At 38.4% G+C, this 72,089-nt stretch overlaps 1 protein-coding gene across 2 annotated transcripts; it reads right to left on the reverse strand.

Annotated features, from left to right (window-relative positions):
• Nucleotides 1-27,542: 27,542 nt before the first annotated feature.
• On the reverse strand, nt 27,543-57,763 carry LOC101412484 (solute carrier family 2, facilitated glucose transporter member 2-like). Of its 2 annotated transcripts, XM_058295274.2 has the most exons (11): nt 57,439-57,763; nt 51,022-51,114; nt 47,378-47,637; nt 42,491-42,615; nt 40,090-40,205; nt 39,015-39,177; nt 38,103-38,290; nt 35,136-35,240; nt 30,902-31,003; nt 29,434-29,631; nt 27,543-29,345 (listed from the first exon to the last, which is right to left on the reverse strand). In XM_058295274.2, the coding sequence occupies exons 1-11, from the start codon at nt 57,451-57,453 to the stop codon at nt 29,232-29,234; spliced, it is 1,479 nt and encodes a 492-aa protein (XP_058151257.1). In that variant the 5' UTR covers nt 57,454-57,763; the 3' UTR covers nt 27,543-29,231. The 2 variants fall into 2 exon arrangements, with proteins under 2 accessions (XP_058151257.1, XP_058151258.1); XM_058295275.2 differs by lacking the exon at nt 29,434-29,631 and having other exon boundaries at nt 29,137-29,345.
• Nucleotides 57,764-72,089: the final 14,326 nt, after the last annotated feature.

A 72,089-nucleotide genomic window follows, 5' to 3' on the forward strand; every position in this document is an offset into this window, starting at 1 on the left:
ACCTAACCCAGGACCTTCCACATGGGAGGTGGGTGCCCAACAGCCTCAAACACATCCACTCTCTGCAGCTGCAGTGTCTGCTGGCTTGTGGCATATGCTGGTTTAGGCATCTGTGCCTTGTAGCTGGTGTGGGATCTACTTGTAGCGGTGTGGCTTATAGCTCATTGCAGTTGGTGTGGCGTCTAGCTTGTTGCGGCAGTGTGGCTTTTAGATGGTGGCAGTTAGTGTGGCGTCTAGTTCCTTGTGGTGGTGTGGCGTCTGCTTGTCTTCTTTAACGGGCAACCAGGACTCAATCCTGGGACCTCCCATGTGGTAGGCAGGCACTCAGTTGGTTGAGCCATATCTGTTTCCTGTGGTTTGGTTTTGAGTCATATATTGGTGACTGATCATAGACACATAATATGGAAAAAAATCTCTTCTTTAGTGACCTGAGAAAGGAAGTTCATTGGCTTTTATTTCATCTGAATTCTTAAAAGCTTTTAGCTTTAATTTTTAATATTTACATATGGTCAAGTTCACTCTTTTTGGTGTTTAATTCTATGAGTTTGGACAAATATATAATCTAGTAAATCACTCTTACTGTCAGATAAAGACCAGTTCTATCACTCCCAATAATTCCCTAGTGCTACTCCTGTATAAATCTAACCCCAAACTCCTTGCAACCACTAATCTCTTTTCCAGTCCTTTAATTTTACCTTTTCCAGATGTCACATCAAAAGGATCAGAGTTTAGTAATATGGCTTTGTTCATGTCGCCTAATATATTTGAGATTCATCCATGGTGAATATAGCAGTTGTTTGCTCTTTTTAATTGTGGTGTGCTAGTCTAAGATTTGTTTACCCATTCCTGAGTGAAAAGACATTTGGGTGTTTCTAATAGTGTTCCTGCCTTTTTTTTTTTTTTTTTAAATCTACTTCCTCTGTTGATTACAGAGTGAAGGATGTTTATGTCTCCAAGTATTGTTGTGGCTTTGTCTATTTTATCCCTTTCATTTCTTTCATTTGCATCAGTTTTTCTTCATGTATTTTGAAATCCTTTCATTACGTGTACATATATTTAAGAAGGTTATTTCTTCCTGATTAATCATCCCTTTATCATAATATAATATCTATTATATTTTTCATATTTATTGCGCTAGAACTCTATTTTTCTGATATTAATATAGCCACCCCGGTTTTTTTTTCCTTTTCTCTCTCACTCTTTCTCTAGTGCTTGCATAGTATGTTTTTTCCAATTTTTCCATACTTTTATTTATTTTTATTTCTTTATTTTGAGGTACTTGGGGCCAGGAATTGAAGCCAGAACCTCATATATGGGAAGCCGTCACTAACCACTGAGCCACATCAGCTACCCTAAGTTGGATTTTTCATTCCTCTTACTTGTTATTTTTCTTTTTGTTTTAAGGAGGCATGGGCAACTGAACCTGAGACCTCCCATGTGGGAAGTAGTCACTTAACCACTTGAACCATATTTGTTCCCCATAGTTTTACTTTTAACCTATTTTTTTATCTTTGCTTTTTAGCAGTTTAATTTTTATATGACCAAATGTGGTCTTCTATGAGTTTATTCTATTTTAAGTATTTGCAAATTTATTTTTCACTAAATTTGAGGCAATTTTAGCCCTTATTACTTCAAATATTTTTCTCAACAATCTTTTTCTCCTTGGCTCCTGGTATTCCTGGGACATGACTCTTAACCATCTATTGGTCCCAGAGGTATTGCTCATTGTTTTTCCATCTTTTTTCTTTCTGTTCTTCTAATTTCTTTTGCTCTACATTCAATTTCACTTCCTCTTTACTCTGTCTTATTTGTTATTGAGTACATTAGTGATTTTTAAAATTTCAGGTATTATATATTTCAGCTGTAGAAATTTCCCTTTGAAAAATATGAAAACTTTAGTTTCTTTATCTCTTCTGAGAACTTTCAACTTCCATTTCCCTTATGTGTGTTTACCTTTATTTTGTGGAGCACTATTGTAATAGCTGCTTTAAAATCAATCTGATAATTCTAACTTCTGGGTCATGTTGCAGTTGACACATGTTGATTGTCGTTTCTCTTCCCTGACTGTTGAGTAATTTTAGATTTTAGACTGTATGTATTGTGATCTCTGGGTCCTCTTAAAATCTTCTGTTAAATGCTGATTTTTTTTGCTACTTTAACAGGCAATTAACCCCTTTAGGTTCATAGTGTAAGTTCTGTCTTACCTTACCTGGATAGTGGTTCTAGTATCACTACAGTTTTAAACATTTGCCATGGCACTTTGTGTGTGTCCCACACATGCTCACTGAGGGATGAGCTTGTAGCCTGGGCAGTTTTATACATAGAATTAAGGAGTCATCTTCTTTATCTCTATTCTTTCCAGGATTTTCTCCTACAGGGCCCCTTTTCTCAATCCTTCACTAGAATGATAGGGCAAAGTTGGGAAAGAGGAAGCAAACAATACACATGGACTTCTTTTTAAACTCTTCAAACCCCAAAGGCTCATTTCCCAGTTATCCTAGTTGGAGATGAGGTTTCTAATTGGAATTTTTGCCTCTCATGTCACTGCCTGGACCTTATATGACATGGGCCTGCTCAAATCAAAGCCAGGAGACCATATAGCAGAAAAAAAAAAGGAAAAACATTCCCAAGGGATGCCTTGTCCGTGTTTTGGTCTCCCCTTCTCAGTCTATTTGATTTGTTTACTTTTCAGAGACCTCACATGGTTACTTTTAAAACTTATTCAGAGTCTTAGTAGGTAGACTGTAGTTCATTTACCTCATCATGATTTGAACTGGAAATCACTTCAAAATTTTAAAAATGGCTTTTAAAAAATACAATGCTAACACCCATTTATTTCACAGAGTGTGGGAAATGAATAGGTGCATAAAAGAAGTATGAAGGGAGGAGACAAGATGGTCGCTGAGTGAACTTGCCTTTGTGGTCTGTCCTGGGAAGAGACGGCTGGGTGCGGCGGCAGGTTCTCCAAGGCGAGGCTTTTTTGGGATTTTTGCAGGGCAGAAGTGCCGGGACATCGATCGGGTGGAAAGGTAACGGAGAGGATTGGTCTAGTAGATATAATTTGGGTTCTATTGCCCGCAGGTGAGACCCGCGCACGGGCTCCTCCCTGTTGGGGGTAGGGGGAACCGCGGTCCTGTCCTGGGGTTCCGCTTTTGGATGGCTCTGAAGGGCTAAGGAGTTCGCGAGCTCTGGGCAAACTGTTGACAGATTGATGTGACAGATCGCCTTTGTGGATCGATTTGGGAAGATAGATGGTGTTTTGTTGTGAAGCGGGAGAAACTTTTGAGTGAGAATATAAACAATAGCCCTTCCGCCTGAAGCCCCACCTCCAAAAGCCCGGCAACCGTTCTCCAACCCAAATAGGCTGTAGGCAATAAAGAGAAGTAATTGGAAAATTGTTCTAGGCTGCGGCAAGGGGGGGGGACACGTCTGGAAGCCGATTAGGGAATATTCTGCGAAGCTTGAGAATTCCGGTTTTCGAATCTGTTCTCGGCATCACAGGCCGGGCTTGGGATCTGTACTAGTAAAGTGGCTGCGGTGTAGAGGTGCCCTCTAGTGGTAGTGGTTTGGAATCACAGGACGGGAGCTGTCCAAAAGCTGAAGTGAAAGATAACATACTAAGGAGTCCAGCAAAGTAAGTGAATTGCAGGGTTCAGTCACAATATAGAGTTTGCGGATCTGACTTCCCCCATAGGGTTGGCACCCAGCTGGGGGAATCCCTGAGGGCTGTGTTACACTGCGGGGCTCCCAGGCTTCCTGTTGACCAGATTGGAGGCTGCCAAGTCTGAATTCCCTAAATTCTGGTGGCCTACACTACAGAGACTCACACCTCTTGAGTCCTCATTATCTCAGACTTTCCATCCCTGAATCCATCACGCACTGAGGTCCATCTGAGGTCCTTAAATGCCCTAGCCTTCAACGTTGGCGTTTTTTCTTTATCGTTTCATTTTGTTTTGTTTTTATTTTTATTGTGACTTATTCTTTACTTTTTTCAATTTCCTGATTGCTAACACCGCATTATCCCCTAGTCTTCTCTCACAGCGTATCCCCCAAAGTCTTTTTTTACTCAGTTATTTAAGGGTTTTTTTTTGTGTGTGGTAGGTGCTGTGTAGTGGGTGTTTTAATTCTGGTTCATGTATATCTGTTTTGTTATTTTTTTTCTTTCTTTCCCCTACCTGTTCCCCACCCCTTGCGCACCCTCTTTTCCTTTCTTCCTCTCGTCCCTTCCTCCCCCCCCTTTTTTTTCTCTCCCTTTTTTTCTGTTGTCTCTCTCCCTCTTGTCCCTCATATTCTACTTAGTTTATTTTAACTCAATTATACAATAGGTGCGGCAGGAAACACCTCACATTCGCTGGGTTTTCTCATCCTTCACTGCCTCATTTCTGTGTGAACTGATTTAGGCTACCTACACTATCCTCTTTCCCCTACATCTTGATATCCGTCACCATCTACTGGCTCTCCTATATTACACCTGCCACCTCCCTTTCTTCGATCCACGAAGGGTCTAAGTCTTAATTTCTAATACCTATGTTTTGCTTTCTGTCTGTTATCCACTCTTGAAAATATTACCTTTCTTTTCTCTTTCCCTCTCTCACGAAATCAATAGCTTTTTAGCTCATACCATATTCCTCCCATATTCAATCATCTACCTCATAATAGGTACTCTACCTACTGCTATAACTCTACACAATTTACATGAATCTAACCTCCATCCTCCCAGATCTCATATTCTTGCTTTGTTAACATATATCACCAATACTACTTTACACTTTTCCCTAGCTTACACAATTGCCTTTCCCCAACACTAATACTTTCCTTTAAAATGAACTTAACCAAAAACAAGAAACTAGAATAAGAAGAAAAAAGGGACAAAGAGAAGATATAACACCTATGCAAAAATAACAGCTAATTAACCTCCAAGAGCAGACAAAGAAGCTAAGGAACTGATTAAATCCGTCAAGATAAAGAGATGACCAGAAAGCAACAAAAATCTACAAACCAAACCAGTAATCAGGAAAACATGGCTGAATCCAATCAACAAACCAATAATCACGAAGGGGAGCAAAACTTGGCACAAGCAATGAAAGATCTCAGAACATTTATCACCAACAAATTTGACGAAGTAATGAAAGAGGTTAACAACATGAGGACATCACTTGGAGGGGAAATTGCAGACATACGCAAAAACATAACAGATATGATGGGAATCAACACCACAGTTCAAGAAATCAAAAATATACTTGCAGCAAATATCAGCAGACTAGAAGAGACAGAGCAGAGAATTAGTGATGTGGAAGACAGTACATCAGAAATCAAACAGATAGTAGAAGGGGTCAATAAGAAGATAGAAAAAATCCAATTAGGACTTAGGGACCTGAATGACAATGCAAAACGCTCAAACATACGTATTATAGGCATTCCAGAAGGTGAAGAGAAGGGAAAGGGGTCAGAAAGAGCGTTGCAGGAAATAATGGCTGAAAACTTCCCAAATCTACTGAAAGACATAGATGTACATATCCAAGAAGCACAGCGCACTCCACTAGTCATAAACCCCAACAGGCCCACCCCAAGACATATACTTGTCAAATTATCCAATGCTCAAGACAAAGAGAAAATCCTAAAAGCAGCAAGAGAAAAGAAAACCATCACATACAAGGGAAGCTCCATTAGATTAAGTGCTGATTTCTCATCTGAAACCATGGAGGCAAGAAGGCAGTGGTATGATATAGTCAAGGTACTAAAGGAAAAAAATTTCCAACCAAGAATACTCTATCCAGCTAAACTAGCATTCAAACATGATGGAGAGTTCAAAATATTCGCAGACAAACAGAAACTGAAAGAGTATACCAACAAGAAACCTCCCCTTCAAGAAATTCTAAAGGGAGTTCTGCAGGAAGAAAGGAAAAAACAGGAAAGGCAGAGTTGGAGGAGAGTATAAGACCAACAACAACAAAAAAAAAGATAAAAAAAATATACAAACAAAATATGACAAACACAAATCCAATCAAAATATGGCTAACACAAATAATTCCTTGATAGTAATAACACTGAATGCCAATGGATTAAACTCACCTATCAAAATATTCAGACTGGGACATTGGATAAGGAAATATGACCCATCCGTATGCTGTCTACAAGAGACACATCTTAGACCCAGAGACGCATGGAGATTGAAAGTGAATGGCTGGAAAACAATCATACAAGCTAACAATAACCAAAAAAAGGCAGGAGTAGCTATATTAATATCAGACAAAATAGACTTTAAATGTGAAACAATTGTGAGAGACAAAGAAGGATACTACATATTAGTGAAAGGGAAAATCTGTCAAGAAGATCGAACAATCATAAATATTTATGCCCCTAACAAGGGTGCCTCTAAATACATCAGGCAAATGCTGGAAAAACTAAGTGAAAGAATAGATACATCTACAATTATAGCGGGGGATTTTAATACAACACTATCAACTCTGGACAGAACATCTCAAAAGAGAATCACCAAAGAAACAAAACTTCTGAATAGTATATTAGAACCTGGACCTAATAGACATATATAGATCGCTACACCCAAACACAGCAGGATATACATTTTTCTCAAGCGCACATGGATCATTCTCCAAGATAGATCATATGCTAGGCCACAAAGAAAGGCTGAACGAATTCAGAAAGATTGAAATCATACAAAACATTATCTCTGACCACAGTGGAGTCAAGCTGGAGATTCGCAAGGGACAGAAGCCCAGATTTCACACCACGATTTGGAAATTAAACAGCACACTCTTAGAAAAACAGTGGGTCAAAGAGGAAATCTCAAAAGAAATCAATGACTACCTTGAAACAAATGATAATGATAACACAACATACCAAAATTTATGGGATGCAGCAAAAGCAGTACTGAGAGGGAAGTTTATAGCCATAAATTCATATATCAAAAAAGAAGAAAGAGCAAAAATTGAAGAACTAACTGCACATTTGAAAGAATTAGAAAAACAACAACAAAGTAACCCAACAGGAAGAAGAAGGAAGGAAATAACAAAGATAAGAGCAGAACTAATGAAATAGAAAATAAGAAAGCACTTGAACAGATAAACAAGACCAAGAGCTGGTTTTTTGAGAAGATTAACAAAATTGACAAACCTTTAGCGACACTAACAAAGAAAAAAAGAGAGAAGATGCAAATACACAAAATAAGAAATGAGAAAGGCAATATCACCACTGACCCCACAGAAATAAAGACTATCCTAAGAGGATACTTTGAAAAACTATATTCCAACAAAAATGACAATCTAGAGGAAATGGACAAATTCCTAGAGACACATAAGCAGCCCATATTGACAAAAGAAGAAATTGATGATCTTAACAAACCAATCACAAGCAGAGAGATAGAATCAGTTATTAAAAATCTCCCAACTAAGAAGAGCCCAGGGCCAGATGGCTTCAAAGGTGAATTCTACAAAACATTCTGGAAAGAACTGACACCAATCCTGCTGGAACTATTCCAAAAAATCGAAACAGAAAGAACATTACCCAACTCCTTCTATGATGCCAACATTACCCTAGTACCAAAGCCAAACAAAGACATCACAAGAAAGGAAAATTACAGACCAATTTCTCTAATGAACCTAGACGCAAAAATACTTAACAAAATACTTGCTAATCGTATTCAACAACATATTAAACGTATTATACACCACGACCAAGTGGGATTCATCCCAGGTATGCAAGGATGGTTCAACATAAGAAAATCAATCAATGTAATACACCATATAAACAGATTGAAGGAAAAAAAATCACATGATTATATCTATTGATGCAGAAAAAGCATTTGACAAAATACAGCACACTTTCTTGATAAAAACACTCCAAAAGATTGGAATACAAGGAAATTTTTTGAACATGATAAAGAGTATATATGAAAAACCTAAAGCCAATATTGTTTACAATGGAGAAATCCTAGACTCCTTCCCTCTAAACTCAGGAACAAGACAAGGATGCCCACTGTCTATGCTCCTATTTAACATTGTCTTAGAAGTACTTGCTCAAGCACTGAGGCAAGAACCAGAAATAAAAGGCATTCAAATTGGAAAGGAAGAAGTCAAAATTTCATTATTTGCAGATGACATGATCCTATACATAGAAAACCCTGAGAGATCTACAACGAAGATTCTAGAACTCATAAATGAGTTTAGTAAAGTCGCAGGTTATAAGATCAATGCGCAAAAATCAGTAGCATTTCTGTACACCAATAATGAGCAAGATCAGGAGGAAATCAAGAAACAAATACCATTCACAATAGTAAATAAAAAAATCAAATACTTAGGAATAAATTTAACTAAAGAGGTAAAGAACTTATACACCGAGAACTACACAAGATTGTTCAAGGAAATCAAAGAAGACCTGAATAAATGGAAGACTATTCCTTGTTCATGGATAGGAAGACTGAACATTATTAAGATGTCTATCCTACCAAAACTGATCTACACATTCAATGCAATCCCAATAAAAATTAACGCAGCCTTCTTTAAGGAACTAGAAAAACTAACTAGGAAATTTATTTGGAAAGGAAAGAGACCCCGAATAGCCAAAGACATACTGAAAAAGAAAAACGAAATTGGAGGAATCACACTACCTGACTTCAAAACATACTACAAAGCTACGGTGGTGAAAACAGCATGGTATTGGCATAAGGAGAGACACACAGACCAATGGAATCGAATTGAAAGCTCTGATATAGAACCTCACATATACAGCCACATAATATTCGATAAAGCCACCAAACCCTCTCAACTGGGAGAGAGTGGCCTATTCAACAAATGGTGTCTGGAGAACTGGATAGCCATATGTAGAAGAATGAAAGAGGATTACCATCTCACACCTTATACAAAGATCAACTCAAGATGGATCAAAGACCTAAATATAAGAGCCAAGACCATAAAAACCTTAGAAAGCAGTGTAGGGAAACATCTACAGGACCTTGTAATAGGAAATGGATTTATGAATATCTCACCAAAAGCACGAGCAGCAAAAGAACTAATAGATAAATGGGACTTCCTCAAAATTAAAGCCTTCTGCACCTCAAAGGAGTTTGTCAAGAAAGTAAAAAGGGAGCCCACACAGTGGGAGAAAATATTTGGCAATCATATATCTGATAAGAAACTTATAACTTGCATTTATAAAGAACTCCTATATCTTGAAAATAAAAAGATAAACAACCCATTTAAAAAATGGGAAAAAGACTTAAATAGACACTTCCCCAAAGAAGAAATACAAATGGCAAAAAAGCACATGAAAAAATGTTCCAAATCTCTAGCTATCACGGAAATGCAAATCAAAACTACAATGAGATACCATCTTACACCCATAAGATTGGCAGCTATGAAAAAAACAGAAGAATACAAGTGCTGGAGAGGATGTGAAGGAAGGGGAACACTCATCCACTGCTGGTGGGAATGCAGAAGGATCCAACCATTCTGGAGGACAGTATGGCAGTTTCTCAAAAAACTAGCCATAGATATGCCATATGACCCAGCAATACAACTGCTGGGTATATACCCAGCAGAACTGAAAACAAGGACACAAACCAATATATGTACACCAATGTTCATAGCAGCATTGTTCACTATTGCCAAAAGTTGGAATCAACCCAAATGGCCATCAACAGATGAGTGGATCAATAAAATGTGGTATATACACACAATGGAATACTACTCGGCTGTAAGAACAAACACACTACAAACACATGTGATAACATGGATGAATCTTGAGAACCTTATGTTGAGTGAAGCAACCCAGACATTGAAGGACAAATACTACATGACCTCAATGATATGAAATAACCAAGCTGCCCTAGATAGCAAGAGACTGAACGATAGGCTTACAGGAAATCGGAGGGTGGAGGAAGGATGTGAGCCGATGTCTGCAGGGGTGGAATTTAAGACAAGATGGTGGTAAGTATGAACACAAAGAAGAGATAAAAGGGGGGCAAGGGGTTGCCTTTCGTTGGGGCTTTGCGGGTTTGAGGGTGGCTGGGGAGGGACGGAGGGGTAACGTTGCCCAAAAGTGGGGGGAGGGAGGGGTAGCATACGAACACAGGAGAGGGTCAGGTGTTGGTGGAGAGTAAAATGCCGAGAAAATCATATCAAAATATAATAAAGAGGGTTACCTGTTTAGAATGCTCGGAGGGGAGGGTCTGATGCAGGACGGGCTCCTGGGGAATGTCTAAATGCTCATTCTGCCAGAGTGGGTGACACCATGGGGTAGAAACCCAAGTAGTGAGAGTGGGGGTGGACCCACATCCTGGGGAGGACTAATGCCGTCAAATAGAGGGAACTGTATCCCTCGAGAGAAAGGGTAGCTCCCAGGGCATTGGGGCAGTTGAGCAAGTTAGGCCCTGAACACCATTCCATCTATATCTGGAAGTGGCTCCTCAGGAAACGGAGGTTGGCTGTCACTGTGGGCACCAAGGTGGAAGGGAAAATGGATGTTAAATGTGTGGAACCAAGGTAAATGGGGGGTAAGAGAGGAGTTTCTTGAGAGTACACAAGGATGGATATAAAACATGTAATATTACACCATAACATATAGGAGATAACAGACTGATAATGTAAACCATAATGTAAAACATAGGATAACTAAGAATGTAAAAAACTGTGTATCCTAAAGTATGCACCATAATGTAAGCACAGATGTCACCTTGTTAGAAAGCTAGTGTCTCAGACTCTATACATCACGTTAAGTAAATATGATGTGAATAGGGTGTAAGAGTAGCACTGTGGAAGGGAAAAGGTTTTGTGGTGGATGTATGGGAGTGCTGTACATTATTTATATGCATTGCTGTGGTCTAGGGCTCCTGTGAAGAGAAGCTGAATAATTAGGGGGGAAAAAAAAAAAAGAAAAAGATAGGATGTAGAATTTTTTTCCAGTAAACACGTGTTCTTTATCTAACCTTTAAACCCATCGCTATATGCCATTCCCTAGTAAGGGACCATGACATTATATTGGGCTTCAAATTTCGGGGAGTTCTGGATCACAGAGTGTTTCAACAATGGCAATGGAGGGATACTGGTATGGGATGCCATTGACAGGTGATATATGGCTGACAGGGAGCTGTACAGAACATATGTCCAGGGTGCATGGTAATGTTTGGATATACTCATAGTGGTAACAATTAAAAACCACAGCGGGGGGGTACTGGGTTCCTGGCCAGTGGTGCTCTGTCGTGGTCCCTAGGGGAGCAGTGACAGTCTCCCAGGTGCAGCGGCGGGGACCGGGAGGGAGTGAGGGTTCAACAGTGAGCCCCTGATGCTAATGACTATGCTTGTGAGCTGATAAGCCTAAAATAAGAACAAGGCCTAGAGCAACATTGTGCCTGGGAATTTCCCCCTGTCAGCCTTCATCTTACTCAAATGTGGCCAGTCTCGAAGCCAAACTCAGCATGTAAATGCAATGCCTTCCCCCCAGCGTGGGACATGACACCTGGGGATGAGCCTCCCTGGCACCGAGGGACCACTATTAACTACCAACTGATGGTGCAACTGGAAAATGACCTTATACGGAAGGTTCAATGCGGATCAGCAGAATATCCCTGTCTACATAAAATACCATGACTTTAAAATGCTGTTTGCCCTAAAGTAAGGGGGAAATGGAAAGGAGAAATGAGTTTATATGGCTATGAGTTTCTAAAAAAGAGTCTGGAGGCTGGCAGAAGGATTGCCCTTATGCACAACTGAGCAGAGTCAGAGAGACAGATAAAGCAAATACAACCCCCAGATATCGGTTCCTTTGAGGGCTAAAGAGACCCATGGGAGTTATGGTCATGGCCGATGGGGTTAACTACCAGGTCAGATGGCCCCTCTTTGGAAATGGTGTTTATGTGTGATGAATCTGGACTCAGATGGGATCTCCCTTCATAAGACTTTCATGCTAATGTGCTGGAGGTGCAGTTAATGTTGGGGTTTAAGATATATTTAGGGGATTTGAATCTCTGGACTGACAATGTGATAGCCAGGTCCTGAGCCTCAACAGACTCCAGCACCTACAATCTGTTTTATTGGACTTACCACACTCAGCTAAGATGGAGATGAAGAAGGACAACCACCACACCATGGAGCCTAGAGTGATTACAACTGAAAGTGGGAGGATTGCATCCAGCATCCATGTGGAATCTGAGCCTCCTCTTGACATAGAGGTGCAATGGACACAACCAATCCAATGTCCACATAGAAGAGGTGGCATTGGATTGGGAAAAGTGGACATGATGGCTGATGGGTATGGGGAAAGGCAGGAAGAGATGAGAGGTGGAGGCGTCTTTGGGACATGGAGCTGCCCTGGATTGTGCTTCAGGGGCAATCACCGGACATTGTAAATCTTCACAGGGCCCACTGGATGGAATGGGGGAGAGTATGGGCCATGATGTGGACCATTGACCATGAGGTGCAGAGGTGCCCAAAGATGTACTTACCAAATCCAATGGATGTGTCATGATGATGGGAGGGAGTGTTGCTGGGGGGGGGGAGAGGTGGGGTGGGGGGGTGGGGTTGAATGGGACCTCACATATATATTTTTAATGTAATATTATTACAAAGTCAATAAAATAAATAAATAAATAAATAAATATAACAACTAAAAAAAAAAAAGAAGTATGAAAATCATAATCCTACTACATAGAGATAATCATTATTCATGTTAACATTTAGGTGAATTTTGTTTCAGACATTTTGTTATAAACAGAAATTTTGTGTTTGTTTTGTTTTACAATAATTTGTATCACACTGAGCACGTTGTTTGGAAAACTGCTTTTTCACATAATACATCAGGAGTACTTTCTAAAGTCATTTAATAGTCTCCCAAATTATGATTGGGCAGGAATTTAATATTTTGTCATTTTATTTTCAATCTTTTTTCACTATATTACATAACAATGTTACCAACATCCTTACAAATAACTAGACATACATTTTCAATAGTTTCATAGACCACCCTTTTATAAATAGAATTACTTGGTCCTAGAAACAGAATGCAGTGAGGTCTTTTATTGCTCCTATCAGCAGTGTATGAAGACCCTGTTTCCCAGCACTCTTGTCAGCTTCGGTGCAACCATTTATAACAGCTTTACTGATTGGAAAGGAAAAGAAAATGACATCTGATTCTTAGACATTAAGATAATTTGCAATTTTTATATATTGTGATATTTTCCACTTTTTTACTTTTTAATTTAAAAATATACAGAGGTTCTTAATATTTAGATAGTAAAACTATCAGGTTTTTCCCTTTGCTGTGTTTTCCTTTGGTCTTATTTAGAAAGTGCTTTCACACTCCAAGGTTAGAAATATATTTTTCTAAATTTTCTTTGGTTCATTGTGTTTAGTATTTTTTAAATTTAGCACTTTTCTCTATTTACAGCTAATTTTAGTAAATATATATTTAGTAATATTTATTAAGCTGTGTATTTTCCCCTTATTTGAAATGCCCACTTTGTTAAGTTTTGAATACTTTTACGTAGTTGTATCCTTTTCTGAGTTTTTCATTCTGTCAATTTATCAATATTGTACCATGTGATGCTTTTTAAATTATAGTTTTCCTAAGTTTGCCATATTTAGCAAATGAAAATACAAGATGTCCAGTTAAATTTGAGTTTCATGATCTCATGACATATTTGGAACACCCACTAAAAAGTTGTATTTGTTTCTATGAAATACAGATTTAACTGGGCACCTGTATTTTATCTGACAATCCTCTATTAAAATCTGGCCATAGAATTTGTCCTTAATCTTCTTTTTCATTTAAAAATGGTCTAACTGAGATTCTGGGATGGTGGCATCAGTCTAGGTCAGGCAAGGCGCAGCTGTCTTACAAAACAGAGAAGAAAGGCAGAAGTTGTGCAAGAGACCTGTTTTGGGGATATGCAGACCTGGAGAGTGCCTCATGAATCATACAGGAGGGTTTGAGGACTGACCAAAGAATTAGTGAATTGGAGGACAGAGCCCCTGAACTTGAAAAGACAGAAGAACAGAAAGAGAAAAGAATGGAAAAATTTTGAACCGGGTCTCAGGGAATTGGTTGACAGTGTGAAATGCACAAACATACATGTTATAGGTGTCCCAGAAAGAGAAGAGAAAGGAAAAGGAGCAGAAAGAATAATTGAGGAAATGATGACAGAAATTTTCCCAACCCCTGTGAAATACTTGAATATCAATATTCAAGAAGGATAAGACACCTCAAACAGAATAAATACAATAGACCCACTCCAACACGCCTACTATTTTGAATACTAAATGTCAGAGATAAAGAATAGATTATAAAAGCAACAAGAGAAATGCAATGTGTCTGTAAAAATTGCCGATCTCTCATCAGAAGCCACAGAGGCGAGAAGGCAGTGGTGTGATTTATTTAAGGTACTGAAAGAGAAAAATTGCCAGCCAAGAATCTTTATCTTGCAAAACTGTCTTTCAGAAATGATGGTGAGTTTATGTCTTCACTGCAAAGAAAAATTGAGTTTGTCACCAGAAGACCAGATTTACAAGAGATACTAAAGGTAATCCATGCTTAGTAGCAGTGCTCCAAAATGTGTTCATCAATTGCAGTGAATATACCTCACTAATGAAGGATGTCGTTAATGTGAGAAAATGTGGGCAGTGTGGGGAGCAGGGCATATGGGGAGTCCCCTATATTTTTTATGTGACATTTGTATAATCTAAGTATCTTTAAAATTATTTTTAATAAAAACAAATTTAAAAGGAGATATCAAAGGGTTTGCTGCAGCATAAAAGGAAAAGACAATGGCAAGAAGGTTGGAAAGGAGTGTAGAAATGAAGATTATATGTAAGGGTAACTAAAAAGGTTAAACAATAGACAATGTAAGATATAATAACAGAAAGCCAAGGGGTAAAATGATGAACTAAGTTATGCCTGTTAGTAATAAAAGTCAATGTTAATAGATTGAGCTTCCCGATCAGAAGACATAGACTGAGAGAATGGATTAAAAAAATATGAGTGATCTATCTGCTATCTACAAGGGACCCAGCTAAGACACAAGGCCACAATCAGACTGATATTTTAAGGGTGAAAAAAATCATATTCCTTATATAGAATAACCAAAAAAGATCTGGAGAAGTGATACTAATATCAGGCAAAATAGATTTTATTTTTTCAGGAAGTGCCAGGGCTTGAACCTGAGACCTTACACAAGGGAAGCAGGCACTCAACACTGAGCCATACCCACCCCTGGACAAAATAGATTTTAAATGCAAAACTGTTTTAAGAGATGAAGGTCACTATATATTAATAAAAGTGACAATTTGCCAAGAAGAAAAAACAATAATAAATATTTATGCACCTAATATAGGTCCCCAAAATACATGAGGCATACAAAAGTAAAATTGCAGGTAGAAATAGATACCTCTTCTATAATAGCTAGAGACTTCAACACACCACTCTCAGCTTTGGATAGAACATCTGGACAGAGAATAAATAAGGAAACTGAGGGCTTGAATAATATGACAAATGAACTAGGCCTAACAGACATTTATAGAACATTATATCCAAAGCAGCAGAATATACATTTGTCTCAAGTGCTCATAGATCTTTCTCCAGGATAGATCACGTGTTGGGTTATGAGTCAGATCTCAATGAATTTAAACAGACTTCCATTTTAGAGTCACAATAATTCTATAGTAGAATACCAGGGAGTCCACAATACACCATATTTTGTCCTGCAATGCTGAGGACCGTGGGTGGCCCTGGAGTTACTTAAGGCAGAGAGAGGGAGAAGGAGGTGTGATATGGGAGCTTGTTCGGGACTTGGTGTTGTCCTGAACGATACGGCAGGGACAGATGCAGGACAATATATATCCTGCCATAACCCACTGAATGGTCTGGAAAGAGTGTAAACTACAATGTAAACTGTAATCCATGCTGTGCAGCAGTGCTCCAAAATGTATTTATTAAATGCAATGAATGTACCACACTAATGAAAGAAGTTGTTATATGGGAAAAGTGGGGGGTGTGGGGAATGGGGCATATGGGAATCTCCTATATTTTTATGTAACATTTGGTGTGCTCTATGTATTTTTAAAATAAACAAAAATATATTTAAAAATATATAACAAGATAAAGAACTTTCAAAAAATAAAATAAAGTGAAAAGACTGAAATTTTACTAAGCACTTTCTCTGATCATAATGGGATGAACTTAAAATCAATAACAGGTGGAAAAAGAGAATATTCACAACTATATGGAGGTTATTTAATGCATTCTAAATAAGTGGGTCAAAGAAGAAATTGCAAGAAAATCAGTAAATATCTTGAGACAAATGAAAATGAGAACACAACCTATCAAAACTTATCAGGTACAGTAAAGGCAGTGCTGAAAGGGAAATTTATAGCTCTTGATGCATACATTAAAAAAGAAAAGAGAGCTAAAATCAAAGACCTAACAGCACAACTGAAGGAATTAGAAAACGAACAGCAAACTAATCCCAAAGAAAACAGAAAGATTGAAATAAAGATTAGAGCATAAATACATGAAATTGAGAACAACATAAAAAGAGAGAATCAACAAATCAAAATTTGGTACAGACAAAAGTGACAAATACTTAGACTAATAAAGAAAAAACGAGAGAAGATGCAAATAAAATCAGAAATGAAAGTGGGCCAACTGAACCCATAAAAATAAGAGAGATCATAGGAGGATACTATAAACAACTGTACAACAACAAAATGGATAAAATAGATGAAATGGAAAAATTCCTAGAAACACATGAAACACTCCATACTGACCCCAGAAGAAATAGAAGACCTTAGCAAACCAGTCACAAGGAAAGAGATTGAAACAGTCATCAAAAACCTCCTAAAAATGAAACCCGGGACCAGATGGCTTCATAGGTGAATTCTATCAATCATTTAAAGAAGATGCAATAGGAATCTTGCTCAAACTCTTCCACAAAATTGAACAGGAAGGAACACTATCAAACTCATTTTATGAAGTCACAGTTACCCTAAATACCAAGACAAATATAGATTTTATGAAAAAATATTACAGACCAATTTCTAAATTCTGTTTCCTAAAATAATCTAGGGACTGTATAGCATAGTGAACCCAGTGGTGGATGAGGATTGTGGTTAACTGTACAATACAAGAATGTTCTTCTGTGAACTAGAACAAATGTACATCACTATTGCAAGAAGGTAAGAATGTAAGAAGCATGGGAAAAAAATGTATTTAATGTAACCTTTGCACTATAATTAACAACAATACTGTAATATTCTTACATCAATGCCAAGTGTGTAATATGTTTATAATACGGAGGTATGGAAAAGTATACCAAATGTATGGTATAGACCATAGTTAGTATTAATAGTCTGATGATATTATGTCATAATCTGTAACAAATGTTCTACAACACTCTAGTTTATTGGTACAGGAATGTTGTTGAGAATTCCACACATGTACATAACTGTTTTATAAGCTCACAACTTCTCCAATGAAAAAATATATTTAAAAAAGACCTAAATAAATGGAAGAGCATTCCGTGCTCATGGATTGGAAGACTAAATATTATTAACATGTCAATTCTACCCAAATTGATATACAGATTCACTGCAATTCCAATAAAAACTCCACTAACATTTTTTAAAGAAATGGAGAACACAATTTTCAAATTTATTTGGAAGGGTAAGAGGTCCCAAATAGCCAGAAACATCTTAAAAATGAAGAGCGAACATGGGCAACTCTCACTTCTGGACTTTAAATCATATTACCAACTACAGTGATAAAAACAGCATGGTACTGGCATAAAGACAGACTCATAGTCCAATGGAAACAAACTGATGTTTCACAAGCAGACCCTCATGTGTATGGTCAAGTGATTTTTCATAAGGCTGTCAAACCACCCAGCTGGGGCTGAACAGCTTAAGGTTATTCAACAAAAGGTGCTGGGAGAACTGGATACCTATATCTAAAAGAAAGAAAGAGGACCCCTATATTATACTTCACACAAAATTTAACTTAAAATGGATCAAGGACCTAAATATAAAATGAACAACCATAAAAGTCCTAGAAAAAAACATAGGGAAATATCTTCAATATCTTGTGCTTGGTGGTGATTTATTGGACCTTATACCCAAAGCACGAGCATCAAGAGAAAAATAGATATATTGAACCTCCTCAAAAATTAAAACACTTTCATGTTTCAAACGACTTGTTAAGGTGAACAGAGCCTATTCATGGGAGAAATTTTTCATAAGCCATATATCTGATAAGGACTGATCTCCATGTTATATAAAGAAACCACATGACTCAACCATAAAAAGGCAAGTGACCAATTTTAAAAATGGGAAATTGTGCAAAAGATTGAATAGATATTTTTCCAAAGAGGAAATAAAAATGATGGAAAAAACACATGAATAGTTGCTAAACATCACTAGCTCTTACAGAAATACTGACCAAAACTACAATGAGATATCACGCAACACTTTACAGAATGGTTATTATTTTCAAAAACCAGATGACTATAAGTGCTGGAGAGGATGCAGAAAAATAGGCATATTCCGTCACTGTTGACGGGATTGTAAAATGCTGCAGCGTCTGTGGAAGACAGTTTGGTGGTTCCTCAGGAAGTTGAATATAGAACTGCTGTGTGATCCATCAATCCCATTACTAGGAGTATATCCAGTGGAATTGAAAGCAAGGATATGACCAGGTATCTGTACACTTATGTTCATAGCAGCATTATTCACAATTGCTAAAAGATGGAAATAACTTAAATGTTCACCAACCAATGAATGGATAAAGAAAACATGGTATATACATATGATTGAATACTCTTCAGCTGGAAGAAGAAATAAACTTGGGACGCATATGACAACATGGATGAACCTTGAAGGTATTAGGTCAAGTGAAATAAGCCAGACACAAAAGGAAAAATATTGTATGGTCTCACTGATATAAACTAAATATGAATAATAAAGACATGGAGATAAAATCTAGAGTATAGGTTACTAGGAGATAGGATGAGGGCTGAGAAGTGGTACTGGTGTTTAATGTATGCAGAATATTTAATTGGCTTAACTGTGAAAGTGTGGAAATCAATAGAGGTGTTAGTAACACATTATAGTGAGTATAACTCACAGGACTTGTTTATAAATGTGATTGTGGCTGAAAGGGATAGTCTAGGGATTTAAATGTCAAATGAAAGAAATCTAGAGAATAATCTAGGGACTAAATAACATAGTGAACCTGGTGGTGGATGAGGATTGTGGTGAACATTACAAACGCAAGGCTGTTCTATGAACTGGAACAAATGTTTGTCACTATTACAAAGTCGTAAGAATATGCTGATTTACGGGAAAAAACAATTAATGTAACTTACGGACTACAGTTAAGCACAATTTGTAATATTACATCAATTTGTGAAGGTACTATATCTATGTTAAGGGTCATTAATTGCGGAAATGGGATTTTTTCTTTTGGAATAAGGAAAATATTCAAAAATTTACTGAGGTAGTGACTGCACCACTCTTGATGAAAGTAAGAGCCATTCAATATACACTTTGGATGCATTGTACAAGGTATGGGACTGTATAACACAGTGAACCATGTAGTCGAAGTTGGACTGTGTTTAACAGTACAAATATGAGAATGTTCACTCATGAATATAAAGAAATACAAAATGAATACATGGTGTTCAAGATAGGGGGGTGTATGAAAAATGCATATCAAAAGTAAGTTATAGACCATAGTTAGTAGAAATCTTTTAATGATGTTCTTTCATAATTTGAAACAAATGTTCCACAATAACACAAGGTGTTGCTGGAGGGGTGATGTTAGGGAATTCTGTACATTATGCATGATTATTTTGTAAATTTACGACTTTTCTCATAAAAAATATATTGGGAGCAGATGTGGCTCATGCAGTTGAGCTCCCACTTCCCTCATGGGAAGATCTGGGATCAGTTCCCGGGGCTTCCTGAAAAAACAAAAATGAACAACAAGCAAAACAAATGGAAAAGCCAGCTTGGAGAAGCCATTCTGGCTCAGTGGTTGAGCACTGGCTTCCCTACATATGAGGTCCCAGTTTCAATCCCTGGTCCTAGGTATCTCAAAGAAAAAACGTGTACATGAAAGGTAAATAATACTTCAGGATGGAGAAATAAAATTCTCAAGGAATCATTATTTTAAAAGCACATGGTTTCTTTCCTATTTCTTTCATGTTAAAAAGCAGGTAGCTTTACACAGTCTCTGTAGCTCCAAGGAATTCCATTTCTAGATCAGCTTTTCACCCTTGGCATGAGCTACCATTCTTGTGCTGCTGCAATTTCTTCGAAGGACTTTCTTTTGATTTCTGGAACTTTAAAGAATGTAAACAAGGCAAAGAGCAGGACCATTCCAGCAAAGATGAAAAATAGATAAAGTCCACGGTAGTCCTGGACAGAGAACAAAGTTCCAATTAGCAGCTGTTTGACCCTATCTATGTTCAGTAAATTTGCACAATATTAGGCTGCTTACTTCAATGTATGGCAAAGACAGGGCTACGATGAAATTGCAGGTCCAGTTCCTGAATGCAGCTATTGCTAAAGCAGCAGGACGTGGTCCTTGACTGAAAATTTCAGCCACCATGAACCAGGGGATGGGGCCTGGCCCAATTTCAAAGAAGCTGACAGAGAGGAAGATGGCCGTCATGGTAACATAGCTCATCCAAGCAAACTTATCCAGAGGGCAAAAAAATGAAAGTTGGAACTGGGATATTTGGCTGGGTCTTCCTTTAGCTAACTAGCCTCCCACTGAGTTTAAGAGGTGACATGGCTCTCTTCCTCATATGTTTACGTTCAATCGCATATAGTTATTCTAATCTGAGTCATGCTTACATCTTTTGAGCACCATTAGGGCAAATCCTCTGGATGGAAACTTTATATGATGCTTACCCATTTTCCTGAGAAAAAGGTGAGGCAATAGTCCACTGGTTTTTCCTCTTGTCCATACCAGGTTTCAGGACTGGATGCATGACCATCCTGTGAAATAGTAGAGGAAGGCGCTGGGCTCAGGAGAGGTTCAGGTACTTGCCCAAGGTGAAGCAGGCAGCCACGTGGCAGAGCTGGGATTAGAACAAGCTTGGGGCTGACCCCAGAGCTGGGCCCTAACTGTGCTGTACACTGTCTCTCTTGGCAACAAGCACAATTTACATGCTGATGTCCAGTCTTCAAACCTAAGAAACTAATTGTCCCCCTTTTCTTTACATATCTCTTTGTGTGGTATGCCAGTTCCCTGGCTCATTTCCTAAGTCAATTTCAAATGCTTTTGACATACAGAGTACGTTAACCTTGAACACCGAGGTGCTAGCATATGGTCACCAAAAATCTCAGTGTGGATACCAAACTTACGACTAGCACAAATGATGTGATCACCTAAAGCTATGCAGAGAAAGCATTTGGCAAAATTAGGCATTCTTTTTTCATAAAAACACTTTGAAAGATAGGAATAGAAGGACAATTCCTCAATATTATAAAAGGCATATGTGAAAATCCTGTAGCCAACATTATACTCAAGGGGAAAGGTTCTAAGTTTTCCCCCTGAGATTGGAAACAAGACAAGGATGCCCACTATCACCATTGGTATTCATCATTCTACTAGAATTCTAGCTAGAGTAATTATGCACAAAAAGACTTAAAGGCATCCAAATAGGAAAAGAGGAAGTAAAATTCTCACTATTTGCAGATAACATGATCCTGTATTTAGAAAATTCTGAAACTCTACAACAAATTTCATTTAGCTATTAAATAAATTCAGAAATGTAGGAATAATAAAAGCTTAACATGCAAAAATCAGTAATGTTTTGTAAACTACTGTTGAACAATTTGAGGAGAAGATCAGGAGGACATTTCATTTATAGTAGCAACAAAAAAACTCAAATATCTGGAACTCAATTTAAACTAAGAACTGCAGGACCTATATGCAGAAAACTATAAAACAATGCTAAAAGAAATCAATCAAGACCTAAACAAATGGAAAGTCATTCCATATTCATGGATTGGAAGACTAAATATTGTGAAGATGTCAATCAATGCAAAGTAATCTATATATTCAATGCAATGCCAATCAAAATTCCAACAGCCTACTTTACAAAAATAGAAAAAGCAATTACTGAATTCTTTTGGAAGGAAAAGTGCAACTGAATAGCCAATAGCATTCTAAAACAGAAGAGCAACATGGGAGGAATGTCACTGCCTGACCTTGAAACATATTACAAAGCTACAGTAGTCAAAACAGCATGATTCTGGTATAAAGATAGAAACATCAATCAGTGGAATAGAATTGGGGGTCCAGAAAGAAACCCTTACCTCTACAGCCAACTGATTTTCGACAAACCTGCCAAGTCTATGTTAATGGATCAAAACAATTTCTTCAATAAAGGGCCCTGGGAGAACTGGATATCCATAACCAAAAGAATGAAAGAAGACCCCTATCTCACTCCCTGTACAAGATTCAACTCAAAATGGAACAAAGACTTAAATATAATGGCCAGGACCATAAAACCACTGGAAGAAAATGTAGGAAACTATCTTCAAGACACGTGGTAGGTGGTGGTTTCTTGGACTTTGTATCCACAGTATGTGGAACAAGAGAAAAAATAGATAAATGGGATCCCTCAAAATTAAACACTTTTCCACCTCAAAGTCTTTATCAAAAGGATGAAAGGACAGCCCACTCAATGGCAGAAATATTTGGAAATCACATGTCTAATAAGGGTTTAATATCCATGATATATAAAGAGATGTTACAACTCAACAGTAAAAGGACAAATGACCTGATTTTAAAAATGGGCAAAAGGCTTCAATAGACATTTGTATAAAGAAGGAATACAAATGGCAAAACAACACATGAAAAAAATGTTCAATATCCCTAATGATTAGGGAAATGGAAATCAAAGCTACGATGAGATATCATTTCATACCTATCAGAATGGCCACGATTAAAAAGACAGAGAATTACAAGTGTTGGAGAGGATGTGGAGAGATAGGAACACTTATTCACTGTTGGTGTGGATGTAGAATGTTACAGCCACTGTAGAGAACTGTTTGGCAGTTCCTAAAGAAGTTGAATATAGACTTGCCATGTGACCATGCCATACCACTGTTGGGTATATACCTAGAAGACGTGAGAGCTGTGACACAAACAGACATCTGCACACTGATGTTCACACTGAGGGCATTATTCATGATTGCCAGAAGTTGGAAACAACCCAGGGGTGATCAAACAAAGAATGGATAATCACCTGTGGTATATTCACAAGATGGAATATTATGGAGCTGTTTAAAAAATGAGGGTGTAAAGCATATGACAACTTGGATGAACTGGAGGACATTGTTTTGTTTTTTTTTTAAAGATTTATTTATTTATTTAATTCCCCCCCTCCCCGGTTGTCTGTTCTCTGTGTCTATTTGCTGCGTCTTGTTTCTTTGTCTGCTTCTGTTGTCGTCAGCACACGGGAAGTGTGGGTGGCACCATTCCTGGGCAGGCTGCACTTTCTTTCGCGCTGGGCGGCTCTCCTTATGGGGCGCACTCTTTGTGCGTGGGGCTCCCCCACGCAGGGGACACCCCTGCATGGCATGACACTCCTTGCGCGCATCAGCCCTGCGCATGGGCCAGCTTCACATGGGTCAAGGAGGCCCGGGGTTTGAACTGCGGACCTCCCATGTGGTAGACGGACGCCCTAACCACTGGGCCAAGTCCATTTTTCTTGGAGGACATTGTGATGAATGAAGCAAGCCAGACACAAAACAACAGATACTATATAATTGCACTAGTGTGAACTAAATATATTGTGTAAAATATTGTATGATTCTATTTATATAAAATGTAAATATAAATCAATTTAAAAGATGCAATTAGATTAGTAGTTATGTAGGGCTAGGAAAGCATGCTAAAAGTGTGGAGTTTTATTTTTGGAGTAATGAAATGGCTCTAAAATTTTTTGTGGTGATGAATGCACAATATTGTGATTATACAAAATGCCATATATTATACACTTTGGATATATTGTATGGTATGTGAATACATCTCAATAAAGCTGTTTAATAAATAATAAATGATTGTGCAAGAATAGCAGAAATAGCAGCTATATATAGCAGGGGAAACAGAGAGTGAAGGGTGAAGAATTTTCTTTTTTCCTTTTATTATTATTGAAATAATGAAAATGCTGTAATAATGATTGAAGTGATGAATGCACATCTAAATGATTATACCAGATATTATTAATTGTACACTTTGGATGAATTGCTTGCTTTATTAATATGTACCAATGAAATTGATTTGTTTAAAAAAAAGAAGCTAAGAACTCAGAGATGCTAGAAAAAGAGAGTGATAACACTTTAGGCAGCAGAAAGGGCTTTTTGAACCAGCTCCTTTGGAGCATTTGGAGTTAGATTTATAGAGGAGCAGCACTAAGGAATTATTGGGAGTGATAAAACTGTTCTTTATCTTGATAGTGGGAAGAGGTCACTTGACTATCCATTGTCTAAACCCATAGAACTGTACAACAAAAAGTGAAATTGACTATGTAAATATTAAAAAGTAAATTTATAAACTTTTATGAATTCAGATGAAATAAAAGGCAATGAACTTTCTCTCTCTTGTTCAGATCACTTGAGGAGAGATTTTTTTCCTCATGTTTTGTGTCTATAGTTGGTCATCATTTCCAAAGTGATCTAATAGACATTATTAGAACAGTCTATCCCACAAAAAATGAATCCATGTTCTTTCCAAATGCACGTTATATTCACCAAGACAAACCCTATTTTGGGTCATAAGACATACCTTAACAAATTTAAGAGAAATGGAATCATATGAAATATGTTCTCTGACATAATGACATTAAGCTGGAAATCAATAACAGAAAGTTATCTGACAATACCAAGTGCTGGTGAAGAATATGCAGAACAACTAGAACACTCAGTTATTGCTAGTGGGAATGCAGAATGGTAGAGCCACTTTGGAATTTGTTTGGGTTTTATATATGGTTACTGTTTTGTTTTTTAATCTACTTCTAATAAATTTCAAGGGAGGGATGTTTACATCTTCAATTATGGTTGTGGATTTGCCTATTTTTTCCCTTTCTTTTCTTTCATTTGCATTAGTTTCTCTTCATGTATTTTGAAATCCTGTTATTTAGTGCCCACATATTTAAGAATGTTATTTCTTCCTGAGGAATCATCCCTCTTATCATTATATAATGACTCTTTATTTTTCATAATATTTCTTGTACTGGAGTCTAATTTTCTGATATTAATATAGCCACGCCAGCTTTATTTTCTTCTCTCTTTCACTCTTCTTTAGTGTTTGCATGGTATGGTTTTTTTTTTTTTTCATTTTTTCCACAATTTTATTATATTTATTTATTTATTTAGAGGTACTGGGGGCCAGGAGTTGAACCCAGGACCTTGTATGTGGGAAGCTGGCAATCAACCACTGAGCCACATCAGCTGCTCTAAGTTTTTTTTCATTTGCTTTACTAGTTTGTTTTTTATTTGGCACCAGCAACCAAACCCAGGATCTCCTGTGTGGGAAGCAGGAGTTCAACCACTTGAGCCATATCTGCTCCCCCATAGTTTTACCTTTAACTTATTTTTTTATCTTTGCTTTTTAGCAGTTTAATTATATGACCATGTGTGGCTTTCCATGAGTTTATTCTGTTTTGAGTATTTGCAAATTTATTTTTTACTAAGTTTGGGAAAATTTTAGCCCTTATTACTTCAAATATTTTTCTCAACAGTCCTTTCCTCCTTGCCTCCTGCTATTCCTGGGACATGACTCTTAACCGTCTATTGGCTCTAGAGGCACTGCTCATTGTTTCTCCGTCTTTTTTTTTCTTTCTGTTCTTCTAATTTCTATTACTCTACATTCAATTTCACTGACTCTTTACTCTATCATGTCCATTTATGAATGAGTCCATTAGTGGGTTTTTTTTTCTAATTTCAGATATTATATTTTCCAGTTTTAAAATTTCTTTATGAAAAATATGAAAACATTAGTTTCTGTATGTCTTCTGATAACTTTCAATTTCCATTTTCCTTATGTGTGTTTACCTTTATTTTATGGAGCACTATTACAATAGCTGCTTTAAAATTGTCTGATAAGTCCAACTTCTGAGTCATCTTGCAGTTGACATCTGTTGATTGTCCTTTCTCTTGGGAATTGACCACATTTTCCTGCTTCCTTCAATGTAGAGTAACTTTAGATCTTAGACAGTATGTGTAGAAGAGTATATTTTGTCAATTCTGGGTCCTGTTAAAATCTTCTGGTGAATGCTGACTTTCATGCTACTGTAGTTGTGCTATTGTAGCAAGCAATCAACCCTTTTAGGTTCATACTGTAAGTTTTGTCTTACCTTACATGGATAGTGGTTCTAGTATCATTACAGTTTTAAACCTTTGCCATGGTACTTTGTGTGTCTCCCACATGTGCTCACTGAGGGATGAGCTTGTGGCCTGTATGGTTTTATATACAGAATTAAGGAATTCTCTTCTCTACCTCTATCCTTTCCATGATCTTCTCCTACAGGGCCCCTTTTCTCAGTCCTTGGCTAGAAGATAGGGCAAAGTTGGGAGAGACCCCAAAGGCTCATTTCCCAGTTATCCTAGTCAGAGATGAGGTTTCTAATTGGAATTTTTGCCTCTCATTTCGCTGCCTTGATCTTATATGACATGGGCCTGCTCAAATCAAAGTCATGAGACCAAACAGCAGGGTAAAAAAAAGGAACTCATTCCCATAGCGGTCAGTTGTGCAAGTTTTGGTCTCCCCTCCTCAATCTACCTGATTTGTTTACATTTCAGAGACCTCATGTGATTATTTTAAAAATGTATCCAGAGTCTTTAGTAGGTAGGCTGTAGTTCATTTACCTCATCCTGAAATGACCTGGAAATCACTTCAAAACTTAAAAAATGACTTTTAAAATGTATTGTGCTTACCAATTTATTTCACAAATTATGGGAAATACATGGATGCATAAAGAAGTATACAGAATCATAATCCTACCACACAGACATAATCATTCATATTAACATTTAGGTGAATTTTCTTTCAGACATTTTGTTATTAAGAGAAATTTTGTGTTTGTTTTGTTTTATAAGAATTTGGATCATAATGAAGAAGTTGTTTGGCAAAATACTTTTTCATTTAATACATCATGAGTACTTTCAAAGTCAGCTGACATTCTTCCAAATTATGATTCTGCAGTATTTTAATATTTCATCATATTTTATTTTGTCTTTTTGATATATACAGTGAGTTCCTTTTTATTGCTCCTGACAGCAGTGTATGTTTTCGTGTTTCCTCAGCACCTTTCTTAACCATGCTTGTGACATTTGTAATATTCTTTACCAATTTGACAGGAAAAGAATATAGCATCTCAGTTTTAGACATTAAGATAAGTTTGCACTATGTCATATATATTGCAGTGTTTTTCCACTTTATTTACTTTTTAATTTAAAAATATACATAAGTTTTTTATGTTTAGATAGTAAAACTATCAGATTTTTTCCTTTGCTGTGTTTTCGTTTGGTCTTATTTAGAAAGATATTTCACTTTCCAAGGTTAGAAAAATATTCATCCAAATTTTCTTTTGGCTCTTTACATTTAGTTGTTTTTTTTAATTAATTTGGCCTTTCCCTCCATACACAGCTGTTTTGTTGGCTAATGTGAAATAGGTATTCAAGTTTATTTTTTCCAACTGGTAAATAGTTAAGTAGGATTTATTAAGCTATACGGTTTCCCCTTGTTTGAAATGCCTTCTTAATCAAGTTTTGATTACTTTTCCATAGTTGTGAATAGACAATGTATAAACTGAGTTTTTAATTGTATTATGTCAATTCATCAGTACTGCATTATGCCACCCTTTTTAAATTATAGTTTTACTAAGTTTTCCATGTTTAGCAAATGAAAACACAAGATGCCCAATTAAATTTGAATTTCATAATCTCATGAGATATTTGGAAGAGACTTGCACTAAAATGTTACTGGATGTTCATCTGAAATTCAAATTTAATTGAATACCTGTATTTTATCTTTTCCAAAACCTGGCCACAAAATTTGCCTTTAATCTTCTTTTTCATTTGAAAAGTTCTCAAAGTAAATATTGCCTTAAATAGTGGGGCTCCTGAGGGATCTGGAAACATCCAGACACTATAGTCAGGGCTGACAGTTCAGGAGTTTGGTCCCCTGCAAGTGGGCCCTACATTGGAGTTTATGCTTCCCAGTGTGACAGAGTTGGACTCAGCTGTGGTTTCCCTACACATGGCTATTCTGCCTCTTCTATTTGAACCTATAGCTAGTACTAGAGTTGATAGGTGTATGGCCAAGAGACTTAAATCTTTGGGCTGTCCATGTGCCAACTGGGCCCTGAATCTCAGAATTGCAACACCTCCTCTCTGGGTCACTGGACTCACCCAGGACAAGTAACAAGGAGATGATGATGGACAACGACCATCCCAAGAAAGAGAGAGTCTGCAACTGCAAGTAAGATAGTTCCATCCATCTGTCTCATGGAATATAAGCCTCCTCTCAGTTCAAGGCAGAGTGGGCATTACCATCCCAGAATCATCAGGACTGGGGAATGAACGATGGACTAGAGCAGACTTACAGTTATTCTGCTATAGACTTATTGTGATTCTAATAATGGAAGAACTTATATCATTGATGTGAAGGCAGTGACCATTGGAGGTTTTGAGGACAGGGAGAGGGAGAAATAGATATAATACAGGGGCATTTTTAGGACTTGGGAATTGTTTTGAATGACATTGCAATGACAGATACAGGCCATTATATATTTTGTCATAACTTAGAAAATTGTGTGGGAGAGAGTGTAAACCACAATGTAAACTATAATCCATGCTTAGTTGCAATACTCAAAAATGTGTTCAACAATTGTAACAAATGTACCACACTATGAAGAATGTTGTTATTGTGAGAAAATGTGAGAGGGGCAGGGAATGGGGTATATGGGAATCTCCTATATTTTTTATATCACATTTACGTAATCTAAGTATCTTTAAAAAAGAAAAAAGAAAAAAATGTTAAAAAATAAAAAGGTAAAACAATACTTGAAGATCTATGTAGAAATAAAATTCTCAAGGAATCCTTATTTTGAAAACCTCTCAAGAAGCAGGTAGTCTTTACACAGTCTCTGTAGCTCCAAGGAATTCTATTTCGACCCCAGCTATTGGCCCTTGAGATGAGCCACCATTGTTTCAGAATTTTGCTGCAATTTCTTTGAAGGACTTTCCTTCGGTTTCTGGAAATTTAAGGGATGAGGAAAGGAAGCAAAACAACACGAGCAAAAATATATAAAGTTCACCAAAGTCCTGCACAGAAAAGAAACACAGAGTTCCAATTAGCAGCTGTTTGACCCTATCTTTGTTCAGTAAATTTGCACAGTATAAGGCTGCTTACCCTAAAGTAAGGGATAGTTAGGGCTATGATGAAAATGCACGTCCAGTTGCTGAATGCAGCTATTGCTAAAGCAGAGGGGCGTGGTCCTTGCGTGAAAAACTCAGCCACCATGAACCAGGGGATGGGGCCTAGCCCAATTCCAAAGAAACCGGTGAAGAAGAAGAAGGCTGCCATGTTCACATAATTCATCCAAGCAAACTGAAACCAGGGGAACATAAAAGAAAGTTGGGACTTGGATATTTGGGTGGGTTGTCCTTTAGCTAAGTAGCTTCCCACTGAGTTTAGAGGTGACACAGCTCTCTTACTGATGTGCTTATGTAAAATTGACTACAGTTATCCTGGACTGAGGATAAATCTTTTGAGCATCATTAGGGCAAATATTTAGTTTGGAGAATTTATGTGATGCTTAACCATTTTCCTGTGAAAAAGATGAGGCAAGAGTCCACTGGCCTTTGCTCTTGCCCATACCAGGTTTCTGGACTGGATGTATGACCATCCTGTGAAACAGGAGAGGAAAGTGCTGGGCTCAGGTAAGTTTCAGATACTTGCTTGAGTGAAGTAGGAGCTACGTGGCAGAGCTGGGATTAGGACATGCTTCGGGCTGACCCCGGGGCTGTGCTCTAATCATGTTGTACACAGCCTCGCAGGAAACAAGCACAATTTACATGCTGATGTCCAGTTGAAGTAGACCAGATAGGGAATCGATAGATGGATCTAGAACCTGGCAGACAAACTGCTGCCATTGAACACGTGTCCTCAATATCCCTGAGACGGCTGCTGGAAAACCTTCACGAGAACTCCAATTCAGAACGAGGTATCTTCAGGAAGCCAGGAGAAGCCCAGGATATCCTCCAGGGGCCTTATCATAGGCCCTCCTGGGGGACTGATGGGTGGGGCAATCAATCAAAATAGCAAATAGCTGGGACTCCTCCCTGCCATTAGCAAAGGGGTGGAAATAATTAATGGTTTAAAAAGTAAGCACAAAGGCCAAACCGGCCCTCTCTTGCCTTTTAACCCCTATTCCGGCCTTATTGACCCCAGCATAGATCCAAATGGAAGCAAAATCTGGGCATTTATACTCTATAATGGGCAATTTTAGTCTGTAAATTGGCCCTTTTAATCACCCTTCAGCCCCTTCTTCTTTACCTGGGACCCATGATCCATTATTTTCACCCATTTCGCTTCCCACCCTACCTTAGTAAATTACTGGCCTAATCAACATGGCGTGCTTTTGAAATTCATTTCTTGCAGTTTAGCCAAGGACCTAGACAAAATCCAGCTACACAATCTATAACCCTAAGAACCTAGTTGTCCCCTTTTCTTTATATAGCTCCTTAGTGTGATATGCCAGTCCTCTGGCTTCATTTCATAAGTCAATTTCAAATGCTTTTGACATACAAAGCACTTTAACCTTGAACAAAGAATTGCTTATGGTCACCAAAAAGCTCAGTGTGGATACGAAACTTACTTGTTGACAAAATCCCACTGACATCAAGATGGCAGACAAAAGCATCCCAATGAATCCAATTTTAAGCAGAGATAATCTCCCTCTCTTCTCCACAAGGAATACCTAGGAAAGTTAAAAATATATTTCTTAGTTTTATAGGTCACCTAATACTGACTTTAGACTTAAATAGTTCTTTTCTTCCAAAGTACCTGGAAGGAAGCAGTCTTATTACTCCATTTTACAGATAGAGATCTAGGAGGGTGAGCTCTGCCCAGAGCTGGTCTCAGTAAACAGAGGTAATCAACAAACACCTGTTGAACTGAGTCACATTGTGTGCATTAGGCCTTTCTAGAGGTAGAATAATAGCTGTACTGCCACTCTAGGATTATCACTTTGGGTACAAAGTTCAGATGGTATACATTCTGGATCACTCTCAATAGATTTCCTGCAAATTTAAACGTGAAGGTTCTGCATAAAATGTCATAAATTTCTCATCTAATAATTGTCCTGTTATAATTAACTACAGAATCTTGAAACAAGTTAGTTATTAAGTATTTGCATCCAATATTCTGACTGCTAATAAAGTCAACTCATGACCATTCACCTGACATCATGTTTAATTTAATCCTTTTACCATAATCCTCAGGTCTGTGCTTTTCTGGTGTGCCTAATGTATCTGGTGCTAGATGTGAAGTAATTCATTTGAAAAGATAGCCTTTAGCAAAGGGTTAGTCTTTTTTATCCTATTTCAGCAGCTATGTCATTGATTTCTTTGGGCCTGTTGACCTTTATATTAATGATTAAGATTTACAACGAGCTCAGATAGAGTTTGCTGATAGACCTTTGCCTACTCAAGGCTGGTGACTCACAAAAAGGACTACCTGTGACAATTTCTCACATTGCTGAGTAAATTGACTAGGCACATCAGTCTTTTGGTGTGTCAATAGCAATGATACCCTTAGTATATTGAGCTTTGGCTCTGAAAATATCTGGGTAATGTTTACTTTCACCTACAGAGAAAGCCCCTTTCATCTCAGAGGTACATTCGTACTTCAGATAGCATGAGAAAGAAGTGGGAAATAGAAACTATAGATTAAAATTTCTCTGAAAATTGTAACTTTCAGTGTTGACTTGATGACTCAGTTTCAAGCCACCAAGAAAATAGAAGCATTCTCAGGATCAAGGACTTTTACTATGTGTTTCTTCAGTTTCTGAAGAATTATCTCCTTTACTGGGAAGATTTTTATTTTCCTAATAAACTTAAAACTGCACACCTTGAAAACTGAGTTGGGCTCTCTCTTTGAAGTAGGCTAGATGAGCACTATAGAGTGGGTGTAAGATTTGTTGGTTGTTGGTAGTTAGAAGTGTTTGCCCAACTATAACCCTAAGTTTTGTTGTGTATCACCTACATCCTGGGTCACAAGCTAGAGTTTGCTGGCAACTGCTTCTCCTCCAGGTCCATGTTGCATTCAGTTTTCTCCATATTTCTTTCCATGTTTTCTCTCTGCTATTCCAAGATCTCTTCTACAGACCCATTAAATGGAAGTTCATATGGAATGGAGACCATAATTCAGAATGGAGTTAGGAAAGTCTCTATATTTTCCTGCATACTAATTTAGTTTGTTCCTTCCAATTAGTGAAATAAACATTATCAGCATTTATTTCTATTGGCATATATTCATTTGTAAGGATACACAAAATTACTTAAAATTGGTTATGTCTGGAGAAGGGGACTGAGTGACTGATGGACTGTCCTTGTTCTAAGTTTTGAACATTAAAGCAACTTTTCAAAAACAAATAATTACCTGGATTGCCAGGTCAAATGGTAATTCTATGTTTGACCTTCTGAGGAACCACCAAACTGTTTCCCACTGTGGCTATACCATTTTACATTGCCATGAGTATGTGTGAGGGTTTCCAATTCTCTGCATCCTCAACATTTTTTTTTCCATTTTTTAAAAAAATAGCCACCCTAGTTGGTGTGAATTGCTATCTTACTGTAGTTTTAATTTGCATTTCTTTAATGGCTAATGATATTGAGCATGGTTTCATATACTTATTGGCCATTTGAATACCTTTGGAGAAATGTCTAGGCAAACCTCTGACTCTTTTAAAATTAGGTTGTTTGTCTTTTTGTTGTTGAGCTGTAGGCTTTCTTTATATATTTTGGATATTAAACCCTTATCAGATACATGGTTTCCAAATATTTTCTCCCATTCTGTAGGTTGTTGTTTACTTTCTTGATAATATCCTTGATGCTCAAAAGTCTTTAATTTTGAAGAACTCCATTTTATCTAAATATTTTTGTTCCTTATGCTTTTTGTATAAAATTGAAAAGTCTATTGCCCACTATAAGGTCCTGAAGATTTTTTCCCTGTGTTTTCTTGTGTCAGTTTTATAATATTTGCACTTATATTTAAGTTGTTGATCCATTTATAATTAGTTTTTGTACATGTTGAGTGGTATGGGTCCGCATTCATTTATTTGTCTGTGGATTTCCAGTTGCCCTAACACTATTTATTGAACAGACTATTCTTTTGCCCATTGAATTGACCTGACACCCTTTTTAACACCCTAACACTATTTATTGAACAGACTATTCTTTTGCCCATTGAAGTGACTTGGCACCCTTTTTTGACAGTCAAGTGGCCATAGATGTATGGATTTATCTCTGGAGTCTCACTTTTATTCCATCAGTAATAAATGTCTATTTTAAGACAGAACCATACTGTTTTACTTACTGTAGCTTTTCATTAAGTTTTGAAAACAGGAAATCCTCCAACTTTTTCTTTCTTTTCCAAGATTCTTTTTGTTATTTAGGGCCCTTTGCAAGTTCATATGATTTTGTGGGCTAGCTTTTCCATTTCTGCCAAAAAAAAGGCTGCTGGAATTTTGATAGGGATTGCACTGAATTCGTAGATCACTTTAGGTAGTATTGACATCTTAACAGTAGTATACCTTCCAATCCATGATCATGGGATGTCTTTCCATTTATTTAGATCTTCTTTCATTTCTTTCAACAATGTTTTAAAGTTGTTAGTGTAAAAGTCATTTCCCTCTTTGGTTAAATTTATTCCTAGATATTTGATTATATTATATGCTATTGTAATTGAATTTTTAAAATTTCCTTTTCAGATTGTTCATTATTAGTGTTTAGAAATTTAACTGACTTTTGCGTGTCTTCCTTATATCCTGCAACTGAGCTGAAATAATTTCTTAGTTCTAGTAGCTTTCATATGGATTCTTCGGAATTTTCAATGTGTAGAATCATGTCGTCTGTGAATAGGATAATTTAATTTTTTTAGAAAGGACCATGTTTATTTTCCTCTACTTATTTAGTTAAAACCCCAATGAAGTTGAAAAAAAAATTTCCCCAAGAACCATCAGGATAAAAATCATAGGAATCATGGAGGAGAGGAACCTAGGTTGAAGAGCCAATATTGATAGAAATGACAATAAATGGGCTGATTCCCAGGGGTATAAGTACACACTGAAGGAGAAGAAACCCAGGGCTTTATACAGGGAACGGTCCTTTGTGCCCCCACGTGAGTTCTTTTTTTTTTTTTTTTTAAAGATTTATTTTTATTTATTTAATTCCCCTCCCATCCCCCGGTTGTCTGTTTTCTGTGTGTTTTTGCTGCGTCTTGTTTCTTTGTCTGCTTCTGTTGTCCTCAGCGGCACAGGAAGTGTGAGTGGCGCCATTCCTGGGCAGGCTGCACTTTCTTTTCACGCTGGGCGGCTTTCCTCACGGGGTGCACTCTTTGCGCTTGGGGCTCCCCTACACGGGGGACACCCCTGGGTGGGGCGGCACTCCTTGCGCGCATCAACACTGCGCATGGGCCAGCTCCACACGGGTCAAGGAGGCCCGGGGTTTGAACCGCGGACCTCCCATGTGGTAGACGGACGCCCTAACCACTGGGCCAAAGTCCGTTTCCCCCCACATGTGGTAGACTGACGCCCTAACCACTGGGCCAAAGTCCGTTTCCCCCCACGTGAGTTCTTAATTCACAAGCCAGTGACTAAATTACATCCCAACAGACAGGAAAAGCAGTGTCTACCTTCTCAGTTATGCCTAATCATAACAGGACTTATTCACAAGTGTGGCTGGGTTATCACAATTAGAACTTCTTCTCATAACCTCTTGGTTGTACACACCCAGTGCACATGGAGAAAAATCATTGAGCCCTCTTGCAATCACAAGTTTACCCCTTTTTTTGGACAGGGGACAACTGAAATAATTATCTAGACTACTCACAGAGACAACAGTGAAAACTACGTTGACAATACCAAGTCCAATCATTGCATAATCAGGATGACTGATTCCAGCGCTCTCAAAAACGGGGGTTGAGTAGTAAAAACTCTGAAAAGTAAAAAACAGTTTAGCCTTAATCAAGGAACCTACTACATATGGCCTTAAAGTAAGAAATATTTTAGGTACCTAGAACTTCAGAGATTTTTGTCCACTCATTCCTTCCAGGAAAGGAGAATCCACAGTCTTTCTTCAGTATTCAACACTTTCTGATTGCTTAAAAGTCTTTTCTTTTCTGGGAAATGGATGTGGCTCAACCAATTGGGCTCCCTTCTACCATATAGGAGGTCCAGGGTTCGATGCCCAGGGCCTCCTGGTGAATGCAAGCTGGCCTATGCAGTGATATGGCCCACATGGAGTACCGGCCCATGCAGGAATGTGGCTCCACACAGGAGTGCCGCCCTGTGTGGGAATGCTGCCTTGCATGGGAAAGCTGTCCTGCACAGAAGTGCCAGCTGACACAGAGAGCTGGCGCAGCAAGATGATGCAACGAAAGACACAGAGGGGAAAATAAGAAGATGAAGCAGAACAGGGGAGCTGAATTGGTGCAAGAGAGTAATTGCCTCTCTCCCACTCTGGAAGGTCCCAGAATCAGTTCCCAGAGCTGCCTAATGAGAATACAAGCAGACACACAGCAAATGGGCACAGAGAGAAGACAATGGAGGGAACGGGGGTGAGGTGGGGAGAAATAAATAAATCTTTAAAAAATAAAGTCTCTTATTTACCAGAAAACTCTGCTACTGCATTTTCTTTCTCTTATAATTTTCAATTGTTTAAACTTTTTGTTCAAGTCTAACATACATGTAAAAATGCACATATTGGAATTGTAAATCTCAATTAATTTTCACAAACTGTACACACCCATGTAATCAGCACAGAGATGAAGAAAAAAATTTACAACCCTCTAGAACCCATATATATCCTTCAACCCATTGTGTGTAGCACACTATAATCGCACTTCTAACATCATAGTTAAATTTTGCTTAGTCTTGTACTTTATACATGTTTTATTTTGTGTTTTACTTCTCTTGAACATTACTTTTGTAAAAATCATCCATATCATTGCATGGATTTTAAACTGATCATTATCATTGGTATATAGTCTTGTATGGTATTGATATACCACAATTTATTTACCAATTCTACTATTTATGCACATGTGGGTAGCTGCCACTGTGAGAGATTAAGAATAAAGTTGTTATGGACATTTAGTACAATTCTTTTGGTTAAGTAAAAACATATTTGTATCTAGGAATAGAATTACTGGGCCACAGCATGTGTATGCACTCATCTTTGGTAGATACTGTCAAACAGTTTTCCCAGGAAGTGTCAATTTTATGTTCTCACCAACATGTGCAAGAGTTCTGGATGCTATCACATTTAATCCAATGTATTCCATTAGTCTCAGTGGAGATAGAGAAACCTGGTTCACATCCTCCCTAAGAGACTTATTATTTCATTATGTTTATAATAGTCATTTAAGTCATTCGGTCTAACTGTCTTTCCCAAGTAACATGTCCTGTTGCTGACACCTTTTCTTGCAGACAGGGTGGTACAGGAGGACTGCACAGACTACGTGTTCAGTGAGTAGTGGCTGACGGCACGCAGTGAACTATCCCGCCATTTTTTAGGCTTCCCATCAACCTCGGCGTCAACATTTCCTGGATGCCTCTCTAAGTCAGGCACTGTACTAGAACAGAAGGCAGAGAGGTTCATAGAAACTATTGTATATTGAGGCAGAGTAGAGACAAAAGGCACCATTTTGGTCTCTGAGTCCCAAAGTTATGTAGAGTTATTAGACAAAATTGAATATCACAGTCCCCTTAAAGGAGGACAGATATTATAGCAGAGCAGTATCTGGCTTGTACAGTGAGGTTCTCGGCTCCTATTTCTTGAACTGATGGGAATTACTTTCTTTGCCTCCCCCAAATCTCTGCCCATCTCTCATTCTCCCTCAAAGTGTCCCTTGTGGAACTCAGATTGGCCCAGTACACTATGGCAGAAGCTGAATCACATTTTAACATCAATGAAAAGGGATGAGTAATATCTTTTATCTAGTTACTTAACAAATGCTTACAATTTTTTCCTGTTCCTAATAGTCAGCAGAAACATTCTAGTCTATATAATGTAGGGGTTTCAACTGAAAACCAGAAAGCTAGCTACTTTATTTTTCAGGATGCTTTTCAATCATGCCTTATCTACCTTTACTTACCATGATCATGTCAGTTCACTCTTGTATATTATGTGTACCATCTCCCCAAATGGTACAAAATTTGTTGGATGGCTTGAGCTTTATACCTGCCTATTTGGTATACTGCCTTTAAGTAGTGCATTGTGAGGCATAGAATTCTTTTTGCCCTCGTTATCAGAAGTCCTAAATTTGATACTCAATTCTCTAAGCCCCTTATAATTCTGAGTTTTTAGATGTTGATTTTTTTTTTTCTTTAGGTACTCGGGCTGTGGACTGAAACTTGGACTTTGTATGTGGGAAGCCAGTGCTCAACCAATGAGCCACTTCAGCTCCCCTGAGTTGGTTTTTAGCTTGTTTGATTGTTGTTTGTTTGTTTGCTTTTTGGAGGTACCAGAGACAGAACCTGGGACCTCCCATGTGGGAGGCAGGCACTCAATTGCTTGAGTCACATCTGCTCCCCTCTGTTTATATTTATTTATTTATTTATCTTCTGCCCTTTTCTCCCCTTCATCTTAATGTATATATAATACCATTGATTTTAGACATTTTTTAAAAACTGAAGCAAGACAAAGAAAATTAATGCATGCTTAATACATATTTGTTTAGTAAGACATGTGATGTCAACATTTTAAAATGTCTTTTAACTGCTTAACTTCTACCTTTTACCTCCTCTGCCTAATTTTACTTTGCTCTGAAGAGTTAGAGGGAGTTCTTAAACTTACGACATTGGTTCCATAAAATTGCTGATTCATGTGGAGCATCACTGCTACTAGAACGGGCTTCCGATAGCTGGAATTGGTGAAGAGTTTAATTATGGAGACTTCCTGCTCACATGATGTGTCTTCCTTTTCTCTTCTCATATCATTCATGTCTTTGGTGACATCATCAGATCCTCTGAGTCTTTTCAAGCCTGTCCCCAAAAACGATCACATTGAATCAACACAGTTTAAAAAAAAATAAACTATTTTATTTTGTTGATAAAAGAGCTAGAGGTCTGTTGGCCCTTTTGAACACTTAATAGCATGGGTGTTGGAAATTACTTTTTGTTCAATTAAATTTTGCTCTTTGGTTAATATCAACAAAAAGCAGATTTGGTTTCATTCCAAGGCAAAGAAAACTATGATCCTTATTCTCTAAGAAGTACAAAGTTGGAAGAGTGTTTTAGAAACGTCTGACTATGTCCAATATCTTCCATGTAGGTCTCTGGTTTGGGCTGGAGTAAATGCTTATGAGTGCAAAATGGCAAAAAATGGCATGGCGTTGTACTTTAACCTTGTTTTGTCCTTTGTTAAGAAAAACAAGTCTTCTCACTTTTAAAAAATAATGTTCAAACCTGACAACTTCTAACATTTTGCTTTTTCAAAGTCAAACTCTAAAAGGTCTCCTTTCATTTCAAACTGTTGCAAAAGATTTGTTCTTTAACCTTGAAAAAACTAAAGTAATAAAAACAGTAAAAAAAGAATAACATGGAGCAATCACATTAAAGTGATTTTACATACTCTTCTCCATGTAACCTACTGCTTTCATTTGAAAGGTGTTGCTACCAATTTCAAGAGCAACCATTCCTGAACTTTTTTACATAAGCTGAAAATTCTAAAACAATAGGTAGGAAAAAAAACAACTCCCATACTTACTGTCTCTCGCTTTGACTTCCTCATCCACCTTGATATAAAGGTATCTGGGGCTTTCTGGACAGAAGAAGAGCAACAGAGACTGTAGGACAACTGGCACCACAGATAGGCCAAGCAAGACGTGCCACAGATCCTGATTGCCAAGGACAAAGTGGAGGCCCAGAATCTGAAATGGTAGGTAAGAAGCATATCAACTGCAAAGCACTTTGGGGCTGCCCTTTACAACAAATTGTTGAAGAAGCACCTAGGCTATTCAATAATATTTCCTAAAATCTTGGTTCAGGTATGAACAAGATAGACACTTTTACTAATGTACCTAACCTTAACTAAATTAGATTTATGTGTTTTACAAACAGCTCACCTATTAAATGAAAATAATTTTACCAATTCCACTGGGATATTTAAGATGGGAATCAAACAAACTTTTAAAAATATATTTGATATTGAAAGAAATGCACAACTGTGTTCTCCAGGCAATGAGATGGAATAATGCTATATTAAAATCATGAATAATTTTGGACCTTTGTTTATGAATTCTTTCTGAGAACTTAGACAGAATGGGATTCATTCAAGGACAATGACTCTGCTGAGAACCAGCTTTGTGGTCCCTACTCCATGGCTCACAGACTGCCCCTGAGGAGCCCAGGGCTGAGTTCCATGGAGTCCCTGTGAGACGAGGGGCTAGTAGGGCTGCAGGCCCCCAGGAGCTAAACAAGAGCTGCTCTGGCCATATGTACATATTAGATTTCCAGTTATGATTCTGAAAACAAAGAATATCCTGGTGCCAAACATTGAAATTTCCTATTCCTTGAAATCTGAATAGAATATTTTAATTCTCAAACAAATAGTTCCAGAAATTCAAGACTGGCTGGAGGCTCATCAGGTCAGGTCCAGCGCCCACTCCACAACTCCAAGGAGAAAAGTGGGGAGTGGTAAAAATTTAGCTTTGAACAAAAAGCCTGTGTCTCCACATCACCTTCACCACCACTGGTGGATTTGGTTTTTCTCTTTGGGCTGATCCAGTGAGAGCAGACAGAGAGGGAGAGGACAGATGAATTAGGGGATGAGGTCTTTTTACCTGACTAATAAGAATGCCTGTGACGATGGCCAGCTGGTGGAAGGTGCCAAGAGCACCCCTGAGAGAGGTGGGAGCAATTTCACTAATGTACATTGGAACCAGGACTGATATAATCCCTGCATGAAACAAGAACATAAAGGTTAAAGTACAACCAGTACTATCTCAGTAATAATGACTTTCTGTAAATCCAATCAATATCCTGACCAGAAATCCCCCTGAATCCATTGGAAGGAAAAGCTCTTGTGTCTGGCCATGGAAGCATTATCCAAAAAAAATATATTGTTGGTAAGACCCGAAATGAAGTTGTTGTTGGAAATGTGAATAGAAAGAAATGGTTAGTCATGGATTTGGTAATCCTTCACAACATTGTCTTAATTAGCTAAAGTCTATTTAAATACTATTTAGTTTAGATCATAATACATTAGATTGTCTTCAGAAAAGAGACTTAAGAATGCTTTGATAACATTCTTAATCTAAACCCATGAGATTAAAGGGAATTAGAAAATATGTAGACTAACCTTTTTACTTGAGAGAGGTGGGAAATGACTTGTCCGAGGTCACAGAGCAATAGAGCCTTGGCATGAGAACTACAGGCTCTATTTGAGTTTGCACAATGTGGTGGTGCCTCAAGACCACTGTTAGGGGGTGGTGGGGTGTAGATAGATGGGAAGAGGTCAAGGAACCAGGGACTCTGGAGATCCTTTCCCCCAATCACTTCACCCAGAGCAACCCAACTCCTTCTTATTCTTACCAAATATAGACTTCAGAATAGATTTTATTTGAGGAAGGTCTTTTGTTGATTAAAGGAATACAAAAAAAAAAAAAAAAATTGAAACATGCTAGTCACTTCTGCCTTCTGTAGCTTTCTTAAATGCAGATATAATCAGTCATATTGGAAATGGAGTGCTCAGCCATTTTGCTGATTGCATTAAAAGGTCAGAGACTATCAATAAGTCAAGGGTGAATTCATTATTCCGCATTTTCTTAAGAAATTTAAAATAAGATTTTTTGGAGAATGCCTCCTACAGACTGCCTATCAAGGGAAATGGATGGTCTCTGTGTTATGTGCTATTATCTGAATCTTTCAGGAAGGAAACCAAGGTTCTGAGTTAATTTATCAAAGGTCCAGACAGAAAGAGACAGAGACAGTGCCAGAATTGATTCACTATGAACCCAAAGCTCTCTCTGTATGTGCTGATTTTTCACCTTGTAAAGCTACCCTGACCTTCAGTGATTTGTATTAACACTGACAATATGAAAAGACATTTAATTAAGTTATTAACTTCAGGATATTTTAGACTTGTGCTTCAACTGAATACTTACAACACTTCTGTTCTACAGGTTAAAGTGTTATAAATATGTAATGTGAAATTTTGTACTCCCCAACAACAATACACACAAGCATGCACACTCACAAAGCCAGAGGTCACACCTATGTACAAATAAGACTGCATAAAATAGTGTGTGTGTGTTGAGTGTGTGTGTGCTTGTTGGTGGAGATTGGGCACTAAGCATGACCCATGGATATTAGTACTTTGAAAGGCTGCTACAGTTTAGGATTATGGGTTAAAACCTCAGCCCAGAGCAGTCAGAATCAGGCTTCCTTGCCATTAGAGGTTAAAGATTTGGTGATTGGCTTTAGAGCTGAGTGACCCTCCTGCTCAAGCCTCTGTCGATCCGTTGCTTTGGGAAGTTTGAAAAGCTGTTTCCAAGAATGAATGATTCCTGCTATTCTGATGTGAAATTCACAGAGGAGCCATCTTCCTCCACCCTGAGCTTCTGGTCAGTAATTATCTATCTGCTCGTTCCTGATTCTCTCTCCCTTCAGTTACCACGACTTTACCACTTCACCCAGCCACGTGTGAAATCAGACAGGGTCAGGGAAGATGGACTGACAGAAGGGCCCAGGGTGTCAAGGTCTTGCCAGGAAAGAGGTACAGAAGCACAAGTATCCAGGTAGACCTGAAGGGCAGAGTTTGGGGTTCTGGATGTAGCGGTCTTCTCCCATTCACTGCCAATCAGGAGTAATAACAGCTAGCATCTCTTGAACCCTCACTGTATGTCTGATTCTATCTTGAACACTTTACATGCATTCTCACAAGGACTCCATTAGGTATATGTTATTACCATCTTCATTTAAGTGAGGAGGAAACTGAAAGCCAGAGTTAAGTAATTCATCTGATAGCGTACATTTAGCAATGGGGTCACAGCCAGGGACAAGAACATAGCATCACAATTCCCATTTACTGATCCCTACCACCCCAACGCAGGACTTTGACTTTGTTCTATTACCTTTCTCTTTTGTGACACCACTTTAGGCTCAGAAAACATAATTCTTGCATGTTACCACATCTTATTTTAGATTATCTCACACAAAGATGTGTGTGTGTGAGAGACTTACCACAATAGAGTCCTGATACGACTCTTCCTGAAATGATAAGAATGTGAGAAGGTCCCAGTTTCGAAAGCCCCATCAAGAGAGCTCCAACTAACGCAAGACAGTTAGCTACCCACAAAGCTTTGATTCTGAAATTTGAAAAAGCAACGATTATAAATTCAGCACTAAAACTTGATAAATGTGCTTACTTTCAGAGTATGCTGAGATATTAACTTGAGCAACGATTTTAATTTTACTGTAAAAAGTAGTTAAAGAACTTTAAACCACAGCTCTACTTTGACTTAACTATGAACTAAAGCTTATACAAAAAAGCATATTGATGATGGGAGAATCTTGGTTACACAAGCTTGCCCTTTACCTTTGCATAGAGACAATTCAGTACTGGTAATGACTAGTTTAACACTTCAGACATTCTTTCAAACAGTTACTGTGGCAGTTTGATATTATTTATGCATTCCAAAAAAGAAGGATTATGTTTGTAAACTGGTCTTTTCCTCTTGGCATGATACCCTTTGATTGTATTTGATTCAGCTGAGATGTCTTTGATTAAATTATGTTAAGATTAGGGCTTTGATTCCTCCAGTCAGTAGGGTGTAACACAGGTTAAGTCCCCACCTCATTATGGGCTGCTATTAACCAGCATGCACTCAAGAAGACAGACAGAAGAAGAGAGAGAGCTTTGTCAGTTTTGATCCTGGAGAGATAGGAAGAGAGAGAACTCCATAGATACCACAGGAGAGAACTTTGTCACCTTTGATCCTGTGTCCCTGGAAAGAGAAACAGCCATTCAACTGATAGTTTACAGCTAAACTTGTGAAGAGACCAGAGCAGCTGGTAAGGCCCAAGAAACCAGGCAGAGATTACCCACCATCTTGCTTCAACATGTGGCAACAGAATTTGGTGAGAAAACAGCCTTGAGCTGGACTCTTTAGGGCCATGTAAATGCATGCTTTTACCCCAAATAAACACCCTAAAAAAGCCAACATATTTCCGGTACTTTGCATCAGCACCCCTTTGGCTGACTAAGACAGTTACTAATTAAGCTTGTCACAAGTTGATTGCTTTAGATAATACTTCTTTAGTGATAGCTAAATTAAATTCTATAGTTGTAATCTGAGATTCCTAGTTTCTTTGTCATTTTTTTAATGGTACAGGTTTTTACATGTAGATGAGATGAACTTTCAATGTTAATTTTCCTTTCGTGAGAATTAAATTAAAACATACTTTTACTTTAAGCCTTATTGTAGAGAATTATTTATGTTGTATGCCAGCATATTCCCAGGATCTATGAATAATTTCAACCGACTATAAAATAAAACAGGTCTTAGTAAAAAAAAAAATCAATTTCAAAATTCAGCATATGAAAATTGAAAAGCATTTGCAAGCATGTTATGCTTTATTTCTTTGATAGGAAAGTGAGATACACAAAAACCTTCTATAAATTAAGTAGATGATACTAGATTTTATTAAGGCCAGTAAAAGAATTCGAGTGGTAAGTGTGGAAATGTTCGCTTCATGAAGAAAGGTAAACACCTCATTTTTATGCTCTTGTTAGGATTAAATCATGTTCCAAAAAAAGCATGTTCAGGTTCCAACCCCTGGTCTTGTGGATATGAACCCATTTATAAATAGGACCACTGAAGATGTTATTAGTTATTATAATGATAACACAAATTGGTATTTAGTTTTTGCCCAGACTGAGCAAGAGTGGGCCTTATCCAATATGGCTGAAGTCCTTATAAGCAAGAAAATTGGACACAGGGCAGGAGCCACGGGGAGCAGCCAGGAGCTGGAAGTTAAGAGAACCCAGAAAAGAATGGAGATGACACCACCATGAGCATTGCTGTGTGATGGAAAAGCCAAGGAGCCCCAAGATTGTCGGACAGCCAGAACATGCAGATTCAGGAGGATGCAAGCCTTCTGACATCTGAAACCATGGGCCAATAAATTCCTGTTGTTGATACAACCCATTGTATATTACTTGTTTTAGCACCTCAGAAACAAATAGGGTTCAATGTTTCAAACATTGCTGGGTGAACTTTTTCTAAGCAGCTATAGTTAGCACCAGAATTTTTTAAAAATAGAGAGGAAAACAGATGTAGCTCAAGTGGTTGAGTGCCTGCTTCCCACACCTGAAGTGCATATGAGGTCCTGGATTCAATTCCTGGCACTGGTACCTCAAAAAAAAAAAAAAAAGATTAAAATTATATAATCTCATACAGCAATGATTTTACAAAAACCAGGTGGTAGGCTGCAAAACGCACTTCTAATTTCCAGACACTGTGAATATGGCAAAAGGGATTTTACAAATCTGATTAAGTTAAGGATATTTTGAGATTAACCTAGACTATACAGGTAGGCACAATGAAATAATCACAAGTAAACTTTTAAGAGGGAGGCAGAGGGAAATACTACTGCAGAAGAGAAAGTGACTTGATGACAGAAGTAGAGACTGGAGTGGTGCACTTTGAAGATGGAAGAACGGACCACAAAATAAGGAATAGAGGTGCCCACAAGAAGCTGGAAAAAGGCAAGGAATGATGACAGACATTCTCCCCTCAGAGCCTCCAGAAGGGTCCAGCCCTACTGACACGTTGATGGTAGCCTGATTTCAACTTCTGACCTCCAGAGGTGTAAGACAGTAACTTGTGAGGTTTGAGCCATTGAATTTGAGGTTATTTGTTAAAGCAACAATAAGAAACCAATACAAACCATTTGATGGAAATGAATGGTAAACAATTACCAACTACCTTAAGGCAGGGGAAATAGAGGTATTATTTTTTCTCACATTGTAGATGCGGGAAAATGTTTTAGAGACTCCAAACAACTTGCTCATTTTCATACTAAGTGATAGCACTAGGACCTGTTCTGTGTGAAACCAAAGTGTAATGCATCATTTTCATCAGTTCCATTAAATTTCTACCATTTTTTATAAAAAAGCATGAAACGTGTACTTAAAGGAAAGTTATGTATGCCTTCCTTGACTCACATGTGGGTTGCCCAGACCATGTTCTGTTCATATGTGGTTTTTATATTGTAAGCACACAGCCCCTGGAAAAACTGAACTTGCAAAACTGAAACAATAAAATATTGGCTATAGACATTATGTACTATTACGTAAGTGCAAACAAAGACTTCCTTTAGCAATAATGGAAGGAATACATTTTTACTTATTTATTTTTAACTGGTAGAGAAATGACCCTGGCAATAAGGAAAAAATCATGTCATCTTTTAGTGATTCTCCCCAGGAAAAAAAAATATTTTATGGGATAGTTTGAACTCTTTTTACTTAATTTGAAATTTGAAATTTTGTATTTTAGGGCTGTTTTTCAAGGAGGATCATTTTTCTGCTGGGAACTGGAAGAAGCTTCACTTATAGTTTACCGTAGACCACTAGATAAATGGCCGTTTGACATTGTTTTGGTGTCTGATTATTATGATGCTAAACCCTAAGGTTTAAGAGAACCTGCATCCTGGCTCCAAGATTAGGACACTAATGAAATGTTCTAAGATAAATTACTGCACCTGTCAAAATTTCATTTCTAAATGAGGGTAAACAATGGTTTCAGCTTTATCTTCAGGGTTGGGAAGAAGTATAAAATATCAGTAACTTCTAAAAGATTTGGTTTGTCCATATTTTAAAAATTAATTTAATTTTGCTTAATTTAATTTTCTTTATTCATACTCTAGAAAAGTCCCCATTCACTGCTTATGAGAGATTGGTACAAATGGAAATTGATGTTTAAGAACTCTGTATTTATTGATTCTGATTTAAAGTTTGACTAAACACCATTAAGTTGGTAAATATGTGAGAAAATGATCATTTTCTTTTATGGTAGAGGAAAGTCACTTTCATAAAAGAATGAGAATAAAATTTGGGTTACCATGATACACTTTATTTAAGAAAACTTCTTATAGTCTTATTATGTAAAAGCTCTGATACAAGAGTAAGAAGTTATCAGAATTTTAACAACTAGAGAGATAAAAATTATAATTTGTACTGCAATTGGTAAATGAATTGTAATCCAGAATTATTAAGCTAGTTGCCTAGATTGTTATTTACACCTTTGTGTTTTTCTAAATTTTCCATATCTCACCTATATTGTTCTTACATTCAGAAAAAATGTAATTAGTACAGAAAACCTGAGCTCAATGAGCAGGAAATGAATCTAAAGAAAGCAATAATTATTTGATTTTCTGATTTTATTTCCTCTCTCTATAGGGCTGAAATCCCTATGTCTTTTAGTATGTCTTGATTAAGTGATACTTCAGGGTAAAAGAGTTCCACTGAGCTTTTCATCCAAAACACCTAATAGAAACCAGGGTTGAGAAATGACACCACTGCTTCATCCCTGGTTGGGGCTTTGGGATAGCAGTAGTAGCAGCTAGACCCTCCATACTAAATTCACTGAGCAACTGTGAGTTTGGGATATTGAAAGGACCCAAGGTCTTGGCTGATCAAAATGCTAAATTGTCATTTGAAAATGAAAAATTGGGCGATTGAGAAATGGAGTGATTTGTTAAAGCAAATAGTGGACTCCCAAATTAAAAATTCCAATCTTGACTCTTCTGTTGAGTTCCTGACTTAAACATTTGTGCAGTGGTTTCCTATCATGGTTTATAACTTACAAAGCAGAGAATCAAAGCACTTATCTAGAACTATACACCAAACCTACTTTTGCTGTAAATACCTCCACAGTTAACTAGATTGTTGCAACAACTTTCTCCATTGACCTGATCTAACATGGACCTGCATTATAGGTCATGAATTGGACAAACAACTCTAAAACTATCCCACAAAAGGAAAGAGCTTATCTTTCTAAACAAAGTCTAATAAAAGCAATATATTAAAGTTTCTGTGTTTAATGCTTATTTACGAAATTTTCCTACCTTCCAAACTTCTCCCCAAGCAACCCACCAAATAATGATGCAATCATTCCACCAATTGCAAAGCTGTATACAGACAGGGACCAGAGTATGGTGATCAGGTGAGCAAACTCCATACTCTCTTCCTCGGCCCAAGGGGTTGGAATGGGGTCCACTGGGTGTGGGACTGTGGGCACGTCCTCTGTGCTGTTGAGAGTATATTCGTTGGTGGCCTTTTGGTCATCCAGTGAGGTCAACACACGTCTATAATGGGATTTTATTACCTGAGGAAATAAAGAAAAATAACTCCAATATTTTAAACATGCCAGATATACTGTTTTTGTTTGTTTTTCCTTTAAAACATTTGTTAGGTATTCAAATGGGGTCATCCCAATTATGTGTTATACCCATATAAACATGGATAATTTTATTTACAGATGACCATATATATAAAACAGTTGTCGGAGATTTAGTGGCAATGGGAACCAGGCATGTGACAATTTGAGATTATTTTATGAATCCAAAAAAAGAGAAAAATTATATTCCTAAACTAGATTGGACTGTCAGAGGACTTGACTCAGGTTGAGTGTCTGTCCCTTGCTGGGTCTGATATAAAATGGACACTCACTCAAGAAGACATAGGGGAACAGAGAGAGCTCTGTCATTTTTGATCATGAGGCTTTGCAGAGAAATGAGTCTTTCACCTGACAGTGTGCGCTGACCTTGAGAAGAGAACAGAACAGTTGAAACTGATATAGAAGACCTAGAAAGAAATGAGTCCTCTGACAGCCTACCGCTTAGCGTGAGGATACCCAGAGGGAAGGCTGAACCCTCACAGAGATCGCCTCTCATCTTGCTTCAGCAAGTGGCAGCTGAGTTTGGTGAGAAAGTAGCTCTTATAGTACCTTGCGTTGGAATGTCCACAGCCTTGGGACTATAAGCATTTTACCCAAATAAACATCCTTTATAATACCAACAGATTTCTGGTACATTGCATTGGCACCCTTTGGCAGACTGATACAAGGCAGGAACAAATAAGTGAAGGAGGCAAGAAGTACCCTGATGACTAGAGGGAAAAAATAGAGATTAATAGGGAGTAATAAGGATTGTGAAACAGGAGAGCACTTGTCCCATCTAATAGGTGAAAATGTGAGACTAGTGTTGCATGAACTTTAATTTTTTAGCAGAAGCCAGAAATACGAATGGTTATATAAAATTCTCCAATGTTTACATGCTGGCATTGATTCAAAATGGAAATATTCTGCAGGCTAAAAATAGACACATTTTCACACTAGCTTGACTTCTGCACCAAACGTTTTAAATTGGTTATGTAAATATTTTTAACAAAAGTATAAAAAAGCATACAAGAAAAAAGATTGGGCAATTTAAGATGAGGCCAGGAATGAAGTTGGTATACAAAATTCGTATGCTGGCTACCAAATCCTTGCTCAAAGTGAGACACACACTTAGCAATGAATTTTCTAACAGCCGGTGCAAAGCAGGGAAAACCATCAAGTACATGGTTGATGAATTCCAAAGATTAAAATCACGCAATGTACCTTGACAAGGTACTGGCCCTGAAGAAACTTTCTCCTATGGGTCCTCATAGAGTTCAATGTGTAAAAGGAAGAAGAGTGTTCGAAACTAAGTTTCAGGGAGCCATATTTTACAATGTGTTCATAGAGGATAACATCATACCAAAGCATAACTGAGAAACAGCGTGTCCTTTGGGCCATCTTCCTCCTGTGTCATTCCTCTCAGTGGTGATTTGGTCACTATTCAGTGGCAGTGACCTGAGCTGGTACTATCCCACAAGTACCTGGAATATAGCTCTTGTAGGCTGTGCAAAGTCCTTTGTACTAAAGTCAACCTAGTGAGGGGGAGACCTGACATCCTGTTATGATGAAAGAAGCCTGACAAAGATATTCGGCTCATTAGAAGGATGCCCCATATGAATAATATGCATAAACAAGGGCTAGAAGAAATTCTCTAAGGTGTTCTCAGCATTTTCTCTTCATGGTAGAATTATGGTGTTCTTATAATTTATGCAATAGGCATGTTTTATTTTATAATGATAAAAAAGTGTTACTTTAAAGTACCTTAACATAATTCCAAATGTCCTTCAGCTAATAAAAAAATAAAGGGCCTGAATGACCATTCTTACTAAACGTATTTAAGCAGCTCTTTAAATACACAAAGGGAATGAGCCATAGGAAAGCACTGTTCTGATGCCAGTGGGGGGATTTCTGTTTTCCACTCTGGCTCTGGGCTTGGATGGAAGGAATGGGGAGCCCTTAGCCTGGTTTTCTCTCTGGGACTGGAGAGGTTAGTTTAGCCAAGGATGTGAAAAGGACTTTCAACAAAAGAGAAAAGACTCTGTTAAGTCTAGTATGGTGAAGTTGAACCAAACTTCAGGCAGCCTACAATATTGTCAAATATCCATCATCACCCACAGAAGAAAGATGCTGTCCAGGTCTCCTGACCCTCCAGCACTATTCTCCTGTCCTCTCAGGCTTGGCAAGGCCTGCTGCTCTCATGGTGATACCTGAGGCACAGGTTTTGGCCCAAAGAACAACCCTTTTCAGGTAATAGTCTATTGCCAGCACACATTTTGAACACTCACATGCTGCAGGATCTTACACCTTTCCTTGGAGTCTAATGCTGTATGAGGAGCAGGTGGGGCAATGACAGATTCATAGGAGGCACCCGACAAGTGCTTATACCCTCCTCATTCACTAAACACTACATTAAGTTCTTTTTATATGACGTTAATTGTGTTTTGGCACCGGTGATAGGAAGAGGAATAAGGTAGCAGTCTTGCCCTCAAGGCTCTGATAGAATTAGAGCAGAGGGGAATGAACTCCAGGTTCCCCTGGCTTGTAGATGTGGACGCTGAGAAAAATCACATTCCTCTCCTGTCTATCCATTAGACTTGACAGTCGTGGTACACAAAGTACTTGAGAAAATTTTTAGAAATGATTTGAATTACTTTTAAATAATAACCATCCAAATAGCCATCATGAAGGAAATCCAAACTTTGTTGGACTTTTTGAATATTCTTCTGAAGGTTTATACTATTTTGCTTTGAATTTCCTAAGGGAGACGGGAATGGGGATAAAGAACTCTAACCTTTCTAGTGTTAGGTCTCCTAAAGGTTTTCATCTGGACTGGGAATAGGAAAAGTAATTTTGTTGGAAGGATAGAAATGGAGGAAGTGTATCTTAAAGCACCTGGTGCATAGTAGATAGGTGTCTAATAAATGTTTGTGCACTGAAGGAAATACATCTTTCTCTCATTTCCCCTTATTCCCTGGAGTTTTTCATCCGTAATGATTGGGACCTCTGAATAAATGCTGCAATGAACTCTCTCCTTTTCTTTAAACCTCCCTGGGCACACGGTTTTCTGACTGGAGTATTCTGTGAGCTCAGCAGATAGTGGAATCAGCTTAAGAATTACTTATTAAACCCCCTTCTTCTCCTGTGAGGAATGTTGACTAAGGAGTCAAGGCAAAGTTATCAGCTTCGGAGACATGCACATCTTACCTGACAGAAGGCCAAGACTACCTGGTGTCCCCCTTGTGGGCACACTAATCTCCTTGTCCAAAGAACAGGTGAAATCTTTCTGTCACTGACTGCAGTTGCCCCAAAGAACTTAAGTGTTTCACTTGCCTCTCGAGGTGCGTTGACCACATAAAGGTCATATCCACACTTGAAGGAACTCAGCACCGCAGTGAAGACAGCAAAAGCCAAGGTCCCAGTGATCTGTGAGGATTGAAACACAGGGCAGGAAAACACCCAGACTATTTCAGTTGCCCATCCTGCTTTCGGTCTGCAGCTTGCACTTTTTACAGGCTCCACAGGCTGATTCTGTATTGTCACTACTCATTTACAGTATGCCCTGTGCTTCCAGCTGGTGAGAGCCATCACACGAGTACTTGAGAGCCATCCATCATTTCCCCTACATTACTAACACTGAAAAAAGTCAGAGACAGCTTGTTCCAGGCAAGAAACCAAACATCCTTTATTTATATATATATATATGTATGTATATATGTATATATGGAACAAAACATCCTTTCCATATAGATATGGAAATATATGCATATATTTTTTTAAAGCATTCAAAATCAGGCCTGGGAACTAGAATTGATGCTGACCAAAGGAAAGTTCAAAGGTAAAAACAGTCATAGCAAATGAGAAATCAGTTATCAAAGAGCAGGAAGCTCCCCTGGGCATTGCTATTGTAGAAAAATGCTTCAGTACTTCTACAATATTCACTGATCATCATTTATACATCCACATCAACACCCAGGGATGGATATAGTACAAGATTTGCACCTACAGTTTTAGCAGATTGAACCTATATTTCTGGGTTAAGGGAAATTATACCCACTCTCACCCCCATTCCATGTAGCTACAGTAAAACAATGTCGAAAAGGTAAGAGCCCTCATCCCCTTCAACTCTGCAAAGACCATTCTTATCATCCTAGAGAAATCCTATCATGGGTACAGAGGGGCACTTAAAAGGATATTCAGTGCAGCAAGTTTTTTTGGCAATATAAAAAATATGGGAATAACCTAAATGTCAATCCATAGAAAAATGCTTAAAAATATTGAAACCCACCATGGTATAGAACACTATGTAGCAGTTAAAAATGATAAAGTGATTGTTATGCACTGACTTGTTAAGTTGCAAAGGAGGTTGTATAATCTCAATTTTTTATTAAAAAGAAGGCTTAAACACGAGTATTTTTTGATATGTGCATATATGTATATAATTAAGAGAAAATTTTCTTAAAGAACAACTAGCAAGATAATGACATTAGGAGAGGAATATGAGATTGGAAAAGGAGGGTGAAATGGTATTTTTCTCTTTCTATTATTAGACATTTTATAAGGAAAATATTTCAAACATAATTACATAATTTAAAAATTAAAGAGTATGGTATAAAGTCAGAACTTTGTTGAATAAATGAATGAACAAATAGCTCATATCAGTCTAGATTCCAGTAGCCATTCTTTCCTCTAGTGTGACCTAAGCCCCTTCATCTGTAGCAGCTCCAGTTTTTCTTGGAGTTGGGGGATGGATGTAATTCCCCCAACTCCATCATATAGAATGGCTTCTTAACCAGAACCCCTCATTCCCCAATCAAGAAAGAAATCAGAAATTTCAAAGCATCATCATCAACAAAGTATTATCACAGAACCACATGACAGAGCCTCTGAAGATGTGTAGCCAAATGGTTCTAAAACCAGAATCTGCTTGAAGAGCAGGGATTAAGAATATGTAGGTTTACAAAGTTGCAATCTTTCTGCTACTTCATAATTACTTACTGATAGTACCTATGCAGACTACCCCTCTCAACAACTTCCTTCCCTGAAAGAAAGAACTCAAGAGCTGAGTAAAACAATGTATGATATGATATGGTGATATGATATTATATATATATATATATATATATATAACCCCAAAATGTATATATACATATGTTTATGTATAAATAAATATAAACAATATATATAATATACAAGCACATTTCTCTCTTTCTTTCTTATGTATGGTGTATGTGATCACCAGAGATCTTTCAATTATCTTATAAATTATAAGTAGATATCTAAAACTCAGTGGCTCAGACATCCAAAGCCAGGATGGGGTTCTATTCATTTGGTTGGAGGTTTGTCTTCAAATCCTTCTTCTTCTCATGCTGTTTTCAAATAGAAAACTTCATCCTATTCAAAGCAGTGATGGAAATAGTAACAGCCTTGTCAGGGCTTAACCCACCTCTCTCATAATCTCCATCAGCTACCCCTCCCCAGTTCTTTGTTGTGGATAATCTGATGTTTGGTGCAGGGCAAACACAGCTTCAGGGCCCAATATTGATTATTTACATTTACTACAACATGTCAGGCATCCTGTTCAGTGATTTACGTGGATAATCTCATCTAGTCTTTGTATTTGTGTTCTATTGCTAACATAACAATCTATCAAAAACCTGATGGCTTAAACAATGCAAATTTATTATCTTACATGCTGAAGGTCTGAAGTCTGGTATGGGTCTCAGTGGACTAAAATCAAGATGTCAGCAGGCTGTGCTCCTTTCTGGAGCCTCTGGAGGAGAATTTGGGTTGAGAGTAGAATTCAGTTCCTTGTGGATGTAGGACCAAGGTCCCCATCTATTAACACTTCTTGGCTGTAAACTGAGGGCCATTCTCAGCTCTAGAAATCACTGCATTCCTTGACTAATGGCATCTTTCTTCCATTTTCATAGTAGCAATGGGCAGGTCAAGTCCTTCTCCCCTCTCATCTCTGATCCTGACTACAGCAGGGAGAGTACCTCTCCTTTTAAGGACTTGTGTGAGTAGATCGGGTCTCCCCAATAATCTGGGATAACTTCCCCATGTCAAGGCCTTAAATGTTAATCACATGTGCAAAGTCTCCTTTGTCATGTAGGGTGATCTGTTCCTGGGTTTTGAGGACCAGGGTGTGGAAATCCTTGGAGGATCATTATTCACCAGTACTATCTCCATTTTATGGATGACTAGTTAGGTTAAGGTTTCACTGCTAGTAAACTGTCGAGTAATGACTTGAATCCAGAGACTATACTTTCAACTACTAGGTTCTTCTGCAACCTTGATTGGTCAAAAACAGATGTTCAAAATTCTAGAACATTTAAAAACCTAGGAACATAATCTTTCCAATTTTGGGAAAAATTTTTACTGCATATATCTATATAATTTTGTCCATTGTGATGCTGAAGTCAAATCACTGAAACCTACAAATCCCAAGTGCTTTTTCCCACCACCCACTTCACAAATCTTTTTCCCCTTCTCCTACCCATAGAAATCTTTTGAATGTCTCAGAGAGAAAACCTGAGGGTGTAAAACCTACTCAACTGTTCATCTGTGGTTGAGCTATAATAGGACCTTAGGGCCCTCCCACCACCAAGCCCAGGGCCATGACACACCTGCCCATTCTCCTTCCTCTATCTCCTCTTCTTCCTTGTGGCAGAGAGTCTTCTTATATTTTGTCACTTAGTACCTGCTACGTCCTACTCCATCCCTGGTTGTCTTTTTGTGTGTGTAAGTTCTGGCTCTCTGCCACTTTCCTTATCAGATAATAATATAGTTCTTTTTATCCCATTTTAAGAATCCCACCAGTGACCACACCAATGTTGGGCTACAGAAATGGGAATTGGGGGTGAAGGTGGTACCTGCAGTAGATTTGCTTCCCCATAATCTCCATCAGCCTCCTGCTTTATGCACGAAATGCACAATCTCAGTCACAACAGTGTTAGCTGTCCTTACATTATTTTGATAAAAATAAAAGTTAATTTTCAAAGACAGATGTACTCTGAAGCTCCCACCTTATTCTCTTCCAACCAGATGGTTCTTGCTAAGTCCCTCCTATAGAAATCCTGGAACTTCCTCCATGATCAATTCTTATGTGAAAGCAGGGGCTCTTACCATTTTTGTTCCAGCAACCCCTTTACTAGTCAGGTGAAAACCAGGGACCTCTTACTAAGTCCACACTATACTGTGCATTATTTAATAAATTTTCACACCCACACCAACATGTCCCCACAAGAATAAGGTGGTTTTTTATGAATTTCAGTTCAACCTTATGGAGCCCTTGTTAAGAACCCGTGTGTCATAGGGATAACAAAAAAATCTATAAAGAACTAGGAAAGTTTTGAAATGTGCAGAGACCCAGGAGTGTGTTAGAGTCACTGTTCTGACTTCTTTTCAGAGTTAACACTGGTGCTGTCCACCAGAGCCTGCAGTCCCCCATTTTAATCCCTCAAGAAAGATATCTCCTCTAGCTGGCCAGGTAAATAGCAAGAGATGTTCTCTACAACTCTAAGCAGGTCTCTTGAATTTCTTAGAAATGTCAAGTAATGTGATTATCCCAAATATCTGAGGCTTGGGACTATATGATTGCATTTACTTTTTGCTTTTTTTTTCCCCTTTACCTCTCTTTTCAGGTTTAATTTTCCTCTCTGAACTGCAAGTAAACTGTCTCCTTGCTTCCCACCTTTCTTTCTCCAACATTGTGAAATGAAAAACACTGATCTTCATAGTCAAACCTCCTATGTTGCTTTGGCATTAGATAGGTCAGAGTAAGGTTTTGTTTATGAGAGGGGAAGTTTCTGAAAATGACTAAGTGTGAGTAAACTCTGTTGACCCACTGCCATTCAATCTAATTAGTGTCCAAGTGGTTGAGACAAGTATAGTGCATAATAGCTAATGATAACAGTGAGGATTTAGGATCTTACTCTCTCCAGGGTCAGGTTCTAAGTGGTTTGCTTCTATTAACTCACCCACTTCTCTCCACAGCCTTGTAGGTAAGGATTATAACCATCATTTCACTTGTTGGGAAACTGATATGGAAAGGTTAAGTGACTTGTCCAAAGGCCACACAGCTAGTAAGTGGCAGATCTTCAAATCTTTTCTCTTAATCATTTCACAGACTATGATGTCTGTACTTTTAAAAGACCATGTGATTTAGAGCTTAATAATTTTAAGGTGGAGAAACTAGATTCCATATCCAATTACAAAATATGCTGCTGGGCAAATATGGGGGGATAGATTAGGCAAGTGGCTCAACCTTAAAACAAAATGTGATATTTAATTTATGTTTTGGAAGCCAAATGGGTTTCATAAGATAAATAGAAGTTGACTCAAGAGGCATAAAGCATAGGTGAGTCCCAGGCAGGCCCCTATCTTCTCTGAGCCTCAGTTTTCTTTGCCTGTAAATTAGGTATATTAATAGGTAACACATGGGGATATTGTAAAGCCTAAGTAAAATTTAAAATGTGACCTGCCAATAAACAGTGAAAGGGCTATAAAACAATTGCATCTTCAGTCACAGCATCATCTCATTAGTTGCAGGTTCTAAATAATGCTTATACAGCTGTTGATGTCTACCACATCAGCCTTTCACACATCATCAGTGATTTTCACAAGAACACTAGGAAGTACATCAAATTAGCTCCATTTTACAAGTCTCAGAAAGGGTTTAGTGGCATTCCCAACACCACACAGCTAGTAAATAGCAAATACTCTAGTACTGGAACCCAGAGTGGATGTTCTTAAACCCCCACTAGTAAATTTTCAGCAGTACTGGTTTACCAGGTAGGAGAAGCTTATACCCTTCTTCTCTAAACCGTGTGCTGGGAAAAGCTAAACCAAAGATGAATTTGTACTCAACTGTGGAAAAGACCAGGGGTGCACTGAATCATAGAGTTTTCAACCTTAAAGGGTCCTTGAGGGCAGATCTTAGTACAATCCCTTCATTTTTCAGTTAAAGCAACAGGTCCCCACAGGCAAGCTGCCTGTCTCCAGCACACAGCACATTACTTAGCATATTCAGAATGAGAACCCAGGTCTTCAGCCCCTCAGCCCAGTGCTTAGCCCATTTCTTTCAAGTTCTGGGTAGATTCACAAAGCTAAGAAATACTGCACTTCCCATCAGATCTCATTCTTCATGAGTTCCACTCTTTGACAATTATCTCCAGAAAAGTCCTACCACACAACCACACAATTTCTAAAGCAGCATAAGGGAATTTCACTATAGTTTATGAACATAGTATTGGCACAATAACGTTATCTAATATCCATCCAATTTTCAAAATTTTCCAACTGTTCCTTCTAGCTTCTTTCTTCCTCCTTCCATGTTTCAAAGCAAGATCATTGCACTTAATTGTCAGGTCTTCTTAGTCTCCTTTAATTTAGAGCAGTACTTCCATCTCTTTTGTCTCTAATACATTGAAATCTTTGAAGATCCCAGAATAGTTGTCACAATTAGATTCACAATTATCAGATTTTTTGTTTGTTTGCTCAACTTAAGTAATATGGTTACACAGATTCACTTGAGAAAAAGTTATGGAGGCTAGTTAGAAAACAGCAAACATCTTTCAAACCCAGCTTTTAACAGCGAAATGAACTATCAATTGGCTAGACAAATAGAAGCTTTTTACCTATGATCACTACACCCAATATCCCAAGAATACTCTGTATATTCACTGACATGAAAAATTTATTCATTTTCACAAAGCCAGTTTCAAAATGAACACAATGCTGCTTTACCTTATCGCCTGTCATTTTATGGGGTGGGAGTCCTCCTCTTACTTCCAGGTCCTGTAGAGCGTGGTGCTACAAGCATAGGGGTAGCCACTTTGACTTTCTTGCACTTTCTGCTCTCCTCTCACTTTCGGCAGGAGAAGCGCTCGCCCAACAGTCACAGCAGTCTATATTCAAGGGACGATTCCTTATAATCATTTCACAAAGGCATGGCATTCTGTGGGAAAGGGTCTTTATCCCGCCGTCATAAACGTTACTGTTTATCTCTGCTTAGCTTTTGAACCTTCCCTCTGAGCAGTGTTATTGGCCTTAAGAGAGGCGTGGGGCGGGTGAGTCTTTAACTTCGCGAGCTTGATGCCATCCGGTGCACAGCGCCGCCAGGAGCTGTTCTCCTCTCCCATTGGGAGAGCCAGCTGCCACTCACTAACGGGGGTGGGACCTTGAGCCGCCGCGACCGGCTTCTCGGATTTAGCGACTCTTTCTCCAGTGCTGCTCTTGCTGAAAAGTGAGTGTCAGAGCATTATTTAGGGATGGGCTGCAACTTTACCTCCCGTGCGGGGAGGAGAGATTCAGTCACACTGAATTGGTTGAGTTAGGCCTCGGAGAACCGATGTCGGATTTCAGCGTCGCGGGAGAGTTTGCCTTAGCGCCCACCCGAGGAGTGCGGGTCTGGGTTGCAATTGGGTGTCTGGGCGTTTCCTGGCATTGGGACTCTGCCAGGCTTTTCGCGCTTTGCTGCTGGGGTGGGGGAACTCGGGGAGGTGCGCCAGCGCCCAAATCACCCAGAAACCAACGCTGGACATAATTGAATCACCTTTGTGCTTGTTCTTTTGGTTTCATACATTAAACTCCTCAGGTCACATTCTGTTTATCTTTTATTAATCTTATTAGTTAGTGGATGCCAACAGCTCAAGTGCTGATAGCTTCTTAGGGCAGACAAGATTCCCTCTCCTGTTTTAAAAATTCATTTCCTTCCCAAAATGGGGAGGAAAAACCCAGCTACCTCAGCAGAATGCATTCCTCTCTGATTGGGTCAGTTGTGGGTAAAGTGCAAAAGCATCTCTGGAGAACCAAATCAAATGCCTTCAAACCGGCCTCAACCAAGAGTGCAAGAGAACATCAGAAGGTTCCAGTCCCCTGAAGAAGGCAATTGTATTTTTTTCCCCCAGTATTTTCCCTTTAAAAAATTTATTCAAGTATATCACTATCACTTGTACGTAAATGTATATGAATAATAAGTGTATAGTGAAAGTTGTGAATTAACAAATTAAACATGCATAACATCATATAGGACTCTTAAACACTACCACTGATATCTTGCACTGTCATGAAACATTTTTTTTTTTTTAAGATTTATTTATTTATTTAATTCCCCTTCCCTCTCCTGGTTGTCTGTTTTCTGTGTCTTTTTGCTGCGTCTTGTTTCTCTGTCCGCTTCTGTTGTCGTCAGCGGCACGGGAAGTGTGGGCGGCGCCATTCCTCGGCAGGCTGCTCCCTCCTTCGCTGGGCGGCTCTCCTTATGGGTGCACTCCTTGCGCGTGGGGCTCCCCTACGCAGGGGACACCCCTGTGTGGCACGGCACTCCTTGCGCGCATCAGCACTGCGCATGGGCCAGCTCCACGCGGGTCAAGGAGGCCCGGGGCTTGAACCGCGGGCCTCCCATGTGGTAGACGGACGCCCTAACCACTGGGCCAAAGTCCGTTTCCCGAAACATTTTTAACTAATGATGTAAAAGCATCCTAAAATTTGTACACTAACCAAAGTATCTTACATTTGGTGTATTTTCCCGCCAACTCACCCTACTATTATTATTTTTTCTATCATTCATACATGAACATAAATAAGCAATAAGTGTATAGTAACAGTGTGAATTTAAAAAGCAAAAACGCATAACATCATACCGTGGTCCCATATGTAAACAAACCCACCACCAAAACCTTGTACTGTTGTGAGACACTTGTTACAAATTATGAAAGAATATCATCAAAATCTTACTACTACCTATAGTCCATATCTAACTTTTGGTGTATTTTCCTCCACCTGCCCTATTACTATTTTAAATATATTTTTATTAAAGAAATTGTGAATTTATAAAACATGTACATGTACAGAATTCCCATACAGCACCCGTTCATCAACACACCACACGGTGGTGAAATATTTGTTATGAGATAATATCATCAGCCTATTACCACTAATCATGATCCAAGGCATATATTTGGCACACTTTTTCCATACTCCCCCATTATTCAAGGGACGAATAATGCATCTTTGGCATAGATGCATGAATATTACAGTATTGCTGTTAACTACAGTCTTTAAGTCACTCCAGTTGTATTTTTCCCATGTTTCTCCACATTCCCACACCCTGCAATAGAGATGTATATCTGCTCTAGCTCACAAAGGTCACTCTTGCCTCTATAACATCAACCACAATTCTCATCCACCACTGGGTTTACTGTTTTATTCAGTTTCTAGATTATTCTCTAGCTTTTTTCAATTGAAATATACATCCCTCAACTACCCTTTCCAGCCATATTCCCTTTTATAAACCAGCTGTTACTCACTAAAATGTGTTACCATCATTTTTGAAAGACAATCTTGTCATATATAAGATTCTTGGCTGGAAGTTGTTCTCTTGCTGTATCCTAAATATGTAATACCACTGTCTTCTTGCCTCCATGTTTTCTGATGAAAACTCGGCACTTAATCATATTCAGTATCCCTTTTATGTTTTGCATTGCTTTTCTCTTGCTGCTTTCAGAATTATCTCTGACTTTGGCATTTGACATTCTGATTAGTATGTGTCTCAGAGTTGGTCTATTCAAATAGATTAGAATGGTAGTATATTGTGCTTCTTGGACATGGATATCTATGACCTCAATAAGGTTGGGAAATTTTCTATCATTATTTATTTAACTATTCCTCCTGTGCCATTTCCCTTCTCTTCTCCTTCTGGGACACCCATAACACATATGTCTGCATGTCTCTTCCTCTTGTTGAGTTCCCTGAGACCTTGTTATAATCCCTTGGTACCAGGGAGTCCCATCCCTGGGAGTCATGTTCCATGCTGGGGGGAAGGCATTTAATATGCTGAGTTTGGCTTAGAGAGAGGCCACATTTGAGCAACAAGGAGGCTCTTGTGATGTAACTCTTAGGCACCCTATAATACTAGGCTGAGTTTCAATTTTAGAAGTAAAGTTTTATAAGTACAGTCTTCAATATCCAGGGCACATCAATGGACCATCCTCCTTCACTAGTCACTTCCCCTATACTAATGGGGTTCTTGCTGTTCCATTAGAGAATGTGGCAGATTTCCTCAGGATGGGAATTCAATATTCTTTCAGTTATTGTGTGAATCTCTACCCATCATAACAGTGCCCCATAAACACTTGAGCTCATTATATGCCTTATATATATGTTCCAGTTGAGCCTCCTCATGCATCCCCCATCACTGACCCCGCACCAATAATGCTCCCCAGCTATAGTTGTAACCCTTCTGTGATCCAAAACGTCTTCAAAAATGAAGCCAACCAAATAACAAAATAGAGTTAAACAATCAAATAGTAATGATAGTTTTAAAAATGAGATACAAAAAATTTTAGAAATTTAAAATTTAAAAATTTGGAATAAAAATAATGAAAAAATATTAAGACAAAAATTTCTAGTTTGTCTTTCATTGCTATAAGATCTCTACTCTCATATGTACAGTGACATTTTCTTCTGTTTATTTCCCAAATGTCTTATTATTTTCTTTTTGTCTTCAAAGAAGTTTTAGGTTACCCAACACCCTCCCCCCTTTTCCCTTCCCTTATTAAAAGTATTTTACACATGGATAGTACATTTGTTACAATTGATATGCAATATTAAAACATTGTTACTAACCATGGTCAATGATTCGCATTATGATTTATACTTTGGACCATGCACTTTTATAAATTTTGATAAATTTAACTTGGCCTGTATCCATCATTGCAAGATCATGGAGGCCAGTTCCATTGCTCCCTAAATGTCCCATGCTCCATCTATTCTATTCCTCCATCCTCCTCTCCATAGGACCCACAGCAAACACCAAGCTTCACTAGTTGAAGAACAAGGTTCATAGTTACTTGCAAGATTGAGGGCTTGAATTGAGGCCTGTCCTCCCGTGTTTGGTACTGCCTATGCTCTCAAGAGTTTCCCACATCTCTAAAATAACAGGACTCCCCAGGATGGGAGTCCAACACCTTTGCACACATTATGTAGTTCTCCACCCACTGATATAACCCATTATGACAAGATGAACACTCACACATTCCCTAGAGTCCTGCCCCAGGTACAACCTGTCCCAAATGCTCCCCACATCCACACTGTAAACCAGTAACCGTCGCCTGCCACATTTGCCAAAAGAAAATTCCCAACATTGTAGTTTCAACCACGTACTTGTAAATCCATAGAGTTCACTTGCTCCATCCTACAAACCTCCCCCCAGTTCCATGGACAGCCAAATACACTCTCCCCACGCTATCCTCTTCCCAAACCAGTAACACCCAGGTCAATAGTATCACTATACCCCCGTCTTATCCTAATCACTCCACAACTACTCACTTCCACCGTATCATAGAGGATTGGTTCAAAACCCTCTTTTTCCTTTGTGTTCCTGTAAACCTATCTTCCAGATTCTAGCTCAGTGAGTCTGCTCAATTTGCTTAATTCATATCAGTGAGGTCATGTAATATTTGCTGTGTAATATTCCATTGTATGTATATACTACATTTTATTTATCCATTCATTTGTTGATGGACTTTTGGGTTGTTTCCAACTTTGGCAATAGTGAATAATGATGCTATGAATGTTGGTGTGCATATATCTGTTCATGTCCCTGCTTTCAATTCTTCTGGGCATATACCTAGCAGTGGGATAGCTGGATCATGTGGCAGTTTATAATTAGCTTCTTGAGGTACTGCCAAACTGTCCTTCATAATGTCTGTACCATTCAACATTCCCACCAGCAGTGGATCAGGTTTCCCATTCCTCCACATCCTCTTCAACACTTGTCCTCTATTTTTTAATAGCCACCCATCAAATAGGTATATTTTGATAGCACATTGTGGTTTTTTTTTTTGCATTTCCCTAATACCTATTGATGTTGAGCATCTCTTCATGTACTTTTTAGCCATTTGTATTTCTTCTTTGGAGAAGTGTCTATTCAAATCCCTTTCCCATTTTTTTTTTCATTTATTGAAATATACCACTCATACATAAAGATACATAAACAATAAATGAATAATAGTTGTGAACTTAAAAAACAAACATATATAACATCAAACAAACATATATAACATCTCACCCTACCACCAATAACTTGCATTGTTTCTAACCTTTTTAACTAATGATTAAAGAGCATTGTCAAAATATTCCTACTAAACAAAGTATTTTTCCCTAACCAATCCGATTATTATTATCTTTATATCATTTATATATAAACATACATAAACAATTAAGTGTATAGTAAAAGTTGTGAACTTACAAAGCAAACATGCATAACATTATTCATGGGCCCATACATCAACACTCCACCAACACCTTGCATTGTCATGAGACATTCGTTACAAACCATGAAAGATCATACTCAAAATCTTACTACTAATCATAGTTCTTTTCTTACATTTGGTGTGGTTTTCCCCCAACCCACCCTATTATTATTTTTAAAATATATTTTTTATGATAGAAGTAAACTTATAAAACAATCATGCACATGTGCATAATTCCCAAACAACACCTCTCCATCAACACACCACATTGTGGTGTGTCATTTGCTACAGATAAAATATCATCTGATTATTGCCATGTCCATAGTGTACATTTGGCTCACATTTTCCATACTGCCTCAGTATCAACACAGTACATCTTTTGCATAGATGCAAAGGATCACTACTAACCATAGCCCATAGGTCACTCCAGCTGTATTTTTCCCATGATTCTCCACATTCCCAACACCCTGCAGTAATGATATACATTTGTTCTAGCTAACAAAGGACACCGTTGCATCTGTATCATCAATCACAATTCTCACCCACCTCTTGGTTTACTGTGCTATGCAAGTCCTAGATTATTCTCAAGCATTCTGTCAACTGGTATTTATATAATTAGACTACCATTTTCAGCCACAACCCCATTTATAAACTAGCTGTTACTCACTTTGTGCTACAATCCACTCTATACATTTCCACAATTTTACAGTAAAGCTAATTAAAATTTCTGCATTTATTAAACATCAGTAGTCTGCTCAGTCCTTCTCTTATCTTCCTTAGGAATCCACCACCTACCACCAGGTCTTGAAGATATTTTCCAATAATTTCTTCTAAAAGTTTTATGGTTCTTGCTATTATTTTTAGTTTTTTGATACATTTTGAGGTAGTTTTTGGATAAGGTGTGAGATAGCGGTCCTCTTTCCTTCTTTCAACTAGGGATGTCCAATTCTTTTCAGCACCATTTGTTGAATGGATTGTTCTGCCCGAACTGTGAGAGTTTGATAAACTAGTCAAAAATCACTTGACTATACCTCTGAGGGTCCATTTCTGAACCATAAATTTGGTTCCATTGGTCTATTGTGTCTGTCTTTAGTCCAGTACCATGTTGTTTTTACTGCTATAGGCAGGTATTATGATTTAAAATCTGGAGATGAGGGTTCATTTTTCCTTTTTTCTGTCTATTCATGACTCCTTACCCTTTCAAATTAACCTAATGATCATGTTTTCAATTTTTTCTTTAATGCTGGTGGAATTTTTATTGGGATTGCATTAAATCTGCATATCAGCTTGAGTAGAATTGACATCTTAATGATATTTAGTTTTCCAATCCATGAGCATGGAATGTTCTTCCAGTTATTTAGGGCTTTTTTGATTTGTTTTATCATTGAGTTGCAATTTTCTGAATACAAGTGCTTTACATCATTGGTTAAGTTTTATTACTGATTATATGAGTTTTATCTGTCATGATTTATTTCCACAACTCTTTTGACACTTTTAGTTACTTTGATGATATAATCTTCATTTCTAAACTCACTTCCAGGCCCCTCTCTCCTGTCTTTTCTTTTCCGGCTCTTGAACACCCTTAGTATTTCCTGAAAATCTGGTCTCTTGCTTAGAAATTCTCTCAGTTTCTGTTTATCTGTGAATATTCTAATTTTGCTCTCATTTTTGAAAGGCAGTCTTGCTGGATATAAGATTCTTGGCTGGAAGTGTTTCTCTTGCAGTATCTTAAATATATCAGACTACTGTCTTCTTGCCTCCATGGTTTCTCGTGAGAAATCAGCACTTAATCTTATTGCATATCCTTTATATGTTAGGCATTGCATTTCTCTTTTTGCTGTCAGAATTCTCTCTTTGTCTTTGGCCTTTGACATTCTGATGAGTATATGTCTTGGAGTTTGTCTATTTGGATTTTTTTGGATGAGTGTATATTTTGCTTCTTGGACAGTGAAATCTATGTCCTTCAATAGGTTTGGTAAATTTTCTACCATTATTTCTTTAAATATTCCTTCTGCCCCTTTTCTCTCCTCTTCTCCTTCTGGGACACCCATGACACACATGTTTGCATGCCTTTTGCTGTCATTTAGTTCCCTGAGACCTTGTTCAATTTTTTCCATTCTTTTCTTCATCTCTTCTTTTGTGTGTTCACTTTCAGAGGTCATTTCTTCAAGCTCACCAATTCTTTCTTCTGCCTCCTCAAATCTGCTATTATATGATTCCAATGTTTTTTTAATTTTGTTGATTGCACCTTTCATTCCCATAAGATCTGCTATTTTTCTGTGTATGCTTTCATATTCTTCTTTGTGCTCATCCAATGTCTTCTTAATATCCTTAATCTCCTTAGCCATCTAATTGAATTTATTAAGGAGATTTGTTTGAACATCTACAATTAGTTTTCTCAACTCGTTGATGTCATTTGGAGGCTTATCTTTTCCCTTTAACTGGGCCATAGCTTCCTGTTTCTTGGTGTGGATTGTAGTTTTTTGTTGGTGTCTTCACATCTGGCTTGCTAGAGTATTTTTTCTAGGTAGTTTTTTTCTTTATTTTAGGACTTCTTATCATTTCTCCCTTGCTGGTTATGGCAGTAGGATCCAAGCATGTAGTTGGTGCTGTAAGCTGTGGAGGCTCAAGCTGCCCTCATTGCACCAGGGACCAATGAAGCTTCTTCCAACTTTCTCCTTTGCCAGGGGTAGGGACAGAGTCACAGCTATGTGGAATAATCCATGTGCAGGCCTAGACTGTAGTTGCCCAGAGAGACTGATGGAGCTTCCCATTCTGTTCTCCCCTACCTGGGGCAGGAATGGAGGTGCAGGTGTAGGCAGCATTCTGTGCAGTGCGGGTCCTAAGATGACTGCAGTTGCCCTGGTAGACTTCTGATTTTCCATTTATGCCAGTCATAGTTCTCTGCAGTTATCTGAATAGGCTGGGGCAGGGTTCCTCATCCTCCTCCCTGTCAGAGGAAGGGCTGAAGACTAGATGGGCTGCAGGCTGATCTGTGTGAAAGAAACTATCAGCCTGGCTTCCCCTCAAGTTGTGGGCAAAGTCAAAATGGCAGCTACTGGCCTCTTTCTGACCTGGGCTGGTTCTCACCCCAGCTGTTCTCATGGTTATCTCTTGGCCAGCTGAATCTCCCAATCAGTTGCTCAAATTGGCAGCCAACTGTCTCCTCCTCCCTGTTTCTGGGAAATGGAACTTCCAATTCCGGTCACAGAGCAGCCTCTGGGGTGGCTTGTGCCACCAGAGTAGGCAATCACCGGCCTCTGCAGCTTGACTAGTAATTTCCTGGAAAGGCTGATGTAGATCCCTGAAGCTTCCTCCCCTGTTGGAGGTGTCACTGGGGCCTAGGCTAGACCTACAATATGATCTGGATGGGAAGAACCCGGTCCACACCACCACTGGGATTTTCAGTCCACCCCATTTCCTCTTGTGTCAGGTACAGAGTTAAGATTGTGGCTCCCAGCTCTTTCTAACTTGGACAGGCTCAGACCTTAGCTGTTCTCAGGATCATACTGTAGCCCACTGAATGTCCTCATCATAGCTGAAATGGGCACCCAACTGTCTCTTCCTCCCCCATTTTTGGGAAGTGGAACTTTCAATTCCAGCCACAGAACAGCTCCTGAGGTGGCTTGTGCCTCCAATGGAGGATAGGCACTGGCCTCTGTGGCATGGAGCACCCTACTTACTAGTGTTCTCTGCAGATGGGCAGTCTCCTCCTTCCACTCCCCCAGGGACATTGCAGGATGCTCTTCTGGCCTCCTGGAACCACCAAACAGGTGCTTCAGCTAGCTCTGGAGGGCTCTGGGTGTTTGCTAACTGCCCTGTAGCAGGAGGTGACTCTAGGATCTCCTTACTCCGCCACCATCTTGCTGATTTCTCCACTTGTCCATTTTTTAAATGGGTTGTTTGTCTTTTTATTTTTGAGGTAGAGGCTTTCCTTATATATGCTCAATTATAGACCCCCTATCAGATATATAGTGATCAAATATTTTCTCCCCTTGTGTAGGTTGCCTTTTCATTTTCTTTACAAAATCCTTTGAGGTGCAAAAGTATTTCATTTTGAGGAGGTCCCATTTGTCTATTTTTTGTTGTTGTTGCTTGTGCTTTGAGTATAAAGTTCATGAAACCATTTCCTAATACAAGATCCTGTAGATGCTTCCCTATATTATCTTCCAAGATCTCTTTGGTCTTGCCTCTTTTATTTAGATCTTTGATCCATCTTGAGTTAATTTTTGTATAAGGTGTGAGACGGTGTTCCTTTCTCATTCTTTTGAATATGGATGTCCAGTTCTCCAAGCACCATTTGTTGAAGAGGCCTTTCTCTCCCCATTGAATAGGATATATGGCCTTTTCAAAGATCATTTGACTGTATATGTGAGGATCTATGTCACAACTCTCAGTCTGGCTCCTTGGTCACTATGTCTAGGCTCGTAACAATACCATGCAGTTTTGACCATTGTAGCTTTGTAGTATGTTTTAAAGTCAGGTAGAGTGATTCCTCCAATTTCATTTTTCTTTTGCCATGTACCTTTTGTTATTTTGGGGTCTCTTGCCCTTCCAAATAAATTTCATAGTTAGCTTTTATAATTCAGTAAAACATGCTGTGGTAATTATTATTGGGATTTCTTTAAATCTGTAATTCAGTTTAGGCAGGATAGACATCTTAATGTCTTTAGTGTTCCTATCCAGAACAGGGAATATTCTTCCATTATTTAGATCTTCTTTGATTTCCTTTAACGGTGTTGTGTAGTTTTCTGCATAAAAGTTGTTTACATCTTAATTAAATTTATTACTAGGTATTTGATTCTATTAGTTAGTATTGTAAATGGGATTTTTTTCTTGATTTGCTCCTCATATTGTTCATTATTAGTATATAGAAATGTTAATGATTTTTGCACATTGAACTCATAACCTGCCACTTTACTGAACTCATTTATAAGCTCTAGAAACTTTGTTGTAGATTTCTCAGGGCTTCAAGGTATAGGATCATGTCATCTGCAAATTGTGACATTTTTACTTCTCCCTTTTCAATTTGGATATCTTTTATATATTCTTCTTGCCTAAGTGCTCCAGCAAAGACTTATAACACAATGTTATATACGAGCATTGAAGTGGACATCCTTATCTTGTTCCAAATCTTAGAGGGAAAGCTTTTAAGATTTCATCATTGAATATGATGTTCGCTGTGGGTTTTCCATATATACCCTTCATCATGTTGTGGAAGTTTCCTTCTAAAGTGTTTTTATCAGGAATGGGTGCTATATTTTGTTGAATGCTTTTTCTGCATCTATAGTTAAGATTATGTGATTTTTTTCTTTTGACCTGTTTATGTGGTGTATTACATTGGTTGATTTTCAAATGTTGGACTGTACATACATACCAGGGATGATATCCATTTGGTCATGGTGTATAATTCATTTGATGTGTTGTTGAATACAATTAGCAAGTATTTTTTTGAGGATTTTAGCATCTAGTTTCATTAGAGGAATTGGTCTATAGTTTTCCTTTCTTGTGGTGTTCTTGTTTGGCTTTGTTATTAGGGTGATGTTGGCATCACAGAATGAGTTAGGCAATGTTCCTTCCACTTCTATGTCGTGGAAGACTTTGAGCAGGACTGGTGTTATTTCTTTCTGGAATGTTTGGTGGAATTCACCTGTGAATCTAATCCTGGATATATATATGTATGCATATATTTTAAAAATACTTAAATTACATAAATGTTACACAAATAATATAGATATTCCCATGTGCCCCACTCCCCATCCCTCCCATACCCTTTCACATAAACAACATCCTTCATTAGTGTGGCACATTCATTGCAATTGCATTGTAATTGATAAACACATCCTGGGGCATTGCCACTGAGCATGGACCATGGTTCACATAGTTTACAGTGTTGTTTATACTCTCTCCCACACAATTCTGCATGTTATTGGAAGATATAAAGTGGCCTATACTTGTCATTGCAATGTCATTCAGGACGATTCCCAAGTCTTGAAAAGATCCCTGTGTTATACCTGTTTTTCCCTCTCCCTGCCCCCAGAATCTTCAGTGGCCCCTTCCTCCATATCAATGTTGTAATTTCTTCCATTGCTAGAGACACAATAAGTCTAAAGTAGAATACCAGTAAATCCATTCCCCAATCTGAGGTTTCTGGGATGGTGATGTCCACTCCATCTCTAATTGAGAGGGGGCTTTAATCCCATACAGCTGATGAATGGGCCTCTCTTGCTTGCAGTTGTAGGCTTTCTCATTTCCTTGGTATGGTGGTTGTCAATCCTCACCTCCTCATTAGTTGTCCTGGGTGAGTCCAATGAACTGGAGTGGGTGTTGCAACTCTGCTGAGGCTCAGGGTCCAGCAGGCACATGGAGAGCCCAAAGATTCCAGTCTCTTGGACGTAGATCTACCAACTCCAGCACCAACTAGAGGTTCGAATGGAAGGGACAGATGAGCCATGTGAAGGGAAGCCATAACTGAGTCCAACTCTGTCACTCTCAGGATTGCAAACACCAAAGTAGGGGCGACTAGCAAAGTACCAAACTCCAGAGCTATCCACCCTGACCATAGGACCTGAGTGTCTCCAGAGCCCTCTGGAGCTTCATTATTAGGGATAGTATCCACTTTGGCAGTCTTTGATATCCTGCTGAGATGTGCATAAACGTTACCTCCTGGGATGACCACCTGACTCACCTTGAAGTCTCTTACCCATATAAACTCATTTGTCTTTACCTTACCCCTCTTTTATTTAAGGTATTTTTCCAGATACATTGCTAGTTTTTGTTTGGTAGCAATCTCTTGGTGTCAAGGAGAATCATCCTGGGATTCATGTTTGTTGAGACCAGCTCAACATAAGGGATGCTCAAAATACAGTGCATTGCAGAACTTAAGAGACACAAGTAGTAGGAAAAGATGGGAACAGAGAACTCAGAGACTCAAGGATTAAGCGCCTCTATGCAACCTTTTCACATGGTATTTATTGAATATCTCAGAGACAGGAGAATAGTTACTTTTGTATTCATTTGGTAGCATTTTGCCAGAGTAATCATGTCCACATCTTTCCCATGCAGACAGTGTTCCGTCCTGAAAGGACCTGAAGTTCTAAGGTCCGTACCCTGATTTGCATTAGGGAAACATTTTAACCTCTGGCCATTTCTCCACATTTCCCTTTGTGTTTTTACAAAGTAATGAATACAGCTAGTGTGGTTTCTTGTGGTATTAATCCCTGGAGGGCTTGTAGTGTGCATCTGAGGACTAAACACATACAAAACAGACAGGAACAGATAATTAATATACCTCCTAGAAGGCCCCCTCCCCAACTTTTAATCCATACCATGGGGTTCAGGGATCTTAATCTATCTGCAGATTTTGTCATAGTTTGTGAGGCAGGAAGCAATTGCAAATGAGCATGTTGAATGCTTGTTACTTGTGCTTGTAATTGAGAAATATCTAAGCTTAAACTGTCTCTATGGCCATGCAAATGATGTTTCACTGATTCCTAAGGAATATCACTGTTATTATATACATAGGGTGTCACACAAAACTAGATATATTCCTATCACATTATAGGTGTAAATGCATCTTTACAGTTTCTAATTCTTCTCCCAAACTTAGAACAGCATTTTATACATAATCCATAACTGCAGTGGATCATACAACAACAAACAATAAGACTTCCAACTAGCAGACATTGAATGAATAGACTTTCATTTCTCATGTGCTTAGGATTTCCATCCAGCAAGGCTATATAGGCCAGTGCTTGATGAAAAATGACCTCATTTTCCCCAGTTTGTGTAGTTTGAGGCATAGGCAGTGACAAATTATTGTTACTTCCCCATTTTGGCCTGTGGGCAGCTGAAAGTTTGATCTCATAAATTCAGTGCTTTTGTTGGTCCTGTTGTAGAAGTCGAGAGAGGCTCAATTATTTGTGTATAGAAAGGCCAGGACTCAGGAATAATCTTTGGGAAAGAAAAATGGTTTATTTATGACCGCCAGGCTCAGAGCTTCTCATTCCAAAATCCGAGCCCCGAACAAGATTTTTGAATTCCTTTTATACAGAGAGGAAGGGCCAAATGGTTCTTTGCTTTCAGCGTTCAATAGGCTTGAATTAGTATATATCTTCCGCATCCTAGGTAAGATTTTAGCACATTTGGTTTGCATTTTCCTTGAATATTTAAAATTTATAGAGTTTGCATTGATAAACTGTTTCCCGGGACTGGAGTCATTGCCATGGTCACCAAGGGCAGACCTGCAGCCTCTTACTGTCCCACACCTACAAGTCAGGATGCAGACAGCTTAGGATATCTATGAAGACATGAACAGTCTCCCACCCACAGCCCACCGTCCTGCTCTTAGCATCTTCACTAGACCTGGGGCCACAACTCAGTGTTGAATTTAAACTTAGTCCATTGTTGTGAGGATTCATTTTTTAGGCAGAAAATAATAGATGGCTTGATATAAGACTCCTGATGCAGTGTTTGCTGCAGTGAAAACATACCTTGCCCCTTCCAAGAGCAGGAGGGTACTGATGTCTCAGTTATTGAAGTGACCATACAGGACACTCATGGGTGATGTTCACAAGCTGTTAGCGAGCAACAGGCAGCTGGAACTGCTGAGCTGTGTACCACAAGGCCTGGTATCCATTATGTCCGCTTTTCTGGTGGAGGCACTTTGCTTCTTCTCAGGGCTCAATGGTGTGGCTTTGGATCTTCACGAAGTCATCTGCCTCAACAGTCCTGAGAGGGATGTTAGAAAAATGGGCAGGGACTTGACAGACAGTTACCTGTCCCTGCTGGCAAGTGTCCCAGTTGTTCTTCCGCAGATCTCTCCCCCACAGAGGGTGATTCACTACAGTCCATCGTTTCTGTCTTGTTTTTAGTATTTGCAATCCACCCCTGGACAGGGATGGCAGTCTTCAGAGTAACTGGACACTATTGGGTTAAATCTTCCACTTTCAGCAGGGCTTCCTATGCTGCACACAATTGCTTTTTATATTGTACTTTTGGCCCATTCCCAGAGTTGTGACTAAAATCCAAGGGGAACTTGTTTAGAATGTTGCCTCTGCCACAAACCCCACGTAAGGCCAAGATTGGTGCTGGCCGCATCCAATTCACAGGCCAAGTCAATGTCCACCGTCTCCCTCCCCATTT

This window comes from Dasypus novemcinctus, chromosome 4 (genome assembly GCF_030445035.2).
Source record: "Dasypus novemcinctus isolate mDasNov1 chromosome 4, mDasNov1.1.hap2, whole genome shotgun sequence".
Taxonomy (NCBI): domain Eukaryota; kingdom Metazoa; phylum Chordata; class Mammalia; order Cingulata; family Dasypodidae; genus Dasypus; species Dasypus novemcinctus.

Excerpts from the sequence above, each read along its gene's own strand:
- LOC101412484 (XM_058295274.2), bottom strand. Across the intron at positions 42,616-47,377 it reads CTTGGGGAGAAGTTTGGAAG|AATCAAAGCTTTGTGGGTAG; the intron begins GTAGGAAAATTT and ends TTCAAATTTCAG. Across the intron at positions 39,178-40,089 it reads CAGGCATTCTTATTAGTCAG|ATTCTGGGCCTCCACTTTGT; the intron begins GTAAAAAGACCT and ends CTACCATTTCAG.